Source organism: Callithrix jacchus, chromosome 4, assembly GCF_049354715.1.
Source record: "Callithrix jacchus isolate 240 chromosome 4, calJac240_pri, whole genome shotgun sequence".
In the NCBI taxonomy this organism is placed as follows: Eukaryota; Metazoa; Chordata; class Mammalia; order Primates; family Cebidae; genus Callithrix; species Callithrix jacchus.
Genome location: NC_133505.1, coordinates 35,755,201 through 35,827,123, shown reverse-complemented (window position 1 = coordinate 35,827,123; position 71,923 = coordinate 35,755,201). Strand labels below are relative to the sequence as shown.

The window sequence follows — 71,923 nt, the reverse complement described above, 5'->3', positions numbered from 1 at the left end:
TCTATCTGAAGTTTGCTAACACACATAGAAAAAGTGGTAAATATGTGGTGATGATGTGTCATTAGTTTGACGGTGGTAATTATTTCACAGTATATACTCATCAAATTAACACGTTGTACCCTTTAAAACATCTCATTTTTATTTGTCAGTTATACCTCAGTAAAGCTTGGGGGAGTATTAAAAACAGTAAAAAAGAAAAAAAAGTTGGCCAGGTGCAGTGCCTCATGCCTGTAATCCCAGCACTTTGGAAGGTCGAGGCAGGCAAATCACAAGGTCAGAACTTCGAGACCAGCCTGGCCAACACGGTGAAACCCCATCACTACTAAAAATACAAAAAAAATTAGCCAGGTGTGGTGGCGGGCACCCATAATCCCAACTACTCGAGAGTCTGAGGCAGGAGAATCACTTGAACCTGGAAGGGGGAGATTGCAGTGAGCTGAGATCATGCCACTGCACTCCAGCCCAGGAGACAGAGTGAGATTCCACTCACAAAAAAAAAAAAAAAAAAAAGCCTCAGGTCTCTGTTGGGTAAATGCTTGGCCATATGAAATTTAATGCCCCTCTCAGGGCTATTCTTCCCATTTCAAGGCCTCTCCTCTCCACCTCTTCCTTCCTGCATGTCCTCTGAGGGGGAATTTATGCCTCCTGTTGGCAGTGTGGGAATGGGACTTGGACCTTTCAAGCTGGTCTCTCCTGAGCTTCCTCTCGTCCCTTCTGGTCACTGGGATTCTGCATTGGCGTCCAACAACCCCTAGACACAGTACTACCATTGTCTTCATTTTACAAATAAGGAAACTAAGTCATAGAGAAGTCAAGTAATTTGGCCAAACTCACAAGTTAATAAGTGATGAATTCAGGAATTAAACTACAGTCCAGCTGCGGAGCCTGCGATCTTCCCCGTTATAGGAGGAGGGTGTCATGTACAAACAGGGCTTTGAGTCTGGCCCCTGAATGTCTTCCTCCAACCAGACTGCCCGTCCTCAACCTCATCTGACATAAAAATTCTGGAGCTGTCTCTGTTAGAAAGTACGCAGAATACAAAACCACAAAGCTACAGAGGCCCAGCAACGTGGAATTTGAAAAACAGATGGACGAGTCATCACAAAGGACGTGTCGGGAAAATTAACGAGTAAGGAGCAGGTTGCTCAAGTGGAGCTGACTAGTCTGAGATCATTTTTTAAATGCTTACCTGAAAAGTCTGAGTCATGAGGGGTCTGATGACTATGAAGGGAAGAGCGCACAGGGGTTAAGGGCTTAGGACTTGGCTTTGTTTTAGAGAGTAAGAGATGAGTTTCGCACACTGTAGGGAATTCCAGGGACCCAGCATTTATGTAGAGTACACAATTTATAAACATGGCGTAGATCTGAAATTCTCCCTTGAATGACCTGCACTGAAAGTTTTATTTAGGAAATGTCTGTGTTTCAGACTCTCGCCATCTCTCTCAGCCTCACCTTGTCCTGGCTTAGATCTTCTTCAAACTGGATGGACAAGGGGTCTGCTTTCTCTTCTAATTTTAGTTTATCCACAATTCAAGTAGAGTTCTCTTCATCACAAGGAGTCTCAATGGTATCTTTCACATAGGATATGGTTTATCAGAAAGCAGCACAAAGAAGCAAAATTTTCTGTGAAATACAGCCCGATATGGTCATGTCTGTGACCCATTTTCCCACAAACTGGCCCCTCTGACAGTGGCCACCGTCCCTGGATTTGGAGATCTGTCCTATGCCTGCTTAGGCTTCTTGACATATCTGGAGCCATCATTTGCCTAGAAATGTCCTATGTGCTTGAGTGCTGGTCTTCAAATTTTCTGTCCTGTATATGCTCAAAAACAATTTTGAAAAGCTGTTTTCCCTCATCTGTTTATGTTTAATGTAAGTTTTTATCATCCATTTAATTATTGCAAAGAATGTAATTTCTACCATATTGTAAATATAGGCATTGAAATAATAAAGCAGTTTTACTACTCTTCGAAATGTTTCCAGTGGACTCTAAACACTGTCAGTATCTCAATACTCATCATTATCCTATTTATTTTATTTTATTTTGAGAGATGATGGGGTCTTACTGTGTTGCCCAGGCTGGTCTTGACCTCTTGGACTCAGGCAATCCTCCCACCTCAGCCTCCCAAAGTGCTGGGATTACAGACGTGAGCCACTGCACCCAGTCTCCATTCTTCTTCTCTCTCTCTGAGTGTGTGTGTGTGTGTGTGTGTGTGTGTGTGTGTGTGTGTGTGTATGTGACAGAGTTTTGCTTTTGTTGCCCAGGCTGGAATGCAATGGCACGATTTTGGTTCACTGAAACCTCTGCCTCCTGATTTCAAGTGGTTCTCCTGCCTCAGCCTCCCAAGAAGCTGGAATTACAGACATGTGCCCCTACACCCAGCTAATTTTGTATTTTTAGTAGAGATGGGGTTTCTCTATATTGGTCAGGTTGTCTTGAACTCCCAACCTCAGGTGATCCAACCGCCTCAGCCTCCCAAAGTGCTGGGATTACAGGCATGAGCCGCTGCGGCCAGCCTCCAATATCCTTTTTAACAATATATAAGCAAACTCTTCCTCAATAGTCTAGGTTTTTAAATGGTTCCTCCTGCTCTATGAACTTACAGTCCCATTTTACTTTCTTCACATTATTCTACTGGGCTCTCTCCATATATAACATCAAATACCAGTAATATATTCTACTGCTGTGTATATATAACAGTATATCTAATTAATAAACCTTATCTCTTACAGCAGTTTTTGGCTCACAGCAAAATTAAGTGAAAAGTACATGGGTCCCACAGACTTCCTGCCCCTGAGCAGACACGACCTCCCCACCTCATTTACATCAGGGTTTACTCTTGCATGTTCTATGGGTTTTGACAAATGTGCAGTGACATGCATCCGTCATTGCAGTATCATAGATAGTAGTTTCACACCCCAAGAATCCTCTTGCTGGACCTAGTCATCACCCCACCCTCGTAACCCCTGGCAACCATTGACTCCTACTGTCTCCACAGTTTCATCTTTTCCAGGACGTCATACTGTCTGTAATATTCTTTTCCTTGAAAAGCTTTTATTGATCACCTGAACATACTTCTCTGCACCAAAAGATATGTTTTAAAGTTTATAAACTTCAAAAAAATTTTCTATGCCCTGTGAGACTCTAAGTGTTCGATTTATAGCACCCCAGTAACTTTCTGGTGAAAGTTAAATAAAAATGCTTTTCTTATGACATTTTTCCATATTTTTGAGAAAATATGAACCATTAACGTACCTAACATTTTATTTATGGGTTTTTTTTGAGGTGGAGTCTCTCTGTTGACCAGGCTGGAGTGCAGTGGTGCGATCTTGGCTCACTGCAACCTCTGCCTCCAGGGTTTAAGTGAGTCTCTTGCCTCAGCTTCCCATGTAGCTGGAACTACAGGTGCCCACCGCTATACCAGCTAGTTTTTGTATTTTTAGTAGAAATGGGTTTTCACATGTTGGCTAGGCTGGTCTCAAACTCCTGACTCAGATGACCCACCCACCTCGCCTCCCAAAGTGCTGGAATTACAGGCATGAGACACCTTGCCCGGTCAACTTACCTAACATTTTAAAAATAACAAAACTTATGAAAAAAATGTTGTTAAGTGCTTATGAAATGCAGGACTATTCTAAGGGCTTCACAATAACTCTGTGAAGTGGATACTATTTTCACTCTCATGTTTACAAATATGGAAACTGAGACCCAGAAAAGTGAAGGAGTTTGTGCAAAGCACTGAAATTGGATTAAAAACCAGAAATTCAAGTTCCACAATCTGTGCTCTTAGCTGCAATGCCATATGGCCTCTCTATGTGTCTTTTATCTTAAGATGTAACATTAACATTAATCAGTTGCAACTTACAACACTTTCTCCTTGAAATCATGCAAAATACACAATTGCTACCTAAACTAAAAAACCAGTGAACAGGAAGCTCTTTCCCCTTACAGAAAATGGTATACATTCAGGGAAGTATGCTTCATAGCACATTGCTGTGTCCTAACAGGTTGTTTATAAATCTTGAATATTCTAAAACAGGCAAGCAGACGGATAAGGTGAGTTGGCAGCCATGGAATTTTTCTCCTTGGTTAAATAAGGCGCTGCCTTCTCTGTTCTTTCTGCTGATTCTGCTCCTGCTCTAATGTCATGAGATACCTCGAGAGGGACACCTTTTTAAAGAGTAGATGGAAAGGAAGAGATTGTGAAAAAAAAGGAAAGAAAAAAAGAAGTTTTTATTACTCCTGTTACTTAATTCTACAGGGTATCTGCGTAAATAACATCTTAACACATGCCAAAATTACCAATTCATTACCCTCCGCGTAGCCCTTCACAGGATTTCACATGAGGCAGGGGTAAACGGGAAGTCCTACTCTGGGTATATGATCCCTAAATTAGAGGTGTTTAGATTTTTGAGGTATCCCTTTACTAAAGGGATTATTTGTCAAGTAAAGGCTTTGACACCCCAAAATGTTCTGCACCCTGCAGAAATATGGTCATAATAACATGGGAGCTACAGAGAAAATGTTGGACGATCGTCAAAGAGTCAGAAAAGTGCAGCCCTGACCACAGAGGTGCTCTCAGACAGATCAGTTCTAGGCAACAAGCATATACGGAAGTTGAAGATCTGGAAGATGGTTCCCATCGAACAACCCACACCTGCATAATACTCTTCAGGAAGTCTTTTTGTACGTCCAAGACGTGGGGCACAGATGCGATGTGAAGATCATTCATTGTGCTAAATCCACGGTGTAAAGGCACAGGTCTAGATGGGCAGCCCTTTAACCCTGTCTGCTTCCTGGACTTTTGCTTGGGTCAGACGTGCCTGGTGGGCTGGGGCTTTGTCAGATTACAGGAGTGATACACCTGTATTCCATGACGAAAGCTGGGTAATGATGCTTCCAATCTCTACCCACACGCCCCAGTTGCTGGGAGTAATGAGATATTCACAGCATAACTATGTGAATCAAGCACAAACTAAATTGCTCACCAGGGATTTCCCCCCTTTTCTCCTTCCTCCAGCTCAAAATGCCCATTCATTTATTTCGTGTTTATCTTAGGAAATAATTTTTTTTTTTTGACACAGTCTCACTCTCCCCCAGCCTGGAGTGCAGTGACACGATCTCAGCTCACTGCAATGTCCGCCTCCCAGGTTCAAGTGATTCTCCTGCCTCAGCCTTCCAAGCAGCTGAGAGTACAGGGGTGCCCCACCATGCCTGGCTGTTTTTTGTATTTTTAGTAGAGACAGGGTTTTCCATGTTGGCCAGGCTGGTTTCCAACTCCTGACCTCAAGTAATCTGCCTGCCTCAACCTCCCAAAATGCTGGGATCACAGGTGTGCGACACAACGTGTGGCCAGAAAATAAAAATTTTTATTTACATGATGTGCCTGGTAATAACTTAAGAGCTTTTTTGAGCTATACTTTACATACCATATAGTTCACCTGTTTAAAGTATATAAACCTAGCTTGGCACAGTGACTCATGCCTGTAATCCCAGCCCTTTGGGAGGCCAAGGCAGTAGATCACCAGCCTGGTCAATATGGCGAAACCCCATCTCTACTAAAAATACAAAGATTAGTCAGGTGTGGTGGCACTCACCTGTAATCCCAGCTACTTAGGAAGCTGAGGGAGGAGAATCTCTTGAACCTAGGAGGCAGGGGTTGCAGCGAGCTGAGATGGTGCCACTGCACTCCAGCCTCAGTGATAGAGTGAGACTTCATGTCAAATTTAAAAATAAATAAAATAAAAAGTATATAAACCAACGATTTTAGGCTGGGTGCAGTGGCTCATACCTGTAATCCCAGCACTTTGGGAGGCTGAGGTTGGCAGACCACCTGAGGCCAGGAGTTCGAGACCAGCCTGGCCAACATGATGAAAACCCATCTCTACTAAAAATACACACAAAAAAATTAGCCAGGCGTGGTGGTGGGCACCTGTAATCCCAGCTATTTGGGTGGCTGAAGCAGGAGAATCACTTGAACCTGGGAAGCAGAGGTTGCAGTGAGCTGAGATCATGCCTGAGCCTGGGCGACAGGGCGAGACTCTGTCTAAAAAATAATAATAATAAATAAAACCAATGGTTTTTAGTATATTGATAGAGTTGTACTTGGTGAACCTTTTCATTTACAAACTCAAATCTTTTTCTCTATTTCACTTCTTTTTTTTTTTCCTTCTAATTCTTCTCTTCCATCTCTTCTCTTCCTCTCTGTTTTGAGCCTGATTCCTTGCACATTAGTCTTCCTGGCTCTCTCCTCCAAATGTATTATATTTACATGGTGATTTTCACACTGTATACTTGTGTCCGTTTGAGTTGTTTTTCCCGCTTGCTCTTCCAGATTACTAACATAATTCTCTAAGTGGCCAGCCTCTTTCAATTTGTCTATTACATTTTGAAAATACATGTTTTACTTTTTTTTTTTAAATGATCCAGTTGGATGCCCTTACCTGATCTTACTTCTTTTCGTGTTTTGCCACAGTTCCCATCAGTGGAGGAACCTTTTCAGGGTGTTCAACTTGTCTTCTCCTTCTGGTTTCTGGATCCCTTTAAGTGAGCAGATGATGATTGCCTGCGTATGGCTCAGCATGGCCTCTCTGTTCCTCAGTGAGCAGAGACTCCTCCAAAGACTGAGGGAGCTGAGAGGCTGTGGAGACAAAGTGACTCCATCTTGGATGCTAATCTGCCATGTTGATTTCTGATTAACCAGGTCCCATGAGTCACATGGGCCTCCTCGTTCCTACTTTATTTACTGTTCCTGGTATAAGAACAGGTACCCACTGTAAATCCTGCCTTTGTTTTTTGTTGTTCGTTGTTTTGTTTTTAGAGACAGGGTCTTGCTCTGTCACTTACACTGGAGTGCAGTGGTGCAACCTCAGCTCACTGCAGCCTCTAATTCCTGGGCTCTAATGATCCTCCTGCCTCAGCCTCCCAAGTAGCTGGGACCACAGGCACATGCTACCACCCCCAGCTATTTTTTTTTCGTTTTTGTAGAGATGGGGTGTTGTTTTGTTTCCCAGGTTGGTCTCAAACTCCTGCACCCAAGAAATCCTCCCTTCTCTCCCTCCCAGGGCTCTGAGATTATAAGCATCAGCCACCACAACAAGCCCCTGCCTTTAGATCAAAGCAACCTTGATACTACGACACAAATTACAGGCTATGACCCACATAACATGCTTGCCTGTTCTGAGATGCTGGTTTTAATCATTTCTATAGGGAATGTACACCCTTTCTTAGGTAAGCCCTGGGTCTAGGGGTAACAGGTGTGGAGATCTGCTTGTCTTGCTGCCCCTCAAGACTACACTTCTGTCTGTCAATTTCCCAGAAAATCACCATTTACTGACAAACTGGATTTGTCTGCCTTGCTTTCAGTTTCTTGGCTCCTTCAGCGTTTGGGAGCCACTTGATATATACGACCCTTTCATGGAACAGAGGCTAAAATAAGAAGCTGAAAAATCCAGTTTCTCAGAAAGAAAATTTAACAAGGACTAAGGAACAGAAGCCACGTCTTGGGCAGCTGTGAGACAATGGATACTCGTACCCACTCTCCAGAAAATACCCTTTAGGGGAAAGTATATGCAGCTGGTCACATCTCAGACTTTCTTGCCGAAACCCATAACCGCTGCGGAAGTCAAATAAGCATCTTTGTGAAGGGTTATTTCTGTGGCTGGCATAAATTCTTCTTGGTGAAGGCCAGCCGTGGTGGCTCACACCTGTAATCCCAGCACTTTGGGAGTCCAAGGAGGACAGATCATGAGGTCAGGAGTTCGAGATCAGCCCGACCAACATGGTGAAATTCCATCTCTACTGAAAATACAGAAACTAGCCAGGCATGGTGGTGGTGTCTGTAATCCCAGTTGCTCGGGAGGCTGAGGCAGGAGGATGGCTTGAACAGCAGGCAGAGGTTGCAGTGAACCGAGATTGTACCACTGCACTCCAGCTGCGCGACAGAGCGAGACTCCATCTCAAAATAAGAAAAGAAAACAGACTTTGCTGCAGAGCACTTCAGGTTATGCAAGGGTGGACCGTTGCTCATGATGGTGGCTTTGCTTCAAAATGATGTCCCTGTTGCCATGCAACAGGCTGTATTCCTACACTCCACCTCTCAGAACTGGCCCTGACAATTTCACAAGCCCATCTCTTCTGTGATAGTCCCTGGGCCTAAAGGGAGGGCTCTTGAAAGTGCATAGCTTTAGCAGTAGTGCATCGGCTCCACTGGAGGCAGATGTCACAGCAGCAGTAAAGGCTAAAACAAGACAGTAAGGAATGTCTGAGTACAGCACCTAAACCAAGAAGCAGCTTCTGCCACCAGGTGCCCCAGAACCCAAGCCAGCTATGAAGCCAATTATTCAAAGCAGGGGTTCGATCTGAGAGACTGGTTATGTGGGTTTCTATATCAGTCATTAATTTAGCGGTATCATCTGATTCATAAGGAATATAAACACAGCAGTTTTTACAATTGCACAAGTCCCCCATTGTACAGCAGTGAGCAGTATGTCTAAAGCCCAGTAATTTTGGAGGACAGACTTTCCCATGACAGTGACTTCCATGTTTAATAGAGAGATTCCCAAGCTGAGCACAGTGGCTCACGCCTATAATCCCAGCACTTTGGGAGGCCGAGGCAGGTGGATCACGAGGTCAGGAGTTCAAGACCAGCCTGGCCAAGATGGTGAAACCCCGTCTCTACTAAAACTACAAAAATTAGCCAGGTGCGGTGTCAGGTGCCTGTAATCCCGGCTACTGGGGAGGCTGCGGCAGGAGAATCGCTTGAACACGGGTGGCGGAGGTTGCAGTGAGCTGAGATCATACTATTGCACTCCAGTCTGAGGAACAGAGAGAGACTTCTCTCAAAAGAGAGAGAGAGAGAGAGAGAGAGAGAGAGAGAGAGAGAGATTCTCCTGCAGCTATCATTTAAAGTTTTCTTTGCATACTTTGTATACTTTGTAGAGTTTCTTTTTCTTTTTCTTTCTTTCTTTCTTTCTTTTTTTTTTTTTGAGTCAGAGTCTCACTCTATCACCCAGGTGGGAGCTCAGTAGGACAATCTTGGCTCACTGCAATCTCCACCTCTCCGGTTCCAGCAATTCTCCTGCCTCAGCCTCCCATGTAACTGGGATTATAGGCATATGCCACCACACCAGGCTAATTTTGTACTTTTTGTGAAGATGGGATTTCACTATGTTGGCCAGGTTGGTCTCAAACTCCCGACCTCAACTGATGCACCCACCTTAGCCTGCCAAAGTGCAGGGATTACAGGCTTTGTAGAGTTTCTACATGCCAGATAATATCTTACAGAGGAGGAAGAAAAATGGAGGCCAAACAATCATACCAATAAAAAAACAGATCAGGACCAGTGAGATGTCAAATGAGGGAGATTGAGAGGCTTTGTAAGTGTGTGAACTATTCAGCCTGTGCCCATGTATAACCCAAAGAACACCTTCCTAAACATGCAGGGGGTCACCAAGGCCATAAATTGGTGCCATATATCTGGGAAGTTCCATTTGGGGCCAATCAATAGATTCCTGGACACAGTGCCCATTCTGTAACATGCCTAGTGAGTATTTTGTCATATTATAGTATAGTATATAAACATCAGTTTCTTTGTGTCCATCACATAACCCTTGTGCAATTTGGTCAAGTGTCTTTAGAATGATTCATTTGTTCCCAACCCTGAGGAACAGGTTGACTAACATGGCCAAAAGATGGAATTGACCGAATAAACACAGGCTGCATTTGGGTAGCAGGTTGTTTTGTTCTCTATTTAGGGTGTTGCCAGTTGAAGAGTGACTCAGCTAGTCTCATTGACAGAAAAACTCTCCTTATGCTCCTTTTCAGAAAGGATAGCATTAGGCCGGGCAGCATGACTCATGCCTGTAATCCCAGCACTTTGGGAGGCCAAAGCAGGTGGATCACCTGAGGTCAGGAGTTCAAGACCAGCCTGGCCAACACGGTGAAACTCCATCTCTACCATAAATACAAAAAATTAGCCGGGCATGGTGGGGCACATCTGTCATCCCAGCTACTCAGGAGGCTGAGGCAGGAGGATGGCTTGAACCCGGGAGGCAGAGGTTGCAGTGAGCCAAGATTGCGCCACTGCACTCTAGCCTGGGTGACAGAGTTAGACTTTGTCTCAAAAATAAAAAATAAATAAAATGAATAAATAAAAAAGGGAAGAATATCATTAATGGCTCCTTGGGATATTTTATTTCTAGTCAAACTTGTATTCAATACGATTATCTAATTTTGGGAAACAGTGGTCTATTCCTAATATTTTATTCAATCCTGTTCTTGAAAGGGAGCTAACCACCACAGCAGGCCAGAAGCCCTAGAGGGTGTCGTGAGGCCCATGCCTGACAGGTGCTTTTCTGTAAGCCACCAGCAGAGTCTGGGGCCCATTGTAGGAGAAAGTTCGCTTCACAGGCAACAGCTGGTGTTAGTAGTGACAGATTATAACTAAGGAAGAAAAAGTAGTGGGTACTTGCAAGGGAAGATGGTCTTCTATTAGAATAATGCTAGTCAATTCGTTTAGACAGTTAGGAAACAAGGCAGCTCTTGGTTTTTATAAAGGGGTCGTGTACCACGTATGTTGCCCAGCAGATGAAGGGTCAGCAGTGGTTGTCAAAGTAACTTGGTTGACAGTAAACCATATTAGAGAGCCCACCACTGTGCCACAGGGTGTACATGCTTCTCCTGACTGTCCGACCTACCCTCTGCGGGAAGACTGGGCTCATTGGGAAAGAAACCGGACCACAGGCTAGAAGAAATTCCTTAAGTTCAGGCTTTATTGAGAGAAAAGAGCCTCCGGGCGTGCCAGCCGGGACGAAAAGGAAAAATGGCCGCGCCGCTCAGAGGGGTAGGGTTGTTTTATAGGAGGCTGAAGGGCCGAGGGAGTGGGAAGTGAGAAAGCTGAGGTGGTGGGCAACGTTTGGTCAGTTTGAACCGCTAGGCGGGAAGCTGGGCGGCAGGGAGCTGGGGAGAGCTGATGAGGCAGAAACTGGGCGGCGGGAAGCCGGGCAGTGCTGATGAGGCAGAAGCAGCGGGAGGGGAGCTGGGGAGTGCTGATAAGGCAGAAGCAGCGGGAGGGCTCGGGCCGGTATGTAAAGTGAGAAATAAGGGAGCCTCTTTGTGGGGGAGGGAAAGAGAGAGAGAGCTTTCACGGTAGGGACAGAGTTTTCCAAACACTGACCATTTCCAGTGGGTGGGTGAGGGTCCAGGGTTCAACAGAATCAGTGACAATGAGGACCACTCTCAGCATATTCCCCATGATCTCTCTCTCTCTCTCTGTGTTTTTTTTCTTTTTCTTTTTCTTTCTTTTTTTTTTTTTTTTTGAGACAGTCTCACTCTGTTGCCCAGGCTGAAGTGCAGTGGCACAATCTTGGCTCACCGCAACCTCCATCTCCTGGGTTCAAGCAATTCTCCTGCCTCAGCCTTCTAAGTAGCTGGGATTACAGGCATGTGCCTCCACACCCGGCTAGTTTTTGTAGTTTTAATAGAAAGAGTTTCACCATGTTAGTTGCGCTGGTCTCAAACTCCTGACATCAGGTGATCCATCTGCCTTGGCCTCCCAAAGTGCTGGGATTACAGGCATGAGCCACCTCAAAGGCCGATATTCCCCACTTTCTAGCAGGAAATAGCCTATCCAGCCTGGAGGTATTTGCCATTCCATCCCCAGAATGTGTTTCCTCCCGATTAGTGTATCTGCTGCCATCTTCATGTACAAAATACACTGGTTGTCAATGAGGTCTGGGAGCAAGCAAAGCAATCATCTCAGTTACCACTTGGAAACAGTGGTGGGCTTGGGGATGGTTGTCCTAGCCGGTCACATGGGGCAGGCGTCCCCACTTTAGTTGAATTTAAAGAAATGAAGTCTGCAGATAACACATCATCTACCTGTGCTAGGTAGGTTTCCCAAATTAAAGTTTGAATTTGTGCTTGCAACAGACTGGTATTTCTTTTAATTAACCTGCTGCTTGGAGGTTAATCTTCTATGGGAGATAAAAGTGCCATACTGTATCGCGTTTCCTGGCTCAGTCCTGCACATCGTATCCATCAAAATGGTTCCCTCGGTCCCTGTCGATGTGCCAGGGATATCCATATATAGTACTGAGAGCCTCTAAGCCTTTAATAGTACTGGCTTCATTAGCTTGCTTATAGGGAGACTCTTGCAGCAGTCCGGTAGTTGTGACCATGCAGGTTAACACATTTGACTTATAGGGACAGGGCCTACATAATCCACTTGCCAATCTGTTTCATAGTGGACAGCCCTCTGAATATCTAAATACGGTCCTGCTTGATAGGATCTACAGTAGACAACATGGTAAATGATTTGTAAGAGCTGTTGGGAGGGCACTATATATTTTTTGTTGTTGTTGTAGAGATGGGATCTTGCTATGTTGCCCAGGTTGACCTCAAACTCCTGGCCCCAAGTAATCGTCCCACCGCAGCCTCCCAAAGTGCTGGAATTGCACCTGCACCTGGACTAGGTCACTATATTTTAAGAACAATCCTGCTCACATGACCATCCCCAGCCTACTCTTGCACTTCCGTGACCACCTTCTTTTTTTAGAAGCCCCTTCCCTCCCCTGTGACCACTTTTTGTTATGTACCCAGGTCGCTAGTTCAGTGGCCTGACCTGGCATGATTCTTCTAATTTTTGTTAGGGTTTTAGCTTCCATATTTCCTGGAACTGAGTGGTTTTTGTGTGCAGTCATGTGAAACACAGTTAAATCAGCCACAAGGCGTTGCAGTTTTTCCCATATGTCTTGCCACATGTTCATGCTCCATATGGGTTTGTGCATAATCATCCACTTTTCTTGCTCCTGTTGAGCCAGCCACATCTTTAGTCCTTTGAATACAGCTCAGCTATGAATGCAAAGAACCAGGGGCCAGGCTCATGTGTGACTATTAACCAGGCTGCTTGCATCTCATCCCGCTGGCTCCTCTGATGCCCACCTGTATCAAACCCGATTGCATCAGTTTGCGGCCATGTATCAACAGCAGTCCAAGGACAGAGGTTTCCCCTGCTGGAGTCCTCTGTACACCAAGCATCATCTGGATGCTTACTGTGTCCGGTGCTTGAATTGGAGAGGTTCACCTGGTATCCTTTGGTGTTCACATGTCACAGAGCCTTATGCAGCATGTAATTCTGGGCTTAAGGGACTCATTGCTAGAACTCCTCCTTGTTGCAAATAATCATGCCATTTATTCAAGATAGGTGTTGGGGCTACAGTGGAGGTGGGTTGTTTAAAAATCCTTCTAGCCATACCTTGATTCTCATAATCATGGGAAAGGTCTTTGGTAGCAGTTCCACCTGCTGTAAAGCATTCTATGCTAATAGCACTTCTTATTCAACAGGAGAGTTCCTGGTTTCGGCTCCTTTCCTAAAGGGACTGATTTCCTAGACTGCAGTTGCCATAAGGTCCCACTCATACCCTCAGGAGCAGCAGTAACATCCAAAGTCCTATCCATACCCTCTAAAGGGTGCCTAAGGCCTGTGCCCGCTGCACCAGCGGGTCAGCCTGTTCAAAGCTCCCTGCTGTGGTATATCCAGGTCCGATGTGCCCTTTCTCTAATAAGTCTGTATAGGGGTCTCAAAAATTAGGCTAAATGTGGGATGAATACTCTCCAATGACCCAAAAGACCCACAGATGTTTGGATTTCTTTTACTGTTTCTGCAGTTCACATTGTTGGGCTTTGTCAGTTACTGCACCCAGTGTGAAAGGAGTCTTACCCAACACGTAACCCCTAAAAACTTCACTGTGGGCCCTGGGCCTTTCATCTTCTGAGGACTGATTGCCCATCTCCATTCCGTAGATGAGCACCCAGTGCCGTAAGACATTACTGCAGACCAAAACAGCATAGCACTGGTACAAGAACAGACACATAGGCCAGTGGAACAGAATAGAAAACCCAGAAATAAGAGCACACACCCATGACTATCTGATCATCAACAAACCTTACAAAAACAATGTGAAAGAATTCCCTGTTCAATAAATGGTGCTGGGATCACGGGCTAGCCACGTGCAAACAATTGAAGCTTGACCTCTTTACACCTTACACAAAAATTAATTCACGATGGATTTAAGACTTAAATGTCAAACCCAAAATTATAAAATTCTGGAAAACAACTTAGGCAATACTATTCAGGACATAGGCATGGGCAACAATTTTATGACAAATATTCCAAAAGCAATTGCAACAGAAGCAAAAAGTGACATATGGGGTCTAACTAAACTAAAGAGCTTCTGCACAGCAAAAGGAACTAGCAACAAAGTAAACAGACAACCTACAGAATGGGAGACAGTATTTGCAAACTATGCATCTGACAAAGGTCTCATATCCAGCATCTATAAGGAACTTAAACAAATTGCCAGTGGTTGGAGGTAGAAACCATTATTCTTAGCAAACTACTGTAGAAACAGAAAACCAAATGCCACATGTTCTCACTTGTAAGTGGGAGCTAAATGATGAGAACACATGGACACATGGAGGGGAGCAACACACGCTGGAGCCTGTCAGAGGGTGGAGGGTGGGAGGGAGGAGAGGATCAGGAACAGTAACTAATGGGCACAAGGCTAAATAGCTGGGTGATGAAATAACCTGTACAAAAAACCCCCTTGACACGCGTTTACCCACGTAACAAATCTGCACCTGAATCCTTGAACTTAAAATAAAAGTTAAAAAAACGAAAATCCATTACTGCAGCACAGTGAAACCTTCAGTGTTGACATAATGCCAACAAGATAACAAAACTGAGAAAGAACAGACGGGAGCAAGAACAAAGACAAGACTCTTCCATGGGCTTTAGGCTGGGCTGATGATTGTTTCGCTTATTGGGAGGATAATAAGTGCACTTATTTCAGCACGCTCCCTGGACAACGTGAACTGTTTAATGTTGACAGCCCATGTAGGGGCAGGAAGTTGCTTGGGCTCCCATTTCGCCTCTCTCCCAAGAATAGTCTTCACTACATGCACCTTCTATCTGAATTTTTCCACTGAAGTTTGCAAAGTCTTTCCTAACAGAATACTCATGCCTAAAATGTTTTCTGGAATAGGGAAAAGAAACACCATATATGGGGCAGGGGGATCTTTCCCAATACCTAGATGTGTTAAAGACCTTCTCACCCAGATCGTTTGTCCCCATAACCATTGATGGCAGACCATTGATCAGATTTTACTTATGAATTCCCATGAATTAAAATACATTCTGCCTTCGTGTTTACTAAGGAAACAGTCTTCTCCTCATTTTGTTTAGAGGACAGTAAATGGTTAGCTCAATATGGAGCCTCTGGTCACCTCCAACATGGGGTTGACCACGGCCCCACTCCTAATCTTGGGGCCAGGGTGAATTCAACCTGATAGGCTGGAGCATTAGAATGAGGGGATGAGTCATCTTCCACTACTGCTGGAGGGGCAGAGAAGAAGGGACGAAACGGCTCTTCAGTCTGTACTTCCCTCCATAAGGCTACTAACACAGCAGTTTTCATATTTTCCATATTTTTTTCTCAGAATGTTTCTGCTCCCAATAAGTCATGCCACATTCGCCTCTGCTTGACAATAACTGGTCCCTTTTCCTCATTCCCCCACTGCTTCCTGTGGAGCTTTATTTTCCCCCTTTGTCAGCCCTTGCTGAGTTACAAATCGCACCCTGTACCTGGCTTTCTCAGTTGCTCCCAAATCTGTGATGGCTTCTCCCACATCATATACATCTTTTTTGTTGTATTTTTTGTCTTTTTTCTTTGACATGAAGTTTTGCTCTTGTCACCCAGACTGGAGTGCAATGACGTGATCTCGGCTCACTGTAACCTCCACCTCCCAGGTTCAAGAGATTCTCCCGCCTCAGCCTCCTGAGTAGCTGGGATTACAGGTGCCTGCTACCACACCAGCTAATTTTTGAATTTTTAGTAGAGATGGGGTTTCGCCATGTTGGCCAGGCTGGTCTTGAACTCCCAATCTCAGGTGATTCACCAGCCTCATCCTCCAAAAGTGCTGGGATTAGGTGTGAGCCATTGTGCCAGGCACTTTTTATTTTTATTTTTTTGAGATGGAGTCTCACTCTGTGGCCCAGGCTGGAATGCAGTGGCTTCTCAGCTGACAGCAACCTCCACCTCCTGAGTACAAGCAGTTCTCCTACCTCAGCCTTCCAAGTAGCTGGGATTACAGACACACACCACGCAGCTAATTTTTGTATTTTTAGTAGAGATGGGGTTTCATCATGTTGTTCAGGCTGGTCTCGAACTCCTGACCTCAACTGATCTGCCTGCCTCGGTCTCCCAAATTGCTGGGATTACAGGTATGAGCCACAGTGCCCAGTCTTCCCACATCATATACATCTTGTCCCATTTGTAGGACTTAATAAAGTCAGCAAATGGCCGTACCATTCTCCTGGTACACCCTGCAGCAATTTAGTTTCCATCCCTGCAGGAAAAACTGTTTTAAGTCCTGTAAAAACCCAAACGTAGATGACTTGGCTCATTTCTAATTCTTAGAGAAGCCCCAGGGCCTCTTCTTTTGACTGCCACGAGGTCGTCCTTTCTGGTAAGTTTCCTGCATTAGGCCAAGCCTCCCCCATAGCTTGAATGATCCAGTCCATAAGCTCTGACTCCCTTGTGTCTACTTTGCCTTAACAAATGCTGGGGCAGTGCTGCGAGGCTGGTGATGTTACCCATTTTTTCTGCTTCTCGTGTTTTAGAAAATATTATCAACCATGTGTCCCACAGTCAGACTGTCCAAGCAGCTCAAGATTCCCTAGGTAGTTGTTTAAAGGTCTTTGTGATCTCTAAGAGTTCTGCAACCATAGATTCCCTGACACTGAGAGTCTCCTGTATCAGCTGACCCCCATTTTGCTGCAGTTGTTGGGTTTTGCTTTCCTTCGAGTGAGGGAGCAGCTTGCCAACCATCCCCATCCCCTCCACACCTGTGACTTCTGTGTCCTCAGTCTTCCTCTTCATCACAATACCAGGGATTCCAAGTTTTTATATCCCAATTGGGCTTACTTATGATGGTTCTGATTTTTCGTCATGTCTATGTCTTTCTCCCTAGGTGGACAAATCTACATCCTAATGCTTCAATTTTTATCTCTTTGTGTTCCATGTTGTTTGCTAAGTTGGATGCGAGGAGAGACCTGGAGAGGTATATGTCTACATGTCCTTTTCTAGTTGCAATTCCTTCTCTAGACATTTAATTATGGCTTCTGCTGCTGGCTGGACCTTCACTGTTTAAAGATACAGCCAACCCATGGCAGCGGCTATTGGCCACCCTTCCTTACCCCAGTGCACTAGTGGCTTTCAGTGAATAGCTGCTCTAGGCCACCTGGCATTTTCAAGGCCTCCCTGAGCTCACACAGAGGTGCACAGGTATCGAACCCCTGTGCCATCCGACCCTACACAGATGTGGCTGCCACCCTGGGGTTTCCTCACAGGTACTTCATTCTCCTTACCCATTCCTGGTTCTCTCAGCTCCTGGCTGGATCACCAAATGTTCTACCATGAGCAGGTCTACACAAACATACCCCTACAGGCTGAGGGGAACAGAGACCAAAGAAAGAGACTGACAAATCCAGGTTCTCACAGAGAAGTATTTAATGGAGACTTCCAAGCAGAAGTGATGTCTGAGGTGGCTATAAGACGGTGGATTCCTGCACTCCCTCTCCAAAAATATCCTTTCGAGAGTAAGCTTTTAGGTAAAACATGTGCAACTGGTCACATCACAGACTTTCCTGCCGAAACCCATGACTGCTGGGGAGGTTAGATTAGCATCTTTGTGAGAGGTTAATTACGCTACAGGCATTGTTTTAAGGCCTTGATGCAGAACACCTTGGTATGCAGGAGTCAAACATTGGTCATCCGGCCAGGTGCAGTGACTCACACCTGTAATCTCAGCACTTTGGGAGGCCAAGGCAGGAGGATCACTTGAGGCCAAGAGTTCAAGATCAACTTGTCCAACGAAGTGAGGCCCTGTCTCTACAAAAATTTTTAGAAACTAGCCAGGCATGGTGGCACACGACCAACTCAGGAGGTGGGGCAGGAGGATTGCCTGAGCACAGGAGTTGAAGGTTACAATGAGCTATGATTGCACCACTCCAAGACTCCATGAAAAAAAAAATGGCCATCATGGTGGTTTCACTTCAAGATGGTGTCACTGTCACCATGCAGCAGGCTATTTTCCTATGGTCACACTGGTAAGATCCAACCCTTTGGTTTGCTGACACTGGAGAAACCCAATAAGTGGTGGAAGATGGAGCAGTTTCTACTGCTGTGAGTTGGGGTGAACCCACCAACAGATGCTAATTCTCTGCTGAGGGCTTTGTCCCAGCTCCCCTCTGTCTTCCAAGACCTGGACTCCTGAAAAGGATATATGCAGATCTTCTGGGAGCAGATTTATGAGAATCTCAGGGTCTTTGCCAAAAGCCCCCTAGAATATCTGGCCTTAATAGGTCAGAAAGTCTTTCCCTTGGGAAACCAAGGAGCACCGTCTCTCTGTCTCTCTTCTCCCCAAGAGAGCACCCTGAGAGAGACGAGTGTCAGCAGCACCTCCACCATGATGGGTAGTCAAGCCCGGAGTACATGAAAATACCCTGGAACCTCAACTGCAGGTGAATACACCCTGCCACCCACATGCACACACACACACACACAGCAGGTAGTTGTACCGCCCTCACTTCACCCTGCTCTGGGCTCTTCACATACCACAGCCTAATCACTGTTTTCCACAGGCTTCTCCCATGAGCCCATGGCATCCTGGCACCCACCCTCCCTCCTTATCTCTCCCAAGTCAATTCTCCTGCCAACTGGGGTGTCTCAGAGATACGAGGATCTTGCCCGGGGCAAAAAGGATTAGAAAATGCAGACATGCAGGCTGGGCATGGTGGCTCACACCTGTACTCCCAGCACTTTGGGAGGCCGAAGCGGGTGGACCATGAGGTCAGGAGTTCAAGACCAGCCTGACCAAGATGGTGAAACCCCATCTCTACTAAAAATACAAAAATTAGCCGGGTGTAATGGCAGGCACCTGTAATCCCAGCTACTGAGGAGACAGAGGCAGGAGAATCACTTTAACCCAGGAGGTGGAGGTTGCAGTGAACCAAGATCCTGTCACTGCACTCCAGCCTGGGCAACAGAGTGAGACTCTGTCTCACAAAAAAGAAAGTGCAGACACACAGGTAAGAATGAGGTCTCTGGATTTGACTGTGGAGATTCTGAATGCCAGATGGATTCCAGCATGGAGGTTTTCTCCTATAACTGAGAAGTTCATCTCAGAACTAGAGACACCCACCCCGGGGCGCACACAGCTTCTCTTTGTCATGTCTGTTAGATGTATTTATTTCTAAATGAGCGATATGGTATCCTCTTTCCAGTGTCTGCTAAAGGCAAGAGAGGTGAGGAATGTCTCCCTCAAGATTGCCAGGATCCTAAACAAAGCTGGGAGGGGACTCCTGGGGTGAATGAAGGAAACCAGGTCTTGGATCCCCCGGTCTCTTTCTTCCTGAAGAATGTTGCACTGGCTTCGGGGGCTGCTCAGGGCCCATTGTACCTCCCGCTCATCTCCACGGCAATTGAGGATACTGGTCTCCTCCAAAACCAGTTAGGGCTCCACCTGGTCCTGTGGGGGCCTCCATGATTCCCTCCAGGACCTGGGCCAAGGCCATGGTTGAGGCCATGGGGGCGATACACAGCTGTGTTAAAGACGTTTCTCAAGGACAGGCTGTTTCTCTAGAAAAAGAAGAGTCAATAATTTCAGAATTGCACCCCTATCTCCCAAGCCTTCACCACAGACACCTTCTGGAATCTTCTTCCCCTTCCAATCATACTACTTTTCCCTCCAATCCTTTCTTCTTTTTTTTTTTAATTTGAGACAGTGTCTCGCTTCATCACCAGGCACCAGGCTGGAGTGCAGTGGTGCGATCTCAGCTCACTGCAACCTCCGCCTCCCAGGTGCAAGCAATTCTTCTGCCTCAGCCTCCCGAGTAGCTGGGACCACAGGTGCATGCCACCACGTCAAGTTAATTTTTGTATTTTTAGTAGAGACAGGGTTTCACCATGTTGGTCAGGATGGTCTTGATCTCTTGACGTCGTGATCTGCCCGCCTTGGCATCCCAAACTGCTGAGATTACCAGCGTGAGCCACCATGCCCAGCCCCTCCAGTCCTTTCTGTGGCCCCCTTTCCTGCAGGTCACCAGCTTCCTCTGCACTGACCTGCCATTTCTCTGTGTAACTCTCCCCTGATCTCCCTTCCTCCCCAGCCACCCCTGACTTGAGAGCCCTACTATTCACACCCATTTTCTTGTGCTTCTGTTGCTCCTTCCCCCAGGCATTTTCCTACATATTAGCTACTCACCACACAGAACAAGAGCCCAACAAAGAGCCCCACGGCCACCACAACCGAGACCAGGGTGATGAGGAAGATTTCCCACGGCACCAGGGACCCAGCAGGCTTCACCTCACTCACTGCAGTAGTAGCGCCTGTGCTAACTCTATCAGAAGTTGTGTGCGTTTCAGTTGGAGCAGATGTTCCAGAGCCTCCCGAGGTCACATTGGACCCAGAGTTGGTGGCTGTGCTAACCCCACTGGAGGTTGTGCTGGACTCAGAGTTGGTGGCTGTGCTGACCCCACTGGAGGCTGTGCTGGACTCAGAGTTGGTGGCTGTGCTGATCCCACTGGAGGTTGTGCTGGACTCAGAGTGGGTGGCTGTGCTGACCCCACTGGAGGTTGTGCTGGACTCAGAGTTGGTGGCTGTGCTGATCCCACTGGAGGTTGTGCTGGACTCAGAGTGGGTGGCTGTGCTGACCCCACTGGAGGCTGTGCTGGACTCAGAGTGGGTGGCTGTGCTGACCCCACTGGAGGTTGTGCTGGACTCAGAGTTGGTGGCTGTGCTGACCCCACTGGAGGTTGTGCTGGAGTCAGAGTTGGTTTCTGTGCTGACCCCACTGGAGGTTGTGCTGGACTCAGAGTTGGTGGCTGTGCTGGCCCCACTGGAGGTCACACTGGACCCAGAGCTGGTGGCTGTGCTGGCCCCAGTGGTGGTCACACTGAATCCAGGGTTGGCAGAGGAGCTAGTCCCACTGGAATTTATTGCTGAAGAAATCATGTAATGACAAATACACATTGTGTATATATACTTTGTGCTTACTGCTTGAATTCATAGCATAAATAATTCTATTTATTGGTCACCACAGCCCTGTAACATAGATGCTATTAGTATCACCAGCTGAAATGAAGAAATTGAGGATTAAAAAATGGTGACACCGGCCCACGTGTACACAGCTAGTGAGTAGTGCGAGAGGAAACTGAGCCCAGGCTACTGAATCTGCACTTGTGGGGACTCAGCTAGGTCACCCACACACCCCCAATACCGAGTTACCTGGTTTTACTGGTAGGTAAGCTTATTCCACATTCTGCTATACAAGATCCAATACAGATAAAAAGTAATGTAGAAGAATTATAGGACTAGGTGAAGCTAGTATGTACTGATCAATTTATTCTTAAGTAGTATTGCTTCGTTCTTAGCAAATATTTCTCAGAATAATATTCAGAAAACACCTATATCAGAATTACTTAAGGGAGCATGTTGAAAATATTCTTAAGTAAAAAGATTCTTAGGCAAATCACTCCAGACGAAATGAATTAGAGTTTGAGATGGGGCCCAGGTGTCTGCTCTTCAGCAAGAAGCCAGGTGACTACATGCATGAAAGCTCCCAGGGCCCTTGATCACTACAGCCGAGGCTGAGAAGAGCAAGTTATATGTAGCTCAAATACATAAGAGCTCCCAGGATTCAGGGCTGTACAGCAAGGTCTAAAGGTACTGGGAAGGTTTTTAACTTCTTGGAGGCTCAGCCGGAGTTAAAGTTTTTCAAATTTTTGCCCTCTATTTCCCTGAAGGATGAAGACATTCAGCCTCCAGCCTGTACATGGGAGGCTGACATGGAATTAGGTGTAGGAGTAGAAGAGAAATTGAGTTTGTAGAATATAGAAGAGTGATATTTTATTTTATTTTTGTTTTTGTGACGGAGTCTCGCTGTCACCCAGGCTGGAGTGCAGTGAAGCAATGTTGGTTCACTGCAACATCTGCCTCCCAGTTCAAGCAATTCTAGTGCCTCAGCTTCCTGAGTAGCTGAGATTACAGGCATAAGCCACCATGCCCACCTAATGTTTGCATTTTTAGTAGAGACAGGGTTTTACCTTGTTGGCCAGTCCAGTCTCAAACTCCTGACCTCAAGACATCTGCCCGCCTTGGCCTCGCAAAGTGCTGAGATTGTAGGCGTGAGCCACTGCACCTGGACTCATTTTATTATTATTATTTTTTGAGACAGAGTCTCACCCTGTCACCCAGGCTGGAGTGCATTGGCACGATCTCGACTCACTGAAACCTCTGCCTCCTGGGTTCAAGCGATTCTCCTGCCAACAGGCTCAGCTAATTTTGCATTTTTAGTAGAGACAGGGTTTTACCATATTGGCCAGTCCAGTCTCAAACTCCTGACCTCAAGACATCTGCCCGCCTTGGCCTCGCAAAGTGCTGGGATTACAGGCATGAGCCACCGCGCCCCGCCAGGAGAGTGATATTTTTAAAGCAGCCAACTCGTCTTGTTCTTAATATGTAAAACCCCAACCATATCACACAGGTTGTTACCATTTTAAAGATGCAGAAATTGAGGCACAGAGAAGCAACTGACCCAAAGCACACAGTTAATAGATGGAGCTGTAATTCAGAGGTAGGCAATGTGAGACCAGAGCCCAATTTTAACCACTGTGACTGACGGCCTCCCACGTGAAATACATTGTTAGGCTGAAGTGATTAAAGTCAAATGATGATCCTCGCTCTGTGGAAGAGAAATAGAGCTGGTCCCAGTAGTGGTCACATCTCTCCTAACTCCTCAAAAGTTCTCAGACCACCCACTTTTAAATAAAATCACTCACCGGCTTCTAAAAGCAATAGTAGCCAAAATGTAAGGAGAACATTTCCTTTCTGCATCTTCATCTGTCTCCTTGTGGCTGGAAAGCACGATGCCTGGGTCCTAGATGTGCCAAGACTTTAGAGTGCAAAGAGCGGAGGATTCTTGAGAAAGGGGACTTCAAGGAAAAGATAAAAGCTGACGCTTCCAGGAGTGTGGGTCTCCTACGTTTGTCTTCCTGGGAAGAACTTGGGCTTGGGGGTGGGCAGCTGGGTGCCTGGGTTCCTTAAGTTTCCTCCAGGCAATGTAGTTGCCTCTTTCTCTCTTGTGAAAGGGCTGCAGAGGCCTTTATAGCTTCATATGGCCTGGGGAGAGGTGGGGCAGTTGACCTGACAGTCTGCCAACTACAGGCAGGTGACAGAATGATACCAAGCCTGGGAAGGAATAGAGCAGGGGTCAAGAGGAAGGTGAGAAGGAAGAATGACATGATCACACTAGGCAGGGTGCTGGGCCAGGTTGCAGCAGGAATTAGAATGGGGTAAGATCAAGGAGTGGAAGGGACCCACCCTTTGAAGCAAGGATTGGGTTAGAAACGTGTTCCAGCTCAAGAATTTGTTTTCTGGCCAGGAAGTCCTGTGAGCCTGCTTTAACATGAAAGAAGCCCTAATGAGCTGAGCCGAGGGGGTGGGACCTCACATCTCTGCAGCAGGCAGTAAAAGGGGACCCAAAAGAGACCAGTAACTAGGAACCTGGCCTCCTGGGTTAGGGGCAGAAGACAAATAGACTGTTGCTGAGTATGCAGTAGCCACTCAACAATGCACATTGAAGGAACAGGGGAATAGAGATCCAGAAGACATAATGAAATAATGAAAACATTTTTGGGGACATGGGAACTGAGGGTGTGGGAGGGGATTGAATATGTCTTTTGTCAGATTCATAGCAGGTGAGGGAGGGTAGGGTCTCCTTCTGACCCTCAACCATAGGAGTTCCCCTCTGTTTTGTTTTGTCTTGAGAGGGCTCTATAGGAGTCTTTCCACCCTGAGATCCTTCTGATATACCTTCTCATCAGTTACAAGGAAGCATCTCTCAGGAGTGTACACACCATAGGGAGAGGCACAGTGCCGTATCAGGACATAAGTCTGATGGCGGGGTGGAGATCAACAGTCCACATACCGTAGGAGCCTTGAGTTTGGTCTGAACACTTGGATATGGCCAGCAGAAAGGACATATAGTCACGTATCAGCCAAATGAGCATGAGTGAAGAGACCCAAATGAGCAGAGGGTTTGGGGAGATGTGAGACAGCATCTTGTGACCAGGCCGATGGGGTTCCAATGTACCATCTGTATTTTCTGCCTTAGTCCACTGGTGTTGCTCTAAAGGAATTCCTGACTGGGTGACATAGAGAAAAGAGGTTTATTTGACTCACGATTCTGGAGGCTGTATGAGAAGCGTGGCACCAACAACTGCGCTCATGAGGGTTTCAAAAAGCTTCTACTCATGGTGGAAGGAGAAGAAAAGACAGTTTGTACAGATCATATAGTGAGAGAGAGAGGAAGCTGGAGAGAAAGAATAGAGGAGGTGATGGGATCTTTTCAACAACCAGTTCTTGTAGGAACTAAGAATGAGAAATCACTGGTTTGAGAATGGCATGGATTTGTTCATGAGGGATCTGTTTCAACCACCCAACCTCCACCCACCAGGTTCCACCTCCAAAACTGGGGATCAAATTTTAACATGAGACTTGGCAGGGCCTTACAACCATATCCAAACCATAGCAATGACCAACATGAGTTGTCTCCATTTTCCCCAGCAATGATGATAAGATTCCTGGAAGACGCAATCTCTCAATTTATTTGTAGGCGAACACGCTTTTCCTGACAGGCAAGTTCTGTTAGAAGGAAGCTGGTAAACAGAAGGTAGCTGAAGACATGAAGGAGCTCTGAATGAGTGCGATGGAGAAGAAGAAAGGGTCAGGGTTGTCCTGGGAAAGGCTCAGAAGTGAGTTTGCCCGATGGCAGTGATAGGAAGTTCCAGAGGCTCAGGCGTACAGGGACGCTCAGTGACACGTTGGGTCCCAGACTCAACCTGTCAATGGCACTCTAAGAATTTTCTTCCTCCAGAATTATTTAGAAACAGAGATCCCAGATTCAGGTCCAAATTTCACCTTTTAGAGGATATCTGGAAACTGTAGCATGCATACTTACCAGAGCCTAATGTGATTAATATCTTTACTTGCTATCAAAATAATACAAAGACCTCAGAACATTTTTATTCTTATTACCCATCTCCCAAGTCATACCCTAATATCATCAAGTATTTTAATTCCATCTTGTTTTTTAACTTGATGAAAGAATGCAGTTGTCTGCTTACACACCCTCAGCCTGAACACAGTCACACAGCTACATTAAGCTGCAAGAGAAACTGAGAAAGACTGTCTCTAGCTGGGTCCATGTGTGCTCAGCTGATACTTGAGAGTTCCGTTGCTAGAGATGAAGAGTGGGTATTAGCAGACAACCATAAAGCCATGACATGATCCAGCAATCCCGATACTGGGAATGTACCCAGAAGAACGGAATTCATTATATCAAAGAGATGTCCTCATTCCTATGTTTGCTGCAGCACTGTTTGCAATAGCTAAGATTTGGAACCCCCCATTAAGTGTCTGTTAATGGGTGAATGAATAGAAAAAATCAGTACAGGCTGGGCATGGTGGCTCATGCCTGTAATTCCAGCACTTTGGGAGGCTGAGGTGGGCAGATCACGAGGTCAGGAGTTCAAGACGAGACTGACCAACATGGTGAAACCCCATCTATACTAAAAATACAAAGATTAGCCAGGTGTGGTGGCAGGCACCTGTAATCCCGGCTACTCGGGAGGCTGAGGCAGATTGCAGTGAGCCAAGATTCCACCACTGCACTCCAGCCTGTGCAACAGACTCTATCTCAAAAAAAAAAAAAAAGGAAAGAAAGGAAAAGAAAACATGGTACATATACACAGTGGAGCATCATTCAGACATAAAGAAATAATGAGATCCAGTCATTTGCAACATGGATAGAAATGGAGATTATTATGTTAAGTGAAATAAGCCAGACAGAAAGAGAAACATTGCATGTTCTCATTTATTTGCAGGATATAAAAATCAAAACAATTGAATTCATGAACATAGAGACTAAAAGGATAGTTACCAGAGGCTGAGAAGGATAGAGGGAGGGTTGGGGGAGGTAGAGATAGGTAATGAATAAATTGATTAAATAAACTAAATATTTTTAAACATGAATGAATTAGAATGAATAAGACCTACCCTTTATAGCACAACAGGGTAACAACTTAATTGTATATATTAAAATAACGTAAAGAGTTTAATTGGATTTTTTGTAACTCAAAGGAGAAGTGCTTGAGGGGATGAATACCTCATTCTCCATGATGTGCTTATTTCACACTGCATACCTGTATCAAAACATCTCCTGTACCCCATAAATATATACACCTACTATGTACCACAAAAGGTAAAAATTAAACAAAATTAAAAATGAAGCCATGACACCTGTTTAACCCTAATTGCCTTATAACCTGTATTTAGTAATTTCAATACCTAAAATCTTTGTGGATCTGATACTGCCGTCTAGTTTTTTGGTTTTGTTTTTCTCCTTGTTGGTTTTCACTCATGGTGTCTGTGTTCACTTGTGCTTTGAGAATCATGACTATGAACTTATTTTTCAGAAGGTTATCTGTCGAGGTCAAGGTTGCGGTGGCACTAGCATAGCTCACTGTGGCCTCAACCTCCTTGGCTCGGGCAATCTTACTGCCTCGGCCTCCCAAAATCATGGCATTACAGATTGAGGTATGATCTTTCACAGAGAATTTGCATGTTTTTCCCAGGCATATGGAGACATTACCCTTTGAGGATTATTTTATTTATTGTTATATTTTTAATTAAAAAAATTTTAACTCATTGTTACTATATATACTTAAGGAGTACAATTTAATGTTTTGATACATATATATGCTATATAATTTGAGGATTATTTTAAATTAATCTATAGGATTGCAGTCCTTTGAATTACCTAGATTATATGATTTACAGCTACAAACCATGTAAGTAAGATATTGTTGGTTGTTGTGGTTACAATTTATTTCTCAAGGGATATTTTCCTGTACGCTCCTTTGCACCAAATTTAGAGACAGGTAATTTTGCTTACAGTTCCTTAGAGGAGGAGCAGGTTTATTTTTAGCTTACATTCTCACTGAAAGCTGTAGATTTATGATTCCTCCCCAGCCCTGACCTTGGGCTGATCCAACTGAGGCTGTAATACTCGAAGTGTAAGTTCTTTGGGTTTGGCAAAAGTTGGCTACAGTACTTCTCTTACCTCCTGGGTCCTACCTAGTCTTTAATTTGAGCATTTCACACTTTCATGCCAGTTCACTGACACCTTTAAGAAGATTTTGAAGTCCATAACTTAGCTTTTCTGTGTATTTTCAGTCAGGGCACCGAGCCCATTATATAGCCAGAAGTTTAACTTGTCATTGAATATTTTTGAGAAATAAATGGTGATGTATTTACAGGCACTAGCATAGTGTTTGGCACTTAATAAGCATCCAGTAATAAAGGACAAAGGGAAAATAAAAAGACAAACATACATAATAGATGGCATGTGGATTTTGAGATTTTAATCTGTAGCACTGTCCCAGTCAGTTTCTTCTCACTATCACATAGCATTTGAAAGAGGCAAAAAAGTAGGGAGGGAGACTCTTCCCAAAGATAAAGGAGAGCTGGAGGGCACTGAGTGGGTCTAAGAGGATTTTCTGATCTACCCAGTCTGTACAGTTAGAAGTTACAAATCTAAATGAAGAAAGTTGTGTAATTAGAACTCTCGGGAAATTTGTCACCCCCTCCATTATTATAAGCTGTGATAATATTATTCTTCCTCTTACTGGTCAGGTTGCACCCTGAGGAAACAGTAGAAACCCAAAGCCTAAAGAATTATGACTTGTGTGTTGAGAGATCAAAGAGAACTTGTTCTGAGATTGATCATTGTGATTCCCCCCTCCCCACCAGAGTTGGAACCATGGTTAAGCTCAGGTGACAGTTTCAGTTGAGCTCACACCCAAACCTGTTGAGGCTGCAGGTCTTCTCCAGAACAGCTCCCTATTTTTCTGGCTGTCCCATTGGCCAAACCCTCTGTGCTCTTTTCTCTGGTTCTTATCTTGATCTTGATCATGACCATTACTCTGGCCATTCCTTGGAGACTTTAGGGAAGCCCATCCTGACTTATTTTATGGTCACTACCTTCTCTTCCATGATTCCCCTTCTTCCCCAAGATTTTCTTTTCCATAGCACCTTCCATTATCCAGTCTATGTCCATACTCTCCTTTTCCTTGGTGACCTCCTCTGTGCAGCATTTCATGGTTATTGCTGTAGCCTCCTCCAAGTCCATAATGCCCACCATGATTCACTCCACAGCCATCTCCATGGCTGTGGCTCAGCTCATGGAGTGGGCTCCATGTCCAAAGCCATGTGTTCCTGTATGTCCCATTTCAAGTTCCCTTCCATGAATGAGTGCATTCCCAGGCTATGGAACATCCCAGAGCCCAGGACTGAGTCCAGGTACGGACCAAGGCCAAGGCTGTGGTCATAGAGCTTATAAATACCTCTATTTCAGGGGTAAAGAAAGATCCTTCTAAAAGAGAAAAATATATATATTAGTAGTTAAAGCCTTTTCTTTATTATTAAAACTTTATGGATTACCAAATCTCATAAATTTTCACTTTTCAATATTGTCTATTTTCTTATCAAATCTTGTGTGTGTGTGTGTGTGTGTGTGTGTGTGTGTGTGAGAGAGAGAGAGAGAGAGAGAGAGAGAGATTTTGGACGTTTTTTCTCTCATTTATTTATTTCTTGGTGAAAACAGCCTTCCTAATGTGAAAAGTAAAACATTCTTCAAAGTTTCCCTTTTTGTTAAAAAATAAATCAGTGTTAGAAATAATAATTTCGTTTAAAAACTAACTTCCTTCAGGTTTTCTTGCTTTTTGCTATTAACATTTTGTTAAGCCCTATGTAGCTATTAAATATAGTAAGGGAATAAGTACATTCTATGTCCTTGTAGTTTAACCAAGTTATTTGTTCTGGCCTATAGCCTGTTCAGATATGTCCTAACATGCCCAGGCATTTCCCAGCTTAAAGCCCATGCCTCTTCCTTATTTGGAAATGTATTATTCTCCTGGTTTCCTGTAAACAACCCCCTTCCTTTTTTTGTTCTCAATTGCACATGTACCTATTTAGGAAAGTTTTAAATTTTCAGCCAATTGGGATCAATCTAGATTGTGCATTCCAGCTCCAGCCAATGGAGATAGAACACAGCAGTAAGGACCCAATGCATCAGGGATAAAAAACCTCTGCTTTTCTTTGTTTGGTGTGCTCTTGTGAAATCAGGCTTCCAAGAAGCACCCTTTCTGCAGAAAGTAAAATTGCCTTACTGAGAAAATTCTTTAAGCACTAGTTCTTCTTTTTGGCACTGAGGAACAAGGATTTGCTTCTAACAAATTGGAGGGCCCACCTGGGATTCCCTTTCTCCTCTGGGGAATAGGGTCCCATCCTCTCTTGTGAGGGGCATGCTCTGCTGCCTTGTTGCAGTGGCCTCAGGAGTAAGGAATCAAGACCCACGTGGTTTGACTAATAAACCTGGACTCTCAGGAATGCAGGAAGAAACAGACCAACCAGCAACTTAGGGGGAAAAGATCATCTCATACTACAGTGACCAGGTAACTCTGTGCATAGACCAAGGTAAGAAACATCACAAAAGTGGCAAAGTGTTTCCTTGGTGGTTGGGACATGCCAAGGCAAGCATGTGGCTTTTCCATTTCTATTCCTTGGTCGGGATATCTTGGAGATTAAAAAGAGGCAAGAAATTTTCATTGGAGGGGGAGGGATTGAGCCTCACACAAACCTCCAGTAGTAGGAAAGGTGAGAAATTTCCAGTAAGAGAAATTGAGCCTCATTCCAAAAGGCAAGAAATTCCCAGAAAGGGAAATTGAGCCTCACCCCAAAACCATCAAGATGGGAAATACCCCAGGTAAGTTAAGAGATCAAAAGGATAAATCTAGCAACAGTAACAAGACTAGAATTAGAAGCCCCCGCCCCCTCAAATGAGGAATGTTGAAGCTTCATTTTGTAACTAATAGTTGGCCAGGTATTAACAAGAAATTACAAAAGATAGGCCTATAGAAGAGCTTCTAAGAGAAGCACAAAAAGTATATATAAAAAGAGATGAAGGAAAAACAAAAGCAGAAAGCAAAAATTCTGCTGTCCACCATACAACAAAGTACCCAGGGGCCAGAACCTGTGAAGAACCTATACCCCCACTCTCCAGGCAATATAAAGGGTATGAAAGAGTAACACCAGAAGACTTAAGGGAAAAAAAAGTGGGGTGGGGGTGATAAAACGAATGTTTCAAATCTGGAAAACTAGGTCACTTTAAAAGACAGTATCCTGAATGAGAAAAGAAAGAAGTCATCCCACTTTTAGCTTTTGAAGAAGACTAGGGATGTCAAGGGCTCTATTTTTTCAATCTTAAGTCCCGCCAAAAGCCCTTTGTAAATTTAGAAGTGGGACCTAAACTTAAGGTTATTACCTTTTTAATCAATTCAGAAGCAGCTCACTGCTCAGTTTGTATCTTCCATCCAGTGTAACTTGTTCACAATAAGAACCTTTTATTTTAGGGGTAAAAGGAGAAGGGTTTAAAACAAAAATCTTAGAGGAGACAGGAGTAAAATATAAAAACTGATCATCTAATATCAAATTTCTGTGAGTTCCAGAAGCAGGGACAAATCTATTGAGAAGATATTGAATGTTAAAATTAGGCTAATCCTCCAAATCAATCATGGAGAATTCCTCCCCTCCCTAAACTTGCTCATCTCTGCAGACAAAAACTGCATTCATCCCAAGGTATGGTTAAAAGATGGGAATCAAGGAAAGTTACAGATTCCTCTGATTCATGTTAAAAAAAAAAACAAACAAACCTAGGGAAATAGTAAAAAGAAAGCAATACCCTATTCCTTTAGAAGACAGGGTAAAATTAAAACCTATAATAAAGGTCTTCTTTGTGATGGGCTTCTTAAACCCTGCATGCCTCCCTGTAACACTCCAATACTGCCTGTAAAGATGCCAGATGGGTCATACCGGTTAGTGCAGGACCTTAGAGCCATTAATGAGATAGTCCAAACCACACACCCTGTTGTTCCCAGTCCTTATACTATTATCAGTAGGGTCCCATACAGCCACCAGTGGTTTGCAGTAGCAGATTTAAAAGATGTCTCTGGACTTGTCCATTAGCAGAGGTCAGCCAGGACCTATTTGCCTTTGAGTGAGAAGACCCTCACTCTGGTTGAAAACAGCAAAACTGATGAACAGTCTTACCCCAAGCATTTATGGAGTCTCCAAACTTATTTAGTCAAATATTAGAACAAGTCATTTAATTAGCAAAGGCAAACAGAAGATTGAGCTTGAATGGATTAAAGGCATCATATCCTTGCCAATGCTGGAGACTAAACAAGAACTAGAAAATTTTAGGATTAGTCAGATACCGTCATCTATGGATAGACTCTTCTACCCTAGAAACAAAACCCTTACACAAAAAGCTTACGCAAGACAGGCCAAACCCCCTCATTTGGCAATTACCAGAAATCCAACAGGTGGAAAGGCTAAAACATCTATTAGTACCTGCCTCTGTCCTAGCTTTACCCTCCTTAACAGCCATTCCATCTTTTTGTCAGTGTAAACAAGGGCACAGCCTTAGAAGTACTTACCCAAAAGCACAGAGGTCGCTGACAATCCTCAGTCGTCCTATATAAAATCCTTAACCCAGTAACCCATGGATGGCCCAAATGCATTCAGCCTGTAGTGGAAACTGCTTTGCTAACAGAAGAAGGTAGAAAAATAACTTTTGGAGGAAACCTCATTGTGAGCACACCTCACCAGGTCAGGAGGCAGAAAGGTAGCTTACTGACTCAAGAATCTTAAAGTAGAGGCTATTCTGTTAGAAAGAGATGATTTAACATTAACCACTGATAATTCATTTAACTCAGCAGGTTTCCTAACAAGGGATCCAAATCTAATGAGAAAGCACACATGTTTAGATTTAACTGATTATCATACAAAGGTCCGACCAGACTTAGGAGAAACTCCCTTTAGGATGGGAGGATGCTTATCTGTAGATTGTTCCTTCTGGGTGATTGAGGAGGGGAGAAAAAAGACATAATGGGTATTCAGTAATTGATGAAAAACTCTTGAAGAAATGGAGTCAGGAAATTTGCCTAATAATGGGTCTGCCCAAACTTGTGAGCTGTTTGAACTCAGCCAAACCTTAAAGTACTTGCAGAACCAGGAAGGAAGGAACCATTTATACTGATTCTTAGTATGTCTTCAGGGTAGCTCACATCTTTGGAAAAATTTGGATTCAGTGAGGTCTTATTAATAGCAAAGGCCAAGGCCTGATCCACAAGGAATTAACTACCCAAGTATTAAATAACCTTCAGTTGCCAAAAGAAATAGCCATTGTCCATGTCCCTAGACACCAGAAAAGCCTTTCTTTTGAAAGTCCAGGGAATAACTTAGCAGATCAGATAGCCAAACAGGCTACTGTTTCTTAGCTGTGCAACTGGCCTGCTTTACAGCTAGGTAAAACCTAGGACATATGGAATTAAATGCTAAAATAAACCAGACTTTATCTGCACATCCGTCTAGGTCCTAGGCTCTACACCTAGCATATAATTAAAATCCCAAACTTATAAGGTTTTCAACAAAAGTAAAGTTTGCTCAAAGTTAACGGTGTACCACGTATTATCCTATATTATCCTAACTTCTCACCTCATGGCCTTAGGCAGTCTAGTCCACAGGCAGGAAGGAAGTTTGCTTTGGGAAAAAACTGTTATCATCTTTGACAAAAAAAAAAAAAAAAAAAGAGGCTGGGTGTGGTGGCTCATGCCTGTAATCCCAGCACTTTGGGAGACGAGGCAGGCAGATCACGAGGTCAAAAGTTTGAGACCAGTCTGGCCTACTAAAAATACAAACAAGTAGCCAGGTGTGGTGGTGTGCACCTGTAATCCCAGCTACTCAGGAGACTGAGGCAGGAGGATCACGTGAACCTGGGAGACAGAGGTTGCAGTGAGCCAAGATCACACCACTGCACTCCAGGCTGGGCGACAGCGGGAAACTCCATCTCAAAAAAAAAAACAGAAGCCTATAAAAATCTTACCTTATGGTCAGACATTAAAATTGGATAAATATGTCTACAAGGTTTTATTAAAATTGAGTTTAACATTAATAGCACACTAATATATAAAGGTAAAATTTAGCTTATCTGGTATAAAACCATACAGGAAGCATTGTCAAATATAATGGTGTTTAGCTTTTCTTGGTCTAAAAACTAATAAAAATAGGTGCTAAAGAGAATTCAGAAGGAAAATGGATATTGCCAGACCAGAGATAAATGTTACCCAAACCCCTTATGAGGGAGATCTTGTTCCAGCTGCATCAAGGGACCCACTGGGGACCCCAAGCCATGTGTCATGCAATCCTCAGAGTTTATGAGTGTACAGAAATTTATACTTTGGCAAGAGAGGTTACAAATAGTTGCCTGGCGTGTAAAAAGACTAATAAACAGACCCTTAGAAAACCACCTCTTGGGGGCAGAAATCCAGGATAAGGCTGTTCCAAAATATCCAACTGATTATACCAAAATGCCTCCAATAGGTCGTCTAAAATGCTAACTAGTGGTAGTAGATCACTGCACTCATTGGGCTGAAGCTATTCTCTTTTCAAATGCAACAGTTAATAATGTAGTCAAGGACCTAGTTAAGATATAGTACCCAGGTTTGGGCTAATGGAAAATATTGACTCAGACAGTGGAACTCATTTCACTGCATACATCATTAAAAAACTATCCCAAACATTAGAAATTAGATGGGAATACCATACTCCCACCTTCATCAGGGGGCATAGAAAGAATGAATCAGACTTTAAAGAACCACTTAAACAATTTGGTTCTGGAGACTCAGTTACTATGGATCAAGTGCCTTCCTATTGCCCTGTTGAGAATCTGAACTGCCCCGTGGAAAGATATTGGTCTTTCTCCTTAGGAGTTGCTGTAGAGATTGCCTTACTTACACCCCCCTGCTGATATTCCTACCTTTGAAACAAAAGACCAATTTCTTAAAAATTATATACTTGGTCTGTCTTCTACTTTCTCTTCTCTGAAAACTAAAATCTCTCAGCACAGGTGCCACCCCTGGAGTTTTCAGTGAATCAACATCAACCTGAGGATCATAAGGAGGAGCTCAAGCCAGCCTGGGAAGAACCCTACTTTCATCACTCCTAACTACTAAAACCACAGTCCAGACAGCAGAGAGAGAGGATGGACCCATCACCCCTGAGTCAAGAAAGTGCCACCCCTCCAGAGTCATGGGCCATAGTCCCAAGGGAAAAACCTACCAAACTAAAGCTAAAAAAAATGTAACTTTCCTTCATCTATTCTATTACTCCTTCTTTCCTCACTCTATTGCTGACCACCTAGTTATTAACATACCCAAGTCAATTTTGCCTCAAACTATTACATCTGATGCTTGCCTTGTTATACCCTGTGGAGACTTGCCAAGTCAAAGACAGCTCTCCACTTCAGAAAAGTACCCCTATCCTTCCTGGCTCTTCTCAGACTAGACATTAGTGAATTGGGATCATTCATCTTTTGATGAAGACCCCATTATCAACTGAGAGTCTTCCTGCCTGATACAGAGCTTTTATGCTGCAGTTGGTTCAATGTCCTGTGGACCACTAAAGAGCAAGATGGACTGCCCCTACCAGTCATTGTAATGTCCTAGAACCATACATTCATTTTACTAAAGGAACAGCTTCCCTCACTGTCAGCTAAACCAGTGCAATCCTATACAGGTTATTATCTCATACCCTCAAAGTTCTTCCCCTTCTCTAAGCCAGTTTTATGGTATAGGGGCTGGGGTTTCAAAAACAGACGTTATTGGATTCTTTAAAACAATTTTCATTGATCCCCTACCACCTACACCTTCCCCTAAGCCTTCTTCCAAAACCTCTCAGAATGAAACAGTTGTTCCTTCTCCATCTAATGACAAGACCAAGATAGCTATTGTAGAAGTTAAAGACCTAAAACAAACTTCGGCAATTGAGGCAGGATATCAAGATGCAAATGCCTAATTGAAATGGATCAAATATTCCATCCACACTTTAAACAAAAGCAATTGTTATGCTTATGTGCATGGCAGACTAGAGGCCCAGGTTGTCTCCTTTCCACTAGGATATCCTTCAGCTGACCAGGCATGGGCCATATGGTAGAACTTTACCAGGATTCCACAGGGGTAACAAGTCATGTCAAGCTCTCTCTCTGCTATATCCCAAAGTTCAACACCCTGTGGGTCAGCCCCAGAGGGTCGTCCAGCCTCCATCTCCCGACATTAAGTTCACTTCATGTCTCTCACAACAAGGTGGAAACTTAATGTTCCTTGGAGATCTGAAAGGATGCAGTGAGCTTAAGGCTTTGCAAGAGCTTACCAATCAGTCAGCCCTGTTCATCCCCAAGCAGATGTGTGGTGGTATTGTGGTGGACCTTTACTGGACACTCTGCTGAGTAACTGGAGTGGCACTTGTGCTCTAGTCCAATTGGCTATCCCTTTCACCCTGGCATTTCATCATCAGAGAGGGGAAAAATACAACATTGTAAAACAAGGGAAGCCCCTTATAGGTCTTTCGACTCTCATGTTTATTTAGATGCAACTGGAGTCCCACAAGGAGTACCACATAAATTTAAAACCGAGATCAAATAGCTGCAGCATTTGAGTCATTTTTTTGGTGGGTGACTGTTAATAAAAATGTAGACTGGATGACTTACATTTATTACAACCAATAGCGGTTTATTAACCACACCAGAGATGCTGTTAAAGGAATAGCTGAGCGATTACGGGTTACTAGGCGGAGGGCTTGGGAAAGCAGGGTAACCTCACATGATATTAGCAGAAAGAGGAGGAGTCTGTGTCATGATTAAAGCTCAATGTTGTACCTTCGTCAAACAATACCTCCTCTGAGGGAAGTATGCCAAAGGCATTGCAGGGTCCAAGGAGTTAGCCACAAACTCAGGAGTGAATGACCCCTTCACAGGGTGGCTAGAAAAATGCTTCAGTGAATGGAATGATATCGTCACCTCAGTTCTTACTTCTCAAATGCCCGTAGCAGATGTGTCCATTCTTGTCAAGTGTTTTGTCATACCATGCCTCATGGGCTGGTGAAAAGACACAAAGAGACAACACTTACTAAAACCTCCCTTAACCCTCCTCAACTTATTCAGAGAAGCTTGTTCTTTTAAAGAATCAAGGAGAACAACTAAGCCAAGACATGTTAAGGAAGTTGAAGAGGAAAAACTGTAAAATCAAGAGGGGGGAACTGTGAAAAGTAAAAAGCTCCTCTTCGAAGTTTCCTTTTTTGTTAAAAAAAATAAATACTACGTGTTAGAAATAATAGTTTATTTTAAAAACTAACTTCCTTCAAGTTTCCTGGCTTATTGCTAATAATTCTTTGTTAAGCCCCATGTAGCTGTTAAGTATAGTAAGGGAATAAGTCCGTTCTATGTCCTTGTAGTTTAACCAAGTTATTTGTTCTGGCCTATAGCCTGCTCAGACATGTCCGAACATGCCCAGGCATTTCCTGGCTTACAGCCTATGTCCCTTTCTTATTTGGATATGTTATTATTCTCCTAGCTTTCCATAAACAACACCCTTCCTTTCTTTGTTCTCCATCATGCATTTTCCTATTTAGGGAAGTTTTAAATTTTTAGCCAATCAAGATCAGTCTGGATCATGTGGTCCAGCTCCAGCCAATGGAGATAGGATACAGCAGTTCAGCCATTGTGGAAGACACTGTGGTGACTCCTCAGACTTGAAGACAGATAACATTTGACCCAGCAACTTCATTACTGAGTATATACCCAAAGGAATATAAATCATTCTGTTATAAAAACACATGCATGCATGTTCATTTCAGTGGTATTCACAATAGCAAAGACATAAAATCAACCTAAATGTCCATCAGTGATAGACTGGATAAAGAAAATGTGGTATATATACATCATGGAATACTATGCAGCCATAAAAAATGAGATTGTGTCCTTTGAAGGAACATAGATGGAGCTGGAGGCCATTATCATTAGCAAACTAATGCAGGAACAGAAAAGCAAATACTGCATGTTCTTGCTTATAAGTTGGAGCTAAATAATGAGAAAACATGAACACATAGAGGGGAGCAACACACACTGGAGCCTGTCAGAGGGTGGAGGGTGGGAGGAGGGAGAGGATCAGGAAAAGTAAACTAATGGGTACTAGGCTAAATAGCTGGGTGATGAAATAACCTGAACAAGAAAACCCCATGACACACGTTTATCTATATAACAAACCTGCACATGAACCCTGAACTTAAAATAAAAGTTAAAAGAAGAAAATCCATTACTGCAGCACAGTGAAACCTTCAGTGTTGACATAATGCCAACAAGATAACCAAACTGAGAAAGAACAGATGGGAGCGAGAACAAAGACAGACTCTTCCATGGGCTTTGGGCTGGGCTGATGATCGTTTCGCTTATTGGGAGGATAATAAGTGCACTTATTTCAGCACGCTCCCTGGACAACGTGAACTGTTTAATGTTGACAGCCCATGTAGGGGCAGGAAGTTGCTTGGGCTCCCATTTCGCCTCTCTCCCAAGAACAGTCTTCACTACATGCTCCTTCTATCTGAATTTTTCCACTGAAGTTTGCAAAGTCTTTCCTAATCAAATACTCATGCCTAAAATGTTTTCTGGGATAGGAAAAAGAAACACCATATATGGGGCAGGGGGAGCTTTCCCAATACCTAGATGTGTTAAAGACCTTCTCACCCAGATTGTTTGCCTGCCTTGGCCTCCAGAAGTGCTGGGATTGCAGGCATGAGCCACTGTGCCCGCCCCCCACCTCCCTTTTTTTTTGAGACAGAGACACTCCGTTGCCCATTCTGGAGTGCAGTGGCACCATCCCAGCTTACTGCAACCTCCACCTCCTGAGTTCAAGCAATTCTCCTACCTCAGCCTCCCAAGTAGCTGGGCTTACAGGCACACACCACCCAGCTGATTTATGTGTTTTTAGTAGAGATGGGGTTTTTCCATATTGTCCAGGGTGGTCTCCCACTCCTGACCTCAAATGATCCACCTGCCTTGGCCTCCCAGATTGCTGGGATTACAGGTATGAGCCACAGTGCCCGGCCTTCCCACATCATATACATCTTGTCCTATTTGTAGGACTCAATAAAGTCAGCAAAAAGCTGTGCCATTCTCCTGGTACACCTTGCAGCAATTTAGTTTCCATCCCCACAGGAAAAACTGTTTTAAGTCCTGTAAAAACCCAAACGTAGATGACTTGGCTCATTTCTAATTCTTAGAGAAGCCCCCGGCCTCTTCTTTTAACTGCCATGAGTTTGTCCTTCCTGGCAAATTTCCCACATTAGGCCAAGCCTCCCCCATAGCTTGAATGATCCAGTCCATAAGCTCTGATTCCCTTGTGTCTACTTTGCCTTAACAAAGATGCTGGGGCAGTGCTGTGAGGGTGGTGATGTTATTCTTTTTTTCTTCTTCTCGTGTTTAAGGAAATATTATCAACCCATGTGTCCCACAGTCAGACCGTCCAAGCAGCTCGAGATTCCCTAGGTAGTTGTTTAAAGGTCTTTGTGATCTCTAAGAGTTCTGCGACCGTAGATTCCCTGACACTGAGAGTCTCCTGTATCAGCTGACCCCCATTTTGCTGCAGTTGTTGGGTTTTGCTTTCCTTCGAGTGAGGGAGCAGCTTGCCAACCATCCCCATCCCCTCCACACCTGTGACTTCTGTGTCCTCAGTCTTCCTCTTCATCACAATACCAGGGATTCCAAGTTTTTATATCCCAATTGGGCTTACTTATGATGGTTCTGATTTTTCGTCATGTCCATGTCTTTCTCCCTAGGTGGACAAATCTACATCCTAATGCTTCAATTTTTATCTCTTTGTGTTCCATGTTGTTTGCTAAGTTGGATGCGAGGAGAGACCTGGAGAGGTATATGTCTACATGTCCTTTTCTAGTTGCAATTCCTTCTCTAGACATTTAATTATGGCTTCTGCTGCTGGCTGGACCTTCACTGTTTAAAGATACAGCCAACCCATGGCAGCGGCTATTGGCCACCCTTCCTTACCCCAGTGCACTAGTGGCTTTCAGTGAATAGCTGCTCTAGGCCACCTGGCATTTTCAAGGCCTCCCTGAGCTCACACAGAGGTGCACAGGTATCGAACCCCTGTGCCATCCGACCCTACACAGACGTGGCTGCCACCCTGGGGTTTCCTCACAGGTACTTCATTCTCCTTACCCATTCCTGGTTCTCTCAGCTCCTGGCTGGATCACCAAATGTTCTACCATGAGCAGGTCTACACAAACATACCCCTACAGGCTGAGGGGAACAGAGACCAAAGAAAGAGACTGACAAATCCAGGTTCTCACAGAGAAGTATTTAATGGAGACTTCCAAGCAGAAGTGATGTCTGAGGTGGCTATAAGACGGTGGATTCCTGCACTCCCTCTCCAAAAATATCCTTTCGAGAGTAAGCTTTTAGGTAAAACATGTGCAACTGGTCACATCACAGACTTTCCTGCCGAAACCCATGACTGCTGGGGAGGTTAGATTAGCATCTTTGTGAGAGGTTAATTACGATACAGGCATTGTTTTAAGGCCTTGATGCAGAACACCTTGGTATGCAGGAGTCAAACATTGGTCATCCGGCCAGGTGCAGTGACTCACACCTGTAATCTCAGCACTTTGGGAGGCCAAGGCAGGAGGATCACTTGAGGCCAAGAGTTCAAGATCAGCTTGTCCAATGAAGTGAGGCCCTGTCTCTACAAAAATTTTTAGAAACTAGCCAGGTATGGTGGCACAGGACCAACTCAGGAGGTGGGGCAGGAGGATTGCCTGAGCACAGGAGTTGAAGCCTGCAATGAGCTATGATTGCACCACTGCAAGACTCTATCTAAAAAAAAGAAAAATTGCCATCATGGTGGTTTCACTGCAAGATGGTGTCACTGTCGCCATGCAGCAGGCTGTTTTCCTATAGTCACACTGGTAAGATCCAACCCTTTGGTTTGCTGACACTGGAGAAACCCAATAAGTGGTGGAAGATGGAGCAGTTTCTACTGCTGTGAGTTGGGGTGAACCCACCAACAGATGCTAATTCTCTGCTGAGCGCTCTGTCCTAGCTCCCCTCTGTCTTCCAAGACCTGGAGGATCCTCTTCCCTGGACTCCTAAAAGGGATATGTGCAGCTCTTCTGGGAGTGGATTTATGAGAATCTCAGGGTCTTTTCCAAGAGCCTCCTGGAAGATTCCACCCTAACGGCCAGAAAGTGTTTCCCTTGGGAAGCCAGGAAGCACTGTCTCTCTTCTCCCCAAGGGAGCACTCTGAGGGAGACCAGCACCTCCACCCTGATGGCTTGTCAGGCCTGGAGCACATGGCAATGCCCTAGGAACCTCGACTTCAAATGAATTCCCCCTCCCTGACACAGACACAGACACACACACACACACACAGCAGGTAGTTGTACGGCCTCCCCCTCATCCTGCTCTCAGCTCTTCATATACCGCAGCCTAATCACAGGAGTCATGCATAAGCCCATAGCATCCAGGCCCTCCCTCCTCATCTCACCCAAGTGAATTCTCCTGCCAACCAGGGTGTCTGGGAGATTCAGGGATCTTGCCTGGAGCAAAAAGGATTAGAAAATGCAGACACACAAGTAAGAATGAGGTCTCTGGATTTGACTGTGGAGATTCTGAATGCCAGATGGATTCCAGCATGGAGGTTTTCTCCTATAACTGAGAAGTTCATCTCAGAACTAGAGACACCCACCGCAGGGCGCACACAGCTTCTCTTTGACATGTGTGTTAGATGTATTTATTTCTAAATGAGTGATATGGTATCCTCTTTCCAGTGTCTGCTAAAGGCAAGAGAGGTGAGGAATGTCTCCCTCAAGATTGCCAGGATCCTAAACAAAGCTGGGAGGGGTCTCCTGGAGTGAATGAAGGAAAGCAGGTCTCGGGTCCCCAGGTCTCTTCCTCCCTGAAGAATGTTGGTTCGGGGGCTGCTCAGAGCCCATTGTACCTCCCGCTCATCTCCACAGCTATTGAGGATACTGGTCTCCTCCAGAATCAGTTAGGGCTCCACCTGGTCCTGTGGGGGGCTCCATGATTCCCTCCAGAGTGTGTAGCCCATGGGGCATTACACAGCTGTGTTATAGATGTTTCTCAGGGACAGGCTGTTTCTCTAGAAAAAGAAGAGTCAATAGTTTCAGAATTGCACCCCTGTCTCCCAAGCCTTCCCCATGGACATCTTCTGGAATCTTCCCTTCCAATCATTCTCCTTACCCAGTTCTTCTCTCTCCAGTCCTTTCTGTGTACCCATTTCCCACAGGTCACCAGCTTCCTCTACACTGACCTACCATTTCTCTGCGTAACTCTCTCCTGATCTCCCTCCTCCCCACCCACCCCTGACTTGAGACCCCTTCTATTCACACCCATTTCCTTGTGCTTCTGCTGCTCCCTTCCCCAGGCATTTTCCTACATATTAGCTACTCACCACACAGAAGAAGAGCCCAACAAAGAGCCCCACGGCCACCACAACCGAGACCAGGGTGATGAGGAAGATTTCCCACGGCACCAGGGACCCAGCAGGCTTCGCCTCACTCACTGCAGTAGTAGCGCCTGTGCTAACTCTATCAGAAGTTGTGTGCGTTTCAGTCAGAGCGGATGTTCCAGAGCCTCCCGAGGTCACACTGGACCCAGAGTTGGTGGCTGTGCTGACCCCATTAGAGGTTGTGCTGGACCCAGAGTTGGTGGCTGTGCTGACCCCATTAGAGGTTGTGCTGGACCCAGAGTTGGTGGCTGTGCTGACCCCATTGGACGACATGCTGGACTCAGAGTTGGTGGCTGTGCTGGCCCCACTGAAGGTTGTGCTGGACTCAGAGTTGGTGGCTGTGCTGACCCCACTGGACATTGTACTGAACTCAAAGTTCGTGACTGTGGTTCCACTGGAGGTTGTGCTGGACTCAGAGTTAGTGGCTGTGCTGGCCCCACTGGAGGTTGTACTGGTCTCAGAGTTGGTGGTGGTGCTGGTTCCACTAGAGGTTGTACTGGATCCAGAGTTGGTAGCTGTGTTGACCCCATTGGAGGTCATGCTGGACTCAGAGTTGGTGGCTGTGCTGACCCCACTGGAGGTTGTGCTGGACTCAGAGTTGGTGGCTGTGCTGGCCCCAGTGGAGGTTGTACTGAACTCAGAGTTGGTGGCTGTGCTGATTCCACTGGTGGTTGTACTGGATTCAGAGTTGGTGGCTGTGCTGGCCCCAGTGGAGGTTGTACTGGACTCAGAGTTGGTGATGGTGCTGGCCCAAGTGGAGGTTGTACTGGACTCAGAGTTGGTGGCTGTGCTGGCCCCAGTGGAGGTTGTACTGGACTCAGAGTTGGTGGCTGTGCTGGCCCCAGTGGAGGTTGTACTGGACTCAGAGTTGGTGATGGTGCTGGCCCCAGTGGAGGTTGTACTGGATTCAGAGTTGGTGGCTGTGCTGACCCCACTGAAGGTGGAGGTGGACTTAGAGTTGGTGGCTGTGCTGACCCCACTGAAGGTGGAGGTGGACTCCGAGTTGGTGGCTGTGCTGACCCTACCAGAGTCTGTGCTGGACTCCGAGTTGGTGGCTGTGCTGGCCCCACTGGAGGTTGTACTGATTGCCCTGGAAGTTGTGGTAGACTCAGAGTTGGTGACTGTGCTGGTTTCCCTAAAGGTTGTGCTGGACTCAGAGTTTGTGGCTGTGCTGACCCCGCTGGAGGTCGTGCTGGTTCCCCTGAAGGTGGTGCTGGAGTCAGAGTTGGTGGCTGTGCTGGCCCCACTGGAGGTTGAGCTAGACTCAAATTTGGTGATTGTGCTGACCCCGGTGGAGGTTGTGCTTGACTCAGAGTTGGTGGCTGTGCTGGTCCCACTGGCGGTTTTGTGGGAGTCAGAGTTGGTGGCTGTGCTGGCCTCGTTGGAGGCTGTGCTGGCCTCACTGGAGGTCACGCTGAACCCAGAGCTGGTGGCTGTGTTGGCCCCAGTGGTGGTCACACTGAATGCAGTGTTGGCAGAGGAGCTAGTCCCACTGGAATTTATTGCTGAAGAAATCATGTAATGACAAATACACATTGTGTATATAAACTTTGTGCTTACTGCTTGGCTAAATTCATAGCATAAATCATTCTATTTCTTGGTCACCACAGCCCTGTAACATAGATGCTATTAGTATCACCAGCTGAAATGAAGAAATTGAGGATTAAAAAATGGTGACACCGGCCCACGTGTACACAGCTAGTGAGTAGTGCGACAGGAAACTGAGCCCAGGCTACTGAATCTGCACTTGTGGGGACTCAGCTAAGTCACCCACACACCCCAACACCGAGTTACATCACCTGGTTTTACTGGTAGGTAAGCTTATTCCACATTCTGCTCTACAAGGTCCAATACAGATAAAAAGTAATGTAGAAGAATTATAGGACTAGGTGAAGCTAGTATGTACTGATCAATTTATTCTTAAGTAATATTGCTTCCATCTTAGAAAAATATTTCTCAGAATAATATTCAGAAAACACCTATATCAGAATTACTTAAGGGAGCATGTTGAAAATATTCTTAAGTAAAAAGATTCTTAGGCAAATCACTCCAGACGAAATGAATTAGAGTTTGAGATGGGGCCCAGGTGTCTGCTCTTCAGCAAGAAGCCAGGTGACTACATGCATGAAAGCTCCAGGGCCCTTGATCACTACAGCCAAGGCTGGAGAGGAACAAATTATATGTAGCTCAAATACATAAGAGCTCCCAGGATTCAGGGCTGTAAACCAAGGTCTAAAGGTAGAGGAAAGGTTTTTAACTACTTGGAGGCTCAGCTGCAGTTAAGGTTTGTCAAGTTTTTGCCCTTTATTTCCCTGAAGGATGAAGACATTCAACTTCCCCAGCCTGTACATGGGAGGCTGACGTGGAATTAGGTGTAGGGGTAGAAGAGAAATAGAGTTTGCAGAATATGGAAAAGTAATATTTTATGTTATTTCATTTTTTGTTATTGATTGATTCTTGAGATGGAGTCTTGCTCTGCCATCCAGGCAGGAGTGCAGTGGAGTAATCTCGGCTCACTGCAACATCCGCCTCCCGGGTTCAAGTGATTCTTTTGCCTCAGCCTCCTAAGTAGCTGTGATTACAGGCATGAGCCACCATGCCCAGCTAATTTTTTTACTTTTAGTAGAGATAGGGTTTCACCATGTTGGCCAGTCTGGTCTCAAACTCCTGACCTCAATACATCTGCCTGCCTTGGCCTCCCAAAGTGATGGGATTACAGATGTCAGCCACAATGCCTGACCTTATTTTATTATTTTATTTTTTTTTGAGACGGGGTCTTACTCTGTCACCCAGGCTGAAGTGCAGAGGCACCATCTCAGCTCACTACAACCTCTGCCTCCGGGGTTCAAATGATTTTCCTGCCTTAGCCTCCTAAGTAGCTGGAACTACAGGTGTGAGCCAACACGCTCAACTAATGTTTGTATTTTTAGTAGAGATACAGTTTTGCCGTGTTGGCCAGGCTGGTCTTAAACTTCTGACCTCAACGATCTGCCTGCCTCACCCTCCCAAAGTGCTGGGATTACAGGCATGAGCCACCGTGCCCCGCCAGGAGAGTGATATTTTTAAAGCAGCCAACTCGTCTTGTTCTTAATATGTAAAACCCCAACCATATCACACAGGTTGTTACCATTTTAAAGATGCAGAAATTGAGGCACAGAGAAGCAACTGACCCAAAGCACACAGTTAATAGATGGAGCTGTAATTCAGAGGTAGGCAATGTGAGACCAGAGCCCAATTTTAACCACTGTGACTGACGGCCTCCCACGTGAACTACATTGTTAGGCTGAAGTGATTAAAGTCAAATGATGATCCTCGCTCTGTGGAAGAGAAATAGAGCTGGTCCCAGTAGTGGTCACATCTCTCCTAACTCCTCAAAAGTTCTCAGACCACCCACTTTTAAATAAAATCACTCACCGGCTTCTAAAAGCAATAGTAGCCAAAATGTAAGGAGAACATTTCCTTTCTGCATCTTCATCTGTCTCCTTGTGGCTGGAAAGCACGATGCCTGGGTCCTAGATGTGCCAAGACTAGAGCGCAAAGAGCAGAGGATTCTTGAGAAAGGGGACTTCAGGGTGAAAAGATAAAAGCTGATGCTTCCAGGAGTGTGGGTCTCCTACGTTTGTCTTCCTGGGAAGAACTTGGGCTTGGGGGTGGGCAGCTGGGTGCCTGGGTTCCTTAAGTTTCCTCCAGGCAATGTAGTTGCTGCCTCTTTCTCTCTTGTGAAAGGGCTGCAGAGGCCTTTATAGCTTCATATGGCCTGGGGAGAGGTGGGGCAGTTGACCTGACAGTCTGCCAACTACAGGCAGGTGACAGAATGATACCAAGCCTGGGAAGGAATAGAGCAGGGGTCAAGAGGAAGGTGAGAAGGAAGAATGACATGATCACACTAGGCAGGGTGCTGGGCCGGGTTGCAGCAGGAATTAGAATGGGATAAGATCAAGGAGTGGAAGGGACCCACCCTTTGAAGCAAGGATTGGGTTAGAAACGTGTTCCAGCTCAATAATTTGTTTTCTGGTCAGGAAGTCCTGTGAGCCTGCTTTAACATGAAAGAAGCCCTAATGAGCTGAGCCGAGGGGGTGGGACCTCACATCTCTGCAGCAGGCAGTAAAAGGGGACCCAAAAGAGACCAGTAACTAGGAATCTGGGCTACTAGGTTATGAGCAGAAACAAATGGAATGTTGCTGAGTATGCATTAGGCACTCAACAATGCACACTGAAGGAATATAATGAAGAGAGATAATGAAAACATTTCTGGGGTCTTTGGGGCATGGGAACTGAGGGCAGGGGAGAGTATTAAATATGCCCCCTGTCAGACCCATAGCTGGTGAAGGAAGGTAGGGTCTCCTTCTAACCCTCAACCATAGGAGTTCCCCTCTGTTTTGTTTTTGTCTTGAGAGGGCTCTATAGGAGTCTTTCCACCCTGAGATCCTTCTGATATGCCTTCTCATCAGTTCCAAGGAAGCATCTCTCAGGAGAGTACACACTGCAGGGAGAGGCACAGTGCCGTATCAGGACATAAGTCTGATGGAAGGAGGGAGATCAACAGTCCACATACCGTAGGAGCCTTGAGTTTGGTCTGGACACTTGGCCAGCAGAAAGGACATGCAGTCAGCTAAACGAGCATGAGTGAAGAGACCCAAATGAGCAGAGGATTTGGGGAGATCTGAGATGGCATCTTTTGACCAGGCTGATGGGGTTCCAATGTACCATCTGTATTTTCTGTCTTAGTCCATTGGTGTTGCTATAAAGGAATCCCTGACTTTGGGTGACATAGAGAAAAGAGGTTTATTTGGCTCACAGTTCTATAGGTTGTATGAGAAGCGTGGCACCAACATCTGCGCTCGTGAGGGTTTCAAAAAGCTTCTATTCATGGCGGAAGGAGAAGGGAAGACAGTTTGTACAGATCATATAATGAGAGAGAGAGGAAGCTGGAGGAGGTGACAGGATCTTTTCAACAACCAGTTCATGTGGGAACTAAGAATGAGAAATCACTGGTTTGAGAATGGCACAGAGTTGTTCATGAGGGATCTGTTTCAACCACCCAACCTCCTCCCACCAGGCTCCACCTTCAAAATTGAGGATCAAATTTCAGCATGAGACTTGGCAGGGCCTAACACCCATCCCAACCATAGCAATGACCAACATGAGTTGTCTCCATTTTCCCCCATTAATGAGAAAAAGCTTCCTGGAAGACGCAATCTCTCAGATATTTTTTTTTGTAGGCGAACACGCTTTCCTGACAGGCAAGCTCTGTTAGAAGGAAGCTGGTAAACAGGAGGTAGCTGAAGACATGAAGGAGCTCTGAATGAGTGAGATGGAGAATCAGAAAGGGTCAGGGTTGTCCTGGGAAAGGACCAGAAGTGAGTTTGCCCGGTAGAAGCGATAGGAAGTTCCAGAAGCTCAGGTGTGTGGGAAAGCTCAGTGACAGGTTGGGTCCCAGACTTGCAGCAATCCTCCTCTGTAGCTGAAAAGCCAAAGCACTCTAAGAATTTTCTTCCTCCAGAATTATTTAGAAACAGAGATCCTGGATTTAAGTCAAATCTCACCTTTTAGAGGCTAATCTGGAAATTGTAGCACACAAACTTATCAGAGCCTAATGTAATTAATATCTTTACTCATTACCAAAATAATCAAAGACCTCAGAACATTTTTATTCTTACTACCCATCTCCCAAGTCATACTCTAATATCATCAAGTATTTTAATTCCATCTTGTTTTTTTTGTTTGTTTGTTTGTTTTGTGCGGGGAAGGAGTTTCGCTCTTATGACCCAAGCTGTAGTGCAATGGCACGGTCTCGGCTCACTGCAACCTCCGCCTCCTGGGTTCAGGCAATTCTCCTGCCTCAGCCTCCTGAGTAGCTGGGATTACAGGCACGCACCACCATGCCCAGCTAATTTTTTGTATTTTTAGTAGAGACGGGGTTTCACCATGTTGACCAGGATGGTCTTGATCTCTTGACCTTGTGATCCATCCGCCTTGGCCTCCCAAAGTGCTGGGATTACAGGTGTGAGCCACTGCGCCCAGCCCCATCTTGTTTTTTTAACTTTATTAAAGATTATTATTGTCTGCTTACACACCCTCATCCTGAACACAGTCACACAGCTCCATTAAGCTGCAAGAGAAACTGAGAAAGACTGTCTCTAGCTGGGTCCATGTGTGCTCAGCTGATACTTGAGAGTTCTGTTGCTAGAGATGAAGAGTGGGTATTAGCAGACAACCATAAAGCCATGACATGATCCAGCAATCCCGATACTGGGAATGTACCCAGAAGAAAGGATATCAGTATATCAAAGAGATGTCTTCACTCCTATGTTTGTTGCAGCACTGTTTGCACTAGTTAAGATTTGGAACCCACCTAAGTGTCTATAAATGGATGAATGAACAGAGAAAATGTGGTACAGGCCAGGCGTGGTGGTTCATGCCTGTAATCCCAGCATTTTGGGAGGCCAAGGTGGGGTGGATCATGAGGTCAGGAGTTCCAGACCAGTCTGGCCAATATGGTGAAACGTCATCTCTACTAAAAATACAAATATTAGCTGAGTGTGGTGGAGGGCACCTATAATCCCAGCTACTTGGGAGACTGAGGCAGGAAATCGTTTGAACTTGGGAGGTGAAGGTTCCAGTGAGCCAAGATCACACACTTCAGCCTGGGCAACAGAGAAAGAATACGTCTCAAAAAAAAAGAGAGAGAAAAGAAAATAAAATGTGGTACATTTACACAGGGGAACACCATTCAGCTGTGAATGTGAAAGAATGAGATTCAGTCATTTGCAACGATGTGGTTGGAAATGGAGATCATTATGTTAAGTGAAACAAGCCAGACACAGAAAGAGAAACAGTCCATGTTCTCATTTATTTGTGGGATCTGTAAATCAAAACAATTGAACTCATGGACATCGAGACTAGAAGGATGGTTACCAGAGGATGGGAAGGGTAGTAGGAGGGTTGGGGGAGGTAGAGATGGTTAATGAATGAATTAATTAAATGAATTAAATTAATTTTTACAAACAAATGAATTAGAAAGAATGACTAAGACCTATTCTTTGATAGCACAGCAGGGTAACTATAGTCAAAAGTAATTGTATATATTAAAATAGCATGAAGAGTATAATTGGATTTTTTGTGACTCAAAGGAGAAGTGCTTGAGGGAATAGATACCCCATTCTCCATGATGTGCTTATTTCACACTGCATACCTGTATCAAAACATCTCATTTATCCCACAAATATATACACCTACTAGGTACCATAAAAAGCATAAATTTTTAAAATTGAAAATAAAGCCATGACACACATTTAAACCTAATTACTTTATAACCTGTATTTAATAATTTCAATACTTAAAGTTTTGTGGATCTGATACTGCTGTCTAGTTTTAGGTTTTGTTTTCTTCCTTGCTGATTTTTACTCATTGTGTCTGTTTTCACTTGTGATTTGAGAATCATGACTACAAATTTATTTTTCTTGGAATGTTATCCATCAAGGTCAAGGCTGCAGTGACACTAGCATAGCTCACTGTGACCCAGACCTCCTGGGCTCAGGCAGTCCTACTGCCTCGGCCTCCCAAAATTCTGGGATTGCAAATTAAGGTGTGATCTTTCACAAAGAATTTGCATGTTTTTTCCAAGCATATGGAGACATTACCATTGAGGATGATTTTCTTTATTATTATATTTTTAATTTATAAAAAAATTTTTATTGACACACTGTTACTGTATATACTTATGGGGTACAATTTAATGTTTTGATACATATATATGCTGTGTAATTTGAGGATTATTTTAAATTAAACCATAGGATATCAGTCTTTGGAATTACCTGTATTGCTTGACTTGTGGCTACAAACTGTCAAGTGTGACCCAGGGACACTGACCCAGCGACAGATGAACAAATGCACTCAGGCACAGATATCCAGTGACAGAGTGGGCTAGGGGACCAGGTCATTTACAGACATTGAGGAGGGTGCTATAAAGAGTCAGCAGCCAGGGCCCTCACAAGCTGGTGCTGCAGGCATTTTATTCAGTATAGATTTAATGACAAAGGCTTTGAGTCAATACACTCATGGATAATTAACATCATCACCCTCCCCAGAGATAGCAGTCTTACAGATGATTAAAGGCCATGTTCCAGCACCTAAGTAAACTAACTTATCAAATCAGTTTCTTTACATTCCCTATTTATCTAACTTAAGCTTTCAGGCACCAGATAAGACAATCTGGTTGCCTTCAGCCAAATCCTATTACAAGGCTTTTGCAAGATCTTCTGGCCTTCCAAGATGGTTTTCATCCATTTAACAACTTTTCCCACCACCCTAACTGAACTCCAACATCTCCCCCTTTTCTGTTTTTTTGCATCAGGTTTTGTCGATTGAAGAGCACAGATATGTGCAAGAACAGAGTTGTCTGGCCCAGTGGTCACTGCTTGTATTCCAGCTTTGCATCCTAGAATTAGTAAATAACATAAGACAAACATGAGTGTAACCAATAACATTCTTTTCCAATCAAGGAATGACCCCCAGGAGTAGGGGTCAATCCAGGAGAGATGTTCTTGCATGCCCTTCCATATGGCTGTTTGTTGGGTGTGTAGATCTACAGCATTTAGAGATTCCAGAATTTTAGCTTTAAGTTGCTTTACATCTGCTATTAAATTATCATGGAATATTCCCCAGAAGTGTTGTTTCACCTTATCCCAACTATGTATGGATTGATTCCAAGGTACAGAGGTGACACAGATATGCTTATGGTCCCAGTCACAATTTAATTGCTGTCAGAATGCCAGTGCATCTTGTCACTCCCCTACATATTCCAAAGCAGTTTTGAGAGCTTGCAGACATGCAAGAATCTTTTGACCTATACCTTGCTGTAAGAGAAGTTCATTGGACACATTTCTGACTAGATTATCTACAAATGTCACTGTTTGCACTGATTCAGTAATAGATGCTACAGCCACACTAGGATCTATGTGTGTCTAATAGATGACTGTGTCGGAGACTATAAAGGCAGTAAGTATAACTTAATCTTTTGTGTCTGACCTGGGACAGGGCACATTCTAAGTTGGCAAGGGCAGAGAAACCTTGCCAATCGCATGTTAAATTGACTGGAAAGCCTCAGATTGTCTCCTCATTACCATGACACTAATAACATTTAAATTAGACATATTGTAATTAGAGATAGAAGAGGCAAACCAAGCCTGCCCCTGCAGTTGGGTCACAAACGTGGAGTTTTGGAGTGTAATAGAAATATCGGTTCCCATAAGGAAAACATGGATGGGTAGTGCAAATCAGGCACTGATCAGTATGATTATGTAAAAAGGTCATAGCATAATTGTGACAGGAATTATGATATGTCCCAGGTGTTAAGTGGGGGTTGCTAAGATGTCCCAGGTGCCATAGAGTGTCTTGGGGAGGGATGGACTCTACTTGGAGTCTGGGACATCCCATCCTCCTATCGGCCTAAATTATAGGGGAATGGGGCATGGCTACAAAACTGTCATTGATGCCATGATAGATGCAGACATCAGTACGATTGACCTGTAAATGGCTGTGGGGCTCCAGTCTAAGATAGTATAATTGCCTAACTGGAGGATATGGGCCTGTTTCCCATGACAGACCTCCCAGCTAAAGTGGAACCCATTACTTTCCTGGCTTTGTTCTTCAGCACAGGAAAGAATGCTTGGGAAAGTGGCATTGATTGCATTGCCCAATTTGAGGCTACCTGCAACTAAGACTGCTAAGGCATTTCCTTTGCCATGATGTAGCCATACTTGTGTTTGGGCAGGTACACAGTAAGCATTAGAACTTTTAAAACTTCCACACAGTGGGAGAATAGTGGAGTGATATGTAGTGTTACCTGGCACCTTAATCCAATGTGTGCCATTAATGAGGGACCCCACAGGGTGTAAATTTATCCCTCCCAGCCAAGCAGTTACATTATTAGAGGCTGGGAAGGGGGTGTCTTCCAAGGTGACAGGATGAAAGAAAGGCAGATCTGACATATGAGCCCAATAGAGTGTAGCAGGTGCAGGTTGCAGACAAAGCAAGAGCATAAAAAGGGTCAATATGTCATGTGAGTTGCAAGTACAACAGAGAGCATAGCAAGGAACAAATTATCTGAAGTGAACGGGGTCTGTGTCTGGAGCAGGATTCGTTCAGCCTCCTGAGTTTCCTTCTTCAGCATTCCCCAGGTGCTATCCAGGGCCTGTTTTGTCTGAGACAGCTGCATCGTCTGGGGCTGCAGGTCCTGCAGGGTCATCTCCTTCACTTCTGGTATCAGGTTGGGTTCCAGCCGTGCCATGGTAAGTTTTGACGCATTGTGCTGGAATCCAAAGAGGACATGAGGGGGTGTGAACACAAGCGTATCCTCTTCCCCATGTTAGCAAATCATCTGGACCTCACCATTCATTACTATTTCCATACTTCCATGAAACTGCAGGTTTTATGTCTTGAGAGGCTTTAGCAAAGTGCTTTTCTATAGCTGATTGAAATTTGTCATCTAAATTTTAAAAATTAAGGGTAAATAAGGTTTGTGCTAGTAGTGTTGCAGGGTCCTTACTCATACTCCCCCTTTTTTTGTTTTCTGAGCATATTTTTAAGGGTGCAGTGGGCATGTTCTATTATGGCCTGTCCTTGGGGTTTATATGGGATGCCTGTGGAATGCTGGATGTTCCACGTGTTACAAAATTGTTGAAATTGTGAGCTGGCATAAGCTAGACCATTATCAGTTTTAATTTTTTGGGCTGTCTCAGAAACACAAAAGAGAAGATGTTTAATGACATATGGAGTGGACTCTCCAGGCAGAGCACTGTGTGCTAATTAGATGAATGTTGCTATCAACAGATACATGTACATATCTTAGTTTTCCAAATTCGGGCATGTGTGTAACCTCTGTCTGCCATAACTGATTAGGTTCTAGTCCTCTAGGGTTAACACCTGTGGAAGGAGGGGCCATGCCTGTGAGCTGACAATCAGGGCATTGCAGGATAATTCGTTTAGCTAGCCTTTGGGTACGTTGAAATTGTTAAGTTTCTCCAATTTTGGTGGAAAAACTGATGCAATTGGGTGGCTTGGTCAAGCAGTGATATAACTTGCAGGTCTGCTTGATCATTGCCATAAGCCAAGGGGCCAGGCAGTGAGCTGTGGGCCCAAATGTGTGTGATAAAAACAGGATCTGGCAATTGCTGAAGTCAAAGAAAAAGGGCACACAGGGTGGGCTTGAGAGTAGATTTAATGAGTGCTGTCTCAAGGTTCTGCAATAAATAAACAGAGTAAGCAGTCACTAACAATGTTGATGGGCTGAGCAGAAAAAGTTTCCAGGGCCAGTATTAAAGCTCAGCTCTCTGAGTGCTAATAAATCCAGATCAAGTGAGGGAATTATGTACTTTCCACCAAATAACTGCTTTTCCATGTGGTAAACAGTGTTAAAGCATTAGGTATGGGGAATTGAACTACTTTTGTAGGCAAAACCACCGTACAAGATAAGAACTAAAGGAGCTTATCAGCAGGAAGGGCATGCTCTCTATGGCCTGTGTAATCACAGAGAGCTATTTGCAGGTCCATAGATAACGGCGATGCTGCTTTGAATTACTTTTTACTTAAAGGAATTCTGATGATATCAGATTGTGACCTAGCAACTGATTGCATCATCTGCAGTCTGAATAGATGACTTTACTGACTAACTGGATATAGGGAGAGAGTGTTTTAGTCCCAGTATGTGAGCAAAAAAACATTCTAGAAAGTGTAGCCCTGGGGTCATCTGTCCTAATAACACTGTAGGGGAGTGTTTGGTGGGAAAGACAAACAATTGAACTGAATAGTGCAGGTTTATGCAGTGCAGTTGCCTGTGAGAAATGGCTTGTTCTATTTCCTCAATGTCCCTTTTTGCTACAGGGGTTAAATACCTGGGAGAGTGCAGGGCAGCCTTGCCTTTTGAGATAGAAAACTGGTTTTGCAGCTTATTGGTAGGTATCAAGGTGTGGCAAAGCCAGTTAATATCGCCCAGCAATTTCTGATAATCATTTAAGGTGTGTAAGTTGCTAGCATTTAATTTAAGCTTTTGAGGTCTTACTGACTAAGAAGTTAATATGTACCCAAGATATTTCCAAGGAGAAGACGCTGTACTTTTTCAGGTGCTATGGTTAAACCTCTTCACTGTGTATTCCTTATGACAGAGGCATATAAACTTAAAAGTATTGGTTACATTGAGGCTGCCAGTAATATACCATCCATAAAAATAATCTTTCAATTAGAAAATTATTTTCTATGGGGAATAAAGCCTGATTTACGTGATATTGACACATGGTAGGGGGACTGTTGAGCATTCCTTGAGGAAGCATTGTGCAATGAAATTGACAAGCTGGCATTTCATTATTGATAGCTGGTATTGTAAACGCAAATTTTTCTCTGTCCTGTTCTGTGAGGGAAATGGTATAAAAGTAATCTTTTAAGGCAATAGCAATTATAGACCAATCTTGAGGAATCACTGCAGGGGAAGGGAGACCCTGTTGAAGTGCCCCATAGGTTGCTAATTAGTATTATTAGCCTGTAAGTCATGCAAAAGCCTCTATTTGCCAGACTTTTTGAGAATGCTAAAAATGGGTGAATTCCAAGAGTTGTTAGATGGTTCTATATGGCTGGCTTTCAATTGCTCCTCTTCTAATTCATGGGCTATTTGTAATTTCTCTCCATTCAAAGGTCACTGTTCTACCCAGACAGGATCTTGAGAGAGCCATGTCAGGGGCTAGGGGAAGGATAATAACTGTGGTCATTATTAGAAAGGGGTGCCTTTTTTCCTTCCAAATCAGAGCATGTTAGGGGGCTCATGCTCTGCTTGGCTGTGTGTGGCTCCCTGATGTTGAGGATTTTTTGTTTATGAGTAACCCAAGGCTAAGTTTCTGGGCAATTTTGATCACTAATGATTGAAATATTCACCCCTGTGTCTAATAAGCCAGTAAAATTTTTATTTCAAATTTTTAAGGCAATCATGGGTCTCTGTTCTGTGATTAATTGCTTCCAAAACTTCCCTTTCCACTTTCTTTTTCCTGGGAGTAGGGTACCCAGTATGGCAAAAGAAGTAACTGAGCTATCTTTGATCCAGGAGGAAGAATATGCAGACCTTTACACCCCATCATAACTAGTATCTAGCCTTGATAATCACTATCAATTACCCTGGTGAGAACATTAATTCCTTTACTGGATAGGCTCAATTGCCCCAGGACTAATCGTACTGTTCCTGGAGGCAGTGGGCCCCAGATCCCAGTTGCAACTCTTTTTGGGTCTTCTCCTTTTAGCACTAATTTGTTGGGGCAGAATAAGTTCAGTCCTGTGCTTATTCTGGCTGCTCTGAGAGAGAAGACTCTGGCCTTTCCATCTGACTAAGGAAAGCTTCTGGAATTGCCCTAATTGTGAGCTGGGCCTGGGGAAGACCCCCCATGAAGTTTTCCATCTGATTACTTAGGGGGTTGCCATTTTTATCAAATCTGGACTTGCATTGATTTGCCCAATGTTTTCCTTTTATACATCGGGGGCATATAAAAGGGGGTTCTTTCCCTGAGTTACTTTGTTACCTACTATTGAGGCATTCATTCCCTCTTCAAATGACCTGGCTCTCCACATAGAAAACAATTTGGGTTTCTCTCTCTTTTCACTTTAGGAGGGCTTAATGCCATAGCTAATATTCTGGTTTTGTGTGTTTCAGTCCCTACCTGTTGACAAGTTCCCCAGCTGTGGCGGCCTTTCCTCCGATTGCCTGCATCACTTGCTGGTAATCCATATTAGCGTTTTCATAAGCCAGTTGCAACAATAAGATATCAGTGGCTTTGGGCGTGACTAATTTGTCTCTTAATTGCCTGGGTTAACCAATTAATAAACTCAACAAACAGCTCCTGAGGCCCTTGTTGAACATTTATAAAAGATCCCTGTTGAACTCTGCTTTCAGGAATTCAGTCCCAAGCCCTGAGAGCACACAGACACTTGTGCATAGACCTGGGGATCAAAATTGAGTTGTTGCTGTACATTGGCATGGGGTCCTCTCCCCTGGAGCATAGCAGCTGTTACATCTTTCCCAGCCAATTGATTCTGGTTGGCTTGTTGTTTGCACAACTCATCATATTCTTCCCTCAGAGGAGGTATTGGCTGGGCTCCAAAGTTGCTTTGGCTAGCATTGACCAGTCCCATGGGATCATATGGAAGTTGTCTGCCAGAGCTTCAATTATTCCTTTCATAAATGGACTAGCAGCTCCATTTTCTTTAATGCTTTTTCTTAGCTCTTTATAAGCATTAAACAAAATGGGTTCATGTATGCGACTGCCTTGTTGATTTTGCACTATCAGGCAGGCCAAGAGCTCCCCTTCTAATGCCACTTGTCATGCTGCAGTGTATCCCTTGTCTTTTTTTCCAATTTATTGGAGGAGGCTCAGGGAAAACCTTCATTTTCTCTTTGTTATCTTGTCCCAGTGATAACAGGCTGAGGGATAAGGAGGCGGTAAGGTAGGTGTCGGTTCCTCCTCCCTCCACTTTGTAGTCTCTTCTGTGTATAGCAGAGCCAGAGCCACCCTAACTAAAGCCCATAATGTTAGAAATGTTACTGGGACCCATTGCCCCTGAGCATGATGCTGTTTAAGATTTCTCCCCATTTGTTCCCAGAGCTCTACGTCTAGTGTGCCTTCTGCTGGGAACCATGGGTTATGGAAGACAATAGATTGCATTAGGTCTCTTAATTGAGCCTGTGAAACTGAGGCTCCACTAGTTTTAAGCAGCTGTTTCAATACTTTTATATACTGCATCTGTTGTGCTGATAACTGTTGTCCCATGATGAAACCCTAATCTGAACAGTTCGCTCAAACTTGGAAATCCCAAGCGGGCACCAATGACTGACTGACTTACTGACTTGTTGACTTCCTGACTTACCACTTACCAACTGTGCAGTCTTCTTAATCTTCATTTTCTTTTCTTTTTTTTAGAGGGAGGAGGGGACAGGGGTTTAAGGTATTCAGCTTCATTTTCAAGGGTTCTGTAGTGATCCACAATCCATTACAGCTGCCTCACACAGGGCACCAGTTGTTGGGTCTGACCCTCAGACCCTCACCCAGAGATGGATGAACAAATGCATTCAGACACAGATATCCAATGAAAGAGGAGGTTAGAGGATCAGACCACTTACAGATACTGAGGAGGGTGCTGCAAAGAGTCAGCAGCTGTGGCCCTCACAAGCTGGTGCTGCAGGCATTTATTCAGTAAAGATTTAATGACAAAGGCTTTGAGTCAACACGCTTGTGGATAATTAACATTGTTGCCCCTACCCCCCAGAGAGAGCAGGCTTACGGATGATTAAAGGCCAGGTTCCAAGGCCTAAGTAAATCAACTTACCTCGTTAGTTTCTTCACATTCCCTATTCATCTAGCTTAAGCTTTCAGGCACCAGATAAAAGAATCTGGCTGCCTTTCGCCAAATCCTATTCTGAGGCTTTTGCAAGACCTTCCACCTTCCAAGAAGGTTTGCATCTATTTTACAATTCGTTCCACCACCCTGACTGAACTCCTACAACAAACCATGTAAGTAAGGTATTGTTGGTTGTTGTGGTTACAATTTATTTCTCAAGGGATATTTCCCCCTACCCTCCTCTGCAAATTTGAAGACAGGCAATTTTGCTTACATTTCCTTTGAGGAGGGGCAAGTTTATTTTTAGCTTACATTCTCACTGAAAGTTACAGATTTATGTGAGTCCTCCTCAACCTTGACCTTGGGCTGATCCAACTTTGGCTGTCATAACTGAAGCTTAAGTTCTTTGGGTTTGGTGAAAGTTGGCTACAGTACTTCCCTTACCTCCTGGGTCCTACTTAGTCTTTAATTTTAGTGTTTCATACTTTTATTCATGGAATCCTTTAAGAAAATTTTGAAGTCCATAACTTAGATTTTCGGTGTATTTTCAGTCAGGACACCTAGCCCATTATATAGCCAGAAGTTTAAGTTGTCATTGGATTGTTTTGAGAAATAAATGGTGATGTATTTACAGACACTAGCATAGTGTTTGGCACTTAATAAGCATCCAGTAATACAGGACAAAGGGAAAATAAAAAGACAAACATACATACATAGATGGCATGTGTATTTTGAGATTTTCTTCTTTTTTTTTTTTTTAGAAAAAAAGGAGAGAAGGAGAGGAAGAGGAAAAAAAGAGGGAGAGAGAACAGGAATATTGTTTCATTCTAAAAATGGGTATTAATAATGGTCGATCAATATTTTGTATATTTAAAGTGGACAATGTATATTTTGTGTATTTAAAATGGAGAGCTCTATAAATATTTATTGAGTTTACTTGTTCTGGATCTGAGTTCAAGTCCTGGATATCCTTATTTATTTTCTGTCTCATTGAGTCTAAATCTCGTTATGGGTCTTATGTATCTGGGTGTTAAGATCTCTTATTGTTGCATTGATCCTTTTACCACTGTATCTTTGTTGCTTTGAAATCTATTTTATCAAATGTGAGAATTGCAACTCCTGCTTTTTGTTTATTTATTTATTTTTGCTCTCCATTTGGTTGGTAAATTTTTCTCCAACCCTTTGTTTTGAGTCTTTGTGTATCTTTGGATATACCATTTGGTTTTGGCTGTATCTTTTGATTGGGGGATTTAGTCTATTTAAATTTAGGGTTACTGCCATTTGATGTTAACTGGCTATTTTATCCATTCGTTGATGTAAATTCTTCTTTATGTTGATGCTCTTTACTTTTTGGTATATTTTTAGAAAGGCTCATACTAGTTGTTCTTTTCTATGTATAATGCTTCTTTCAGAAGTTCTTGTAAAGCAGGCCTGGTGGTAATAAAATCTCCGAGTTCTTGCTTGTTCATAAAAGATTTTATTTTTCCTTCAATTGTGAAGCTTAGTCTGGCAGGATATGAAATTCTGGGCTGAAAGTTCTGTTCTTTAAGTATGTTGAATATTGGCCTCCACTCTCTTCTGGCTTGTAGGGTTTCTGCTGAGAGATCTGCTGTAAGTCTAATAGGCTTGCCTTTGTGGGTAACCTGACCTTTCTCTCTGGCTGCCCTTAGTATTTTTTCTTTCGTTTCAATCCTGGTGAATCTAACGATTATGTGCCTTGGGGTTGCTCTTCTTGAGAAATATCTTTGTGGTGTTCTCTGTATTACCTGGGGTTGAATAGTATCCTGCTTTGCTAGATTGGGAAAATTTTCCTGGATAATATCCTGAAGAGTATTTTCCAGCTTGGATTCATTCTCTCCGTCACATTCAGGTACACCAATCAAACGTAGATTAGGTCTTTTCACATAGTCCCATATTTTTTTTTGGAGACTTTGCTCATTCCTTTTTATCCTTTTTTCTCTATTCTTGTCTTGTCGTTTTATTTCATTAAGTTGGTCTTCAATCTCTGATATCCTTTCTTCTGCTTGATCCATTCGGCTATTTAAACTTGTGCATATTTCACTAAGTTCTTGTGTTGTATTTTTCAACTCTGTTAGTTCATTTATATTCCTCTCTATATTGTCTATTCTTTCCAGCATTTTGTCAAACCTTTTTTCAAAGTTCTTAGTTTCTTTACATTGGGTTAGAACAAGTTCTTTTAACTCCCAGAAGTTTCTTATCATCCACCTTCTGAAGCCTACTTCAGATAATGGAACACAGTCCTTTTCCATCAGGGCTTGTTCCGTTGCTGATGAGGAACTGCAATCCCCTGTAGAGGGAGAGGGGTTCTGATTTTGGGTATGCTCAGCCTTCTTAGGCTGGTTTTTTCCCTTTATTATAAATTTATCCATCTGTCATCTTTACAATTACCGCCTTTCTAATTAGGTTTCTGAGTGGATGTCTAATTTATTGATTCCCAGTGTTGGGATCTGAGCAACCCACTGCGCCGGCCAAAATAGCAGCGATAAGACTGATGGTGCTCTTCTGCCCAGGAATCTCTGGTCTGCCTTCCTTCTTGAGTCTGCAACAAGTGGCTCTGCCTTCCCGGAGCTCCAAACACCAGTCAGTAGGGGAACCAGTCCCATTTACTCTGCATGAAGAGCTGCCACACCAAGGTGCCGGCGCTGGCCACAAGAGTTGCACTGGTGACACGTGGGGTTCCTCCACTGGAAATCTGCTGGTCCATGAGCAACCAAAATTCGTCTGAAAGTGTGGCGTCCTCTTGTGCTCTGAGCTTTCACTGGGAGCTACAATCCTGAGCTGTTAGTGATCAGCCATCTTGGATTTTGAGATTTTAATCTGTAGCACTGTCCCAGTCAGTTTCTTCTCACTATCACATAGCATTTGAAAAAGGCAAAAAAGTAGGGAAGGAGACTCTTTCCAAAGATAAAGGAGAGCTGGAGGGCACTGAGTGGGTCTAAGCTGGTTTTCTGATCTACTCAGTTTGTACAGTATGAAGTTACAAATCTAAATGAAGAAAGTCATGTAATTACAAATTATCAGGGGAAAATTTTCACCTCTCCATTATAATAAACTGTGATAATATTATTCTTCTTCTTGCTGGTCAGGTTGTATCCTGAGGAAACAATAAAAACTCAAAGCCTAAAGAATTATGACTTGTGTGTTGATAGATCAAAGAGAAATTGTTCTGAGACTGATCATTGTGATCCCCCCTCCTCACAAGAGTTGGAACCATGGTTAAGTTCAGGTGACAGTTTCACTGGAGCTCACCCCCAAACCTGATGAGGCTGCAGGTCTCCTCCAGAACAGCTCCCTATTTTTCTGGCTGTCCCATTGGCCAAAGCTTCTGTGCTCTTCTCTGGTTCTTTTCTTGATCTTGATTGTTGGAAAGAAGAACTTGGAGTCACCAAGAAAATGAGCACTCAAACAAAAGACTTCTCAGCAAGGCAAATTTACTTCTGCAGAAGGATGCTGCCTGCATCTGATGCAATCACAGGTGTAAGATTTATTGCTGAGGTAAAATGAGGAAACTGAGGCAAGTATAAGAAAGTGAGAAGCTAATTTATTCAGCTCCCGGGCAAGCTTCAGTGGTCCAAGGTAGGGCCAGAGAAGTCGTGCCTGGCTGTTCAGGGCATGGGGTTTTATGGAGAGGGCAGGCAATTGATTGGCTACTGGGGAAACAAAGAGAAGGCATTTCTATTGGCTGTTGAGGAGCAGGAAGTACATGGAGTTAAAGTTGGAAGTACATGAAACTAGCTGCCATTGATAGGCGGGCGGGACCTTGGGTACACGGGCCTGCCGGGAGCATCCGGGGCAGGCTGTTGCTGGGCAGGGTATGGTGAGGCTTCTTTAAAAAATTTCTCTGCAGGGTTTTTTAACAGCAGGCTGGAGGTTGGATGCATAATTTAGTGCTGAGTGTGGGCTTGGGCATGGTATGCAGAGGTGGGTGCGGGGAAGCTATGTGGGGAAGCCAGATAATGAGCTCGGGGGATGACGCAGTTATCAGGCACAAAGAGTGATGAATGTGTCCGTTTGACTCCCAGCAAGGCAACCAACCTTACAACAGGAGCACACCAAGCAGAGTAGAGCAGAGTTGGACCTGTTTCTATGTCCTTTCCCTATTAATTGGAGTCAGACTGCACAGTCTCAGCTGAACCAATTGACTAGTGTTTGAAATTGAATATGGCTAATTAGGTGGGAAGGGAGAGGCTGTCCATTGCAAAGGCACGAAGAGCTGTTTCCAGAACAAGTACAAGGCATGTCTGGGCATGGCAAAGGTGGAAGGGTTGTTTACAGAACTGGAAAGAACAAGAAAGCACAGGGAAGTTTGAAAAGGAACTTATTGTTCTTAACAATTTCCCTCTCTTGATTTTATAGTTCTTCCTCTTCAAATTTTTTTTAATATATTCTTGCTTTGTTGTTATTCTTGCTTGTCTAAAAGGAAAAGTTTATCTGAATAAGGTGGAGGAGAACTAAGACAGGTCTTGGGAAGAGCTGTTTCTGTAAGCCTTTGTACTAGTCCATGAATACAGGGTATGATGCAGCACCCTACAAGAACAATAACAATTACAAGAGATGTAAATATGGAAGTCATAAGCCCTTTTCATTTTTCTTTTTTTTTGTTGTTTTTTTTTTGTTTTTTTGGGGGGGGAGGAAGGCAGGAAGGGAGGGAAGAAGGACGGTAGGGAGGAAGGAAGGGATGAAGTGGGGAGGGAGGGAAGAAGGACGGTAGGGAGCAAGGAAGGGATGAAGGAAGGAAGGAAGGAAGGAAGGGAGGAAGCGGGGAGGGAGGGAGGGAGGGAAGGGAAGGAAGGAAATCAAGCAATGAGAGAGACATTGCCGACCTGGATCTAGAGGTTTACAAGTTGATTTCTTTTTTTTTTTGAGAGAAGGAAAGAAAAAAAAAATAAGTAAAGGAGAGGAAGAAAGAGGAAGAGAAAGAGGGAGAGTAAATGGAAATATTGCTTTATTTTGAAAAAAATTGAGTATTAATAATGGCCAATCAATGTTTCATTTAAACTTATGGGTAGGTGTGATGTGGTATTGACAAGAATGTATATTTTGTGTATTTGAAGTGGAGAGCTCTATGAATATTTATTAAGTTTACTTGTTCCGGATCTGAGTTCAAGTCCTTGATATCCTTATTAATTTTCTGTCTCATTGAATTTAAGTCTCGTATCTGGGTATTAGGATCGTTAGCTCTTGTTGTTGCATTGATCCTTTTACCACTATATCTTTGTTGCTTTAAAATCTATTTTCTCCGATACGAGAATTGCACCTCCTGCTTTTTATTTATTTATTATTTATTTTTGCTCTCCATTTGGTTGGTAAATCTTTCTCCATTCCTTTGTTTTGAGTCTTTGTGTATCCTTGCATGTGAAACAGGTCTGGATGTAAAATGCCATTGGGTTTTGGCTGTGTCTTTTGATTGGGGGATTTAGTCAATTTAAATTTAGGGTTACTGCCATTTGATGTTGACTGGCTGTTTTATCCATTCATTGGTGTAAATTCTTCTTTATGTTGGTGCTCTTTACTTTTTGGTGTATTTTTAGAAAGGCTAATACTGGTTGTTTCTTTCTGTGTGTAGTGCTTCTTTCAGAAGCTCTTGTAAAGCAGGCCTGGTGGTAATAAAATCTCCGAGTTCTTGCTTGTTCATAAAAGATTTTATTTTTCCTTCAGTCGTGAAGCTTAGTTTGGCTGGATATGAAATTCTGGGCTGAAGGTTCTGTTCTTTGAGAATGTTGAATATTGGCCCCCACTCTCTTCTGGCTTGTAGAGTTTCTGCTGAGAGATCTGCTGTAAGTCTGATAAGCTTGCCTTTGTGGGTAACATGACCTTTCTCTCTGGCTGCCCTTAGTATTTTCTCCTTCATTTCAACCCTGGTGAATCTAATGATTATGTGCCTTGGGGTTGCTCTTCTTGAGGAATATCTTTGTGGTGTTCTCTGTATTACCTGGGGTTGAATGTTGACCTGCTTTGCTAGTTTAGGAAAATTTTCCTGAATAATATCCTGAAGGGTATTTTCCAGCTTGGATTCATTCTCTCCGTCGCATTCAGGTACACCTATCAAACGTAAATTTGGTCTTTTCACATAGTCCCACATTTCTTGGAGACTTTGCTCATTCCTTTTTATCCTTTTTTCTCTAATCTTTTCTTCACGTTTTATTTCATTAAGTTGGACTTTGACCTCTGATATCCCTTCTTCTGCTTGAACAATTCGAGTGTTTAAACCTGTGCATACTTCTCGGAGTTCCTGTATTGTATTCTTTAGTTCCATTAATTCACTCATACTCCGCTCTAAGTTGTCTATTCTCAATAGGATTTCATCAAACCTTTTTTCAAAGTTCCTAGTTTCTTTACGTTGGGCTACAACATGGTCTTTTAACTCACCGAAGTTTCTTATTATCCATTCCTTGAAGAGTGATTCTGTCATCAGGAGGCGCTCGTTCTCCATCAAGCCTTGTTCCATTGTTGATGTGGAACTGTGATCATCTTTAGAGGGAGAGGCATTCTGATTTTGAGTATTCTCAGCTTTTTTACGCTGGTTTCTTCCCGTCATTGTAAATTTATCCTCCTGTCTCTTTGAAATTACCAACTTTCAGATTAGGTCTCTTGAGTGGACGTCCAGGTTGTTAGTTCCCAGGGCCAGAGCAGCGGCGTTAAAACTGATGGTGCTTTTCTGCCCAGGATTCTCCTGTCGGGCTTCCTTCTTGTGTCCGTAGTAGGTGACTCTGCCTTCCCGGGGCTCCAAACCTCAGTCAGAAGGGAAACCGGTCCTGTTTACTCTGAGCCGAGCGCTCCCGCGCCAACGTGCCGTCACAGCTGCTGCCGGGCTCTGGTGTCGTGCTGGGGACCCGGGCCGGTCCTCCGAACCTGTTTACTTTGCTCCGAGAGCTGCCGCGCCAAGGTGCCGGCGGAACCGCTGCACCGGCCACGAGAGTCGCGCTGGCGACCCGTGTGTTTCCTCCACTGCGGGATCTCCTGCTCCGTGAGCGACCAGAATTTGTCGGAAAGTGTGGCGTCCTCTAGTTCTCCGCGCCTTCCCTGAGAGCTGCAATCCCGGGATGTTAGCGATCGGCCATCTTGGATTGTCCTGCCCTTTTCATTTTTCAAACCCTTTCTCCATGAAACCTGTAAAGGGGTAATTTATTCCAGAATTTGTGGCTAATTCATTGGATAGGAAGAAAAGGCCTTGTAAGGTCTTTGTAATTGTTCCTTTGGGGGCTGTGTTATTAGGGATAAAAGTACAACATTGGACTCCAATCATGGCACAGACTCCACCTTCCTCTGCTAACATCGTATCAAGGGCTATCCTATTTTCCCAGGCTGTTTGGCTGGTGGGGCCTAATGGTTCAGCTATTCCTTTAATGGCATCTTTTGTGTAATTAACAAACCACTGTTGATTGTAGTAAATGTAATTTATCCAGTCTACATTTTTGTTTATAGTTGACCATCAGAACAAGAAAAATACATTTGAACAGAGATTGAGACCAGGATGGATAACAGAACGCACTCTGCTGCTGGCCGGCAGCTGTTACACTGGCATCAAGAACTGCAAAGGGCTGGGACCTCTGGAACGTCAAGCCTCCCCTACACTGGGGGGAGCGTTTCTACAACTTCCATTCTCCAGAAGGACATTTCTTGGTCAACTTCCCTTAGTGCAGATTCAAATCCTGTGTCTATTTGATTTAAGGCTTTAAATTCATCTGGCATCCCTCATGGAATGCTAATAGCATCTATGTATATGTAAGAGTCAAAAGACCTGTGAGGGGAACTTCTTTTCTTATGATTGTCGTTCTCTTATTATGTTGATGGAATGCTAGAGTGAAAGGGACGGCCAATTGAACTAGAGCACAAGTGCCACTCCAGTTACTGCTCAGAGTACCCAGTAGTGGCCCACCACAGTACCACTATCCATCTGTCTGGGGATAAAGAAGGGCAGACTAATGGGTAAGCTCTTGGAAGGGTTTGGTTTCACTGCACCCTGTTAGGTCTCCAAGGGGCGTTAATTTTTCCCCTTGCTTTGAGTGACATGAGATGAAATTAACATCAGAAGTGAGAGGCCAGATGGGTATGCCTAGGTCAGAAGTGGTTAAAATGGGATCACAAACAGCACCAGTCACCAGAACAGAGATGGGTGTGCTCAGAACCAAGGGCATAGAATCAGATGCAACTTGTGTGCTGATGGAAAGTGCCAGAGAATAAACAAAATTGTTTGGTCTTAAACTGGAGGAAGATGATATGATTTGGATTTGTGTCCCCACCCAAATCTCATGTCAAATTGTAATCTCCAATGCTGGAGGAGGGGTGTATTAAAGCAACAGAACTAGTGGAGTATATATAAAGGGGAGTTTATTACATATTAACTCACGTGATCATGAGGTCCCACAATAGGCTGTCTGCAGGCTAAGGAACAAGGAGAGCCTGTCCAAGTTCCAAAACTGAAGAACTGGGAGTCCAGTGTTCAAGGATAGGAGGCATCCAGCACAGGAGAAAGATGTAGGCAGGGAGGCTAGGCCAGTCTCTCTTTTCACGTTTTTCTGCCTTCTAATATTCTAGCTGAGCTGGCAGCTGATTAGATTGTGCCCACCCAGATTAATGGTGGGTCTGCCTTTCTGAGACCACTACTCAGATGTTAATCTCCTTCGGCAACACGCTCACAGACACACTCAGGATTAATACTTTGAATTCTTCAATCCAGTCAAGTTGGCACTCAGTATTAACCATCACAAGTTCACTTTTTGTCAACTTGAACCCATGCACGTCTCCTGAAATCATACAAAATCTTCAAATAAAGGCAATAATAAGGTCATAATTATGCCTTACATGATACAATTATCCTTCATTCAACTGGAAACGCACTAATCCCCAACCCAACTACTGTTACTTAACGTTAACAATACCTAAATGCTGATGTGAAGTCAATAAATCTTATGTCACATGATAAAAGAGAAAGGATATAAAATGAAGATATTTTCTTAGTACAAGTGTATACACGTACAAACGTGTTTTTAACAAAAGAAGAAGGAAATACGCCAATTACAGTGCTCATTTCTATAGCTGGTCACATGGTTGTAGCTGATACTGATGACTACCTTCTTCTACTACCCATTCTGTATTCCCTTTGCCTTCAGCAAGCACCTCAGTAGGTCATGGTTTTTTCCTAGTGGAATGATCCAAACTTTCATTCCTGAAGGGTCTGTGTCATTTGTAGCCCTGCCTGGATTGGGCTGTTGTACTTTCCCATTGACCTTAATCATAGGGCATGGTAATGCTAAGAGATGCCCTAATGTATCTCCTGTATTCCATGCATATGTTTCCTTACGTGCATTGTGGAGTAAAAGACTGATTTCATCTGGATAGTCCAGGTCAACCACCACAGCCAACACTGTAACTCCCTGCTTAGCTTGTTGACGTAAAGGTAGAAGGAGCCCAAAGTGTCCAGGTGGCAATCTTAACTTCCAGTTTAGTGGAATCATTGTGTCTCCTGGTGGCAGCGTTCCTCCCTCTGGAACTAAGACCTCTAGGCCAGCAGAATGTAATGTCGTGAGAATAGGAAGCAAAACTTTTGCTAATGGGTCACTAGGGCTGAATGGTGAGTGGTGCCACTTCCACTTCCACCCCTTGATCCCCAGACCCATGAATCCTGGCTATGGGAGAAACAGGACACTGATTCAGTGCCCCAGCCCTGCAAAGTACTGTCACCTAGTTGGTGTTGTAATTGAGACTTCAACAGGCCATTCCACTGTTCTATTAATCCAGCTGCTTCAGGATGATGGGGAACATGGTAAGACCAGTAAATTCCATGAACATGAGCCCACTACTACCCCTCTTTAGCTGTAAAGTGAGTGCCTTGGTCAGAAGCAATGCTATGTGGAATACCATGATGGTGGATAAGGCATTCCATGAGTCCACAGATGGTAGTCTTGGCAGAAGCAATGTTTGCTGGATAGGCAAACCCATATCTGGAGTGTCTATTACAGTGAGGACAAGTCTCTGCCCTTTCCATGATGAGAGACGTCCAGTATAATTGACCTGCCACCAGGTAGCTGGCTGATCACCCTGAGGAATGGTGCCATATCGATGACTCAGTGTTGGTCTCTGCTGCTGGCAAACTGGGCACTCAGCAGTGGCCACAGCCAGGACAGCCTTAGTGAGTGGAAGTCCATGTCACTGAGCCCATGTATAACCTCCATCTCTGCCACCATGGCCACTTTGTTCATGGGCCCATTGGGCAATGACAGGCATGGGTGGGGAAAGGCTGAGCGGTGTCCACAGAACAGGTCATCCTATCCCCTTGATTATTAAAATCCTCCTCTGCTGAGGTCATCCGTTGGTGAGCACTCATGTGGGATACAAATATCTTCACAGTTTTTGACCACTCAGAGAGATCCATCCACACACCTCTTTCCCAAATTTCTTTGTTACCAATTTTCTAATCATGCTTCTTCCAAGTAAGTCCCTGACCATCCAGCCAAACCATTGACTACAGCCCATGCCTCAGTATATAATTGCACATCTGGTCATTTCTCTTTCCATGTAAAGTGCACAACCAGGTGCACTGCTTGAGGTTCTGCCCACTGAGAAGATTTCCCTCCACCGCTGTCCTTCAGGGATGTCCTAGAGAGGGGCAGTAGTGCTGCAGCTGTCCACTTTCGGGTGGTGCCTGCATATCATGCAGAACCATCTGTGAACCAGGCCCTAGTCTTCACTTCCTCTGTCAAGTGATGATAGGGAACACTCCATGAGGCCATCAGTGCAGACGGGAAGAGAAAGCAGGGTGGCAGTAGTGGAGACCAGGGGCATCTGAGCCACTTCCTCATGTAACTTACTTGTGCCTTCAGGACCTGCTCAAGCCCAATCACGTGTACATCCCTTCCATTTGATGATGGAATGCTGCCATGCACCAACCTACTTTACAGCTAGGTGGGTCAGAAAGCACCTAGTTCATAATAGGCAGTTCAGGTGGCATGGTGACTTGAAGACCCATAATCAAACGTTCAGTTTCCACCAAAGCCCAGTAATAGGCCAAGAGCTCTCTCTCAAAAGGAGAATACTCATTTGCAGAAGATGGCAGGGCCTTGCTCTAAAATCCCAGAGGGCTCTGCTATGATTCACCTATGGGGGCCTGCCCAAAGCTCCAAACAGCATCCCTATCTGCCACTGACACCTCAAGCACCATTAGATCTGCTGGGTCACATGGCCCAAGTGGCAGAGTGGCTTGCACAGCAGAGTGGACCATTGCAGAGCCTTCTCCTGTTCTGGACCCCACTCAAAACTTTCAGGCTTTGGGTGACTTGATAAATAAGCTAGAGTAGCACACCAAAATGAGGAATGTGTTATCTCCAAAATCCAAATAGGCCCACTAGGCATTGTGCTTCTTTTTTGGTCGTTGGAGGGGCCAAATGCAGCAACTTATCCTTCACCTTGGAAGGAATATCTTGACAGGCTCCACACCACTGGACCCTAGAAATTTTACTAAGGTAGAAGATCCCTGAATTTTAGTCAGATTTATTTCCCATCCTCTGGCACGCAAATGTCTCACCAATAAGTCCAGTGTGTTTGCTACTTCTTGCTCACCAGATCCAATCAGCATAATGTCATTGATGTAATGGATCAGTGTGATATCTTGCAGAAGTGAAAAGTGATCAAGCTCTCTCTGAATAAGACTATGACACGAAGCCAGAGAGCTGACATACTCAGATGTAGGACAGTAAAGTTGTATTGCTGGCTTTGCCAGCTGAAGACAAATTACTTCTGGTGGGCCTTACGGACAGGAATGGAGAAAAAGACATTTTCCAAGTCAATGGCTGCATACAAGCTACCAGGAGATGTGTTAATTTGCTCAAACCACATCTGGTACAGCAGCTGCAATTGGAGTCACAAGTTGGTTAAACTTATGATAATCTGGTGTCATTCTCCAAAATTCATCTGTATTCTGCACAAACCAAATGGGAGAATTGAATGGGAATATGGTGGGAATCACTACCCCTGCGTCTTTCAAGTCCTTGATTGTGGCACTAATGTCTGCAATCCCTCCAGGGATGTGATTTTTTTTTTTAATTTACTATTTTTCTGGGTAGAGACAGCTCTAATGGCTTCCATTTGGCCTTTCCCACCATAATATCCTCACCCTATCAGTCAGGGAGCCAATGTGGGGATTCTGCCAGCTGCTAAGTATGTCTATGCCAATTACGCATTCTGGCACTGGGGAAATGATCACACTGGAGCCACTGTAAGTCCAACCCAAGCTAAAACTTCATTAATTACCTGACCTTCATAAGCCCCTACCTTTTCTTTTTTTTTTTTTTTTTTTTTTTGAGACAGAGTCTTACTCTGTTGCCCAGGCCAAAGTGCAGTGATGCCATCTCAGATCACCACAACCTCCACCTCCCCAGGTTCAAGTGATTATCCTGCCTCAGCCTCCCAAGTAGCTGGGACTACAGCCATGTGCCACCATGCCTGGCTAATTTTTGCATTTTTAGTAGAGACAGGTTTCACTGTGTTGGCCAGGCTGGTCTTGAACTCCTGACCTTGTGATCTGCCCACCTCGGCCTCCCAAAATGCTGGGATTACAGGCATGAGCCACCATGCCCACCAAATGAGCTCTTACTTTAACCAGAGGGCCACAGTGACATTTTGGGTCTCCTAGAATTAACATCAGCTCAGAGTCAGTGTCCAGTAATCCCCAAAATGTCTAATCATTTCTGTCTATTCTGATTGCCACTTTGCCTCTGCTGTCCATTTTGGTAGCTGTGCCCACTTTGCCCTTTGATGGTCGAGTGCTGCCACCTGGCCCCTGCCACCTCTGGATCCAATTATTCCTATTGTATTTAAATTTTGTAGTTGAGTGACTGCAGTTCCCACTGGTAGATCTGACATACAGAGAAGAGCAATTACAGGGCTCTTCAAAGATGCAGGTGCTGCCCTTACACATCTATTTTGCAAGGTATTGGTCAAGGGTATATCTTCTGGACCCTCCCATTTGGGATGAGTAGGTCTAAAGTGACTAATCCACTCCACCATCCCAAGCTCCCTAAGCCTTTGGATCCCTTTCTCTACATTAAACCAAGGGAGATGAGACATTTCCAGCTTGCTCACAGTCAGCCATCTTTTAATCCATATTTTAGCAACCAAGCAAATAAACTATTAGAACCTTTTTTTTAACTCCCCAAGCTGCAACATTAAATGCAGAGTCCCTACTTAGTGAGACCAAATCAGTAAATTCAGCCTGATCTAACTATGTTCCTGCCACCATTATTCCACACCCTTAATATCCGTTCCAATGCCTGCTCTCCAGATTTCTGTTTATATAAATTCGAAAACTAAGCAGTTCTTTTCAAGTGTAGTGCACCTCCTCATGGGTCACACTCTCAATCTCACCTCTAGGGGACCATCAGGAAGTGATACCTAACACCGTACTGGCTTGACTCAAGCCAGGGCAGAGATGATAGAAACCAGTGAACGGCTGGTAGCTGCCATTGGAATTAAAATGTGTGTGATCAGAGAAGACATGAGGGTTAGTACCTGACACCACTGCGTTGGTGATGGTCTGAGTAGAAATGTCAGTGGCCTCAGTGGGCACAAAAGGGGCAGAGACAGTGGCAGAGGTTGCAGTAGCCTGAGAGACTGTGGTAGAGGCCGAGAAGGGCAATGAGGCCAAAGCGAAGGCTGTGGAGGTGACAGATACTGCTGTGGATGTCGTAGTGGTCTCAGAGCCTGTGGTGGAAGCCGTTCTGCTTCCAGACCCTGAAGTGACCTCAGAGGCTGTGCTGTCAGCCATGTTGTTTGCAGATACTGTAACGGAAGCTGTCATGGTCTCAGAGTCTGTGGAGGAGGCTCTCGTGGGCACAGATACTATTATGGAGGCAGTGGGGGTCTCAGAGTTTGTGAGGGAAGCCATGGAGGTTTCAATGGCTGTAGCGGTCTCAGATGTTGTAGTGGAGGCTGTGGTGGTCTCAGAGCCCATTTTGTCCCACTGTGGGACAAAAATCCCACTGTGCTCAGAGGCTGTCATGGAGGTAGCTGTGGGCACAGAAGCTATTGTGGAGGCAGCGCGGGTCTCAGGCTGAGGTGGCCTCAGAGGCCATAGAGGAGGCGAGGATGTGGTGGACACAAATATTTTGAAAGAGGATGTGGTGGTCTCAGAGGCTGTAGAGAAGGCCCCAGCAGTTTCAGAGGCTGAGGTGGGAGCTATGGTAGGCACAGAGGTTATCATCCAGGCTGTGGGGATCTCAGAATCTTCTAGAAGCCACTGTGGTCACAGATTCTGCAGTGGTTCCTGAGGCTGTGGTGGAAGCCAGAGTGATTTCAGAGCCTGCGGTGGTTTCAGAGGCTTTGATAAAGCTTTACTGGGCACAGACGTTATCTTGGAGAGAGCGGTGCTCTTGGAGGCTATGGTAGAGGCCATGGTGGGCACAGACATGCTCACGGAGGCTATGGTGTTCTGAGAGACTGTGGTGGACACAGACGCTGTAGTGGTCTCAGCAGACATTATGGTGGCTGTGGAGAACCCAGACCGTGTGGTTGTCACAGGAGCTTTGGTGGAGACCATAGTGGTCTCAGAGGCTGTGGTCATGGCTATGGTCACAGCTGTGGTCACTTCAGTAGCAGAGGTGGAGGCTGTGCTGGTCTCAGAGCCTGTGCTGCTTTCAGAGGCTGTGGTGAAGACTGCGGTGGGCATAGGTGTTACTGTGTAGTGTCTGGTGTTCTCAGAGGCTGTGGGAGAGGTTGTGGTGGGCACAGATGCTATGGTGGTCTCAGCAGGTACTGGAGTGGCTGGAGATGGCACAGACTCTACAGCTGTCCCAGAGGCTTTTGTGGAGACCACAGTGGTCTCAGAGTCTGTGGTGGAGGCCAGAGGGTCTCAGAGTCCGTGGTGATTTTAGAGGCTGCGGTGAAGACTGTGGTGGACAGAGATGTTGTTGTTGAGGTC

At 44.4% G+C, this 71,923-nt stretch overlaps 2 protein-coding genes across 2 annotated transcripts; both read right to left on the bottom strand.

Annotated features, from left to right (window-relative positions):
- Nucleotides 1-19,482: 19,482 nt before the first annotated feature.
- On the bottom strand, nucleotides 19,483-23,176 carry LOC144582397 (uncharacterized). Its single transcript, XM_078370883.1, has 3 exons — nucleotides 22,903-23,176; nucleotides 20,327-21,063; nucleotides 19,483-19,701 (listed from the first exon to the last, which is right to left on the bottom strand). The coding sequence occupies exons 1-3, from the start codon at nucleotides 22,961-22,963 to the stop codon at nucleotides 19,507-19,509; spliced, it is 993 nt and encodes a 330-aa protein (XP_078227009.1). The 5' UTR covers nucleotides 22,964-23,176; the 3' UTR covers nucleotides 19,483-19,506.
- Nucleotides 23,177-40,754: 17,578 nt separating this feature from the next.
- On the bottom strand, nucleotides 40,755-45,145 carry LOC100391423 (uncharacterized). The gene is given in 4 exon segments (XM_035297503.3): nucleotides 40,755-41,184; nucleotides 41,186-41,247; nucleotides 41,560-43,121; nucleotides 45,031-45,145. Coding segments are annotated over 4 exon segments (1,800 nt in total). The 5' UTR covers nucleotides 45,092-45,145; the 3' UTR covers nucleotides 40,755-41,069.
- Between the last annotated feature and the right edge of the window lie 26,778 nt (nucleotides 45,146-71,923).

Coding starts and splice junctions, on each gene's coding strand:
- LOC144582397 (XM_078370883.1), bottom strand. CDS start 22,963: ATGAAGATGCAGAAAGGAAATGTTCTCCTTACATTTTGGCTACTATTG. Junction 21,064..22,902: donor ACTATTGCTTTTAGAAGCCG/GTGAGTGATTTT, acceptor TGATTTCTTCAG/CAATAAATTCCAGTGGGACT. Junction 19,702..20,326: donor TTGGGCTCTTGTTCTGTGTG/GTGAGTAGCTAA, acceptor TTCTTTTTCTAG/AGAAACAGCCTGTCCTTGAG.